We start from the raw sequence: 70,741 nt of genomic DNA, 5'->3' as shown, positions 1-70,741 counted from the left end.
TTATCATAAGTGACAGATCATATTACAACCCATCATTAATTTCGTGTCTTCTTTGTCTGTTTTTCATGAAATGTTAGTTTCATTAAATATGTGTAAGCCCTCCGATTCATGTGTGTGCATATACACAGGCCAAGTGCAATCGACTCGGAATGGCTCACATAGTCGGTTGTTGATATGACTGCACTCAAATGACTGTGATAATCAGTTATTATCACAGTCGGTTCTACCTACCAATCGAATGTAATAATTCTATTATTATAATTGGTTTTTTGCTTGAACCGACTGTTATGTTGTTCATTTTCACAGTTGATTATAGGAAAAATCAAATGTGAAAATGAACAACATGCATCATAAAATTTTACAATTTAGACTAGCCTTAGGAATTGCTAATCATGCCCTCTGAAACAAGCAGCAAATACATACACATTCATCACAGGTACCATATTCACACGATAATGTAACAACAAGTCACATATAAAGCATACAACCACAAGTTAATTGATTGACATAAAATCATACATCCATCACATTTATCCATAAGTTAGTTTATACAACATGCATTATATTTATCCACAAAATAGAAGAAAGTTAGAAGTCTACCATAAATTCATGTACTAATTCTGGTCATATAACTCTCCTTGAGAGTTAATGAGCTCCCTCAATACGAAGTGGCATATCTCGCCTCGGCTTTTTTGAGCTCAGACTCACGAAACATAGACCGATCATGTTCGGTCTTGCTCTATGAAAAGAAAAAACATGTATAAATTATTTGAACATTAAAAAGTGAAACTAGTATCATATTTGGTAAAATAAAAAACCTCTATGAAGTTTTTGATGTTCATCTTCAGTGCATGCATATAGTGGCAAACATAGTACCCATAAAGTATCGTTTCATATGGTTGCTTGTTGCACTGCAAAAATCAAGTTCACGACTGTCGGTGTATCAGGAACCAGGGGTTCCTGAGTCCTGAGATCGGGCTAGCCATCCGCCACGCGTCACCATCCCGCGAGGTCTGCCCTGCGAGATAAGAAGAGGCTAAGTCCCGGGAGAAGGTGCTCGGGACCGCCGCCTCTGGTTCCCGAGCACCCCAGTTCCCCGATGATCCGCGGAGTCCAAGTACCGGGAAGGAAGTGCTCGGGAGAGAGTGCTCGGGGCTGCACGTGGCAGCCCCCGAGGACTCGGTTCCCCGAAGATTTTCCCCCAGTGCTCGGGAGAGAGTGCTCGGGGCTGCACGTGGCAGCCCCCGAGGACTCGGTTCCCCGAAGGTTTCCCCCAGTGCTCGGGAGAGAGTGCTCGGGGCTGCACGTGGCAGCCCCCGAGGACTCGGTTCCCCGAAGATTTCCCCCCAGTGCTCGGGAGAGAGTACTCGAGGCTGCACGTGGCAGCCCCCGAGGACTCGGTTCCCCGAAGGTTTCCCCCAGTGCTCGGGAGAGAGTGCTCGGGGCTGCACGTGGCAGCCCCCGAGAACTCGGTTCCCCGAAGGTTTCCCCCAGTGCTCGGGAGAGAGTGCTCGGGGCTGCACGTGGCAGCCCCCGAGGACTCGGTTCCCCGAAGGTCTCACCGAAGTGCTCGGGAGAGAGTGCTCGGGGCTGCACGTGGCAGCCCCCGAGGACTCGGTTCCCCGAAGGTTCGCGCAAGATCGTTCGACGACCCAAAGGGTCCCCTCGTCGGGGTGTCAGCCAGTCAAAGACACGAATACCGCATTTAATAGGCACGCGCGGCCTGACATCCTGACATCCTGACATTCTCAACTGCCCACGCCCTAGTGTCAGACCCTGCCATGCTCTGGCAGGGGGGGCGTGGGTCCATTAAATGCACGGGTCCCGTCCCGTTTCACCCGGGTGCCTCGGGATAACGTTGCCAGAATCGAAGCGCTCCGCCTGCCACCCTGCCCCGGCAGAAGGACAAGACAGGGTGGGCGCACCGGGCACCTCTGCGGCTGCCCGGTGGGCCCTCTTAATGGCGCCGAAGGACCTCCACAGTGACGGGTGGTCGGATGCACACCGCAATTTTCCACCGCCCCTGTCACTTCGCCAAGACGGAATGATGACGTCTTTCTCCGTGACACCTTGGCACGTGCGCCCCCTCTTTCCCATTCAGGATAAGTCGAGGTCGGCGCGCCTATAAAAGGAAAGGATGGAGAATACACAGCCAACGCTGACAGCCAACGCTCACAACTCACAGCTCACGACACACAACACACGACTCACGACTCATCCTTGAAGAATTCCGCCTCAGATCCGGAAGCCCTCAAAAAAGACCCCGAAGCTCATATCAAAAGACGAAGAACATCACAAACAAGCTCGAGCCAAGCTAGAACACGAGAGTCTCAAGCTCTCTGTAGACAGCTCACCCCTGTAACCAGATACATCCTTGAAGAATTCCCTTCAAGGAAAGGTATAGCACTCCCACAAGAGTAGGGTGTTACGCCTCCGTACGGCCCGAACCTGTCTAAACTTCGGTGCACCCATCTTTCTTGCACTAGGACGATCATCTCCCACCACCAGCCACTGCATTTATTTTCGCTCCCATCTATTTCCCAGACAAGCTCGTTCAGGATCATCCCCCGACCGAATCTTTAAAAAGGGGTCTCTCGGGATCCCTGCGACAGGAGTTCATCCTCCGACAACGACCATCGATCAGTAGTTTGTTCAGTAATGTGAATAGTTTGTGTTCAGTAGTGTCAATAATTGTTCAGTAATTTCAAGTCATATTAAAATTTGTTCAGTAGTGTCAGTATTTGTTATAGTTCTCGGTAACTAATCACACCTTTAATAGTTAGTAGTTGTGTGGGGGCGCGTGGGACGTGACGGACATGGGATCCAAGCATGATGCGAGACTAACACGTCATGTGACGTACATTAATCCGGTGGGCCGGACTAGGTGGAATATATGTGTAAAATAGCACTAAGGCTAGAGAGTACCTAGGCATACTCTTAAGAAGAAGGTGCGCATCGGGTTGGAACCTGGGTGGCGTCGCTCTAGACAGAGCGCTCAAGAAGATTTGCTTGTTGCACTGCAGTCAGTAAAAAAAAAACTTCTCGAAAAATGAGTAGATGGAGTAGCAGATATTACTTACTTGATGGCGCGCATGCGCCTACTGCCACTGTATAAGAGCCCTCGCACTCTCTTCTCCTCCAAGAGAGTCAGAGGCCACCACCTAGACGGCCTGAAATAGTGGCCAAGCTAGCTAGAGCCGTGAGGCAATTCAATTCGTCACAGCTCAGAAGCAAGCCGAGGTTACGAGCAGGCCACGGCGCGTCGTGTGCGTTGAGCTAGCTACTATACCTCGCCAGCCGGACATGGGTATGCAAGGGCCGCCGGTGGCAGCGAAGGCGAAGGCGGCGCCGGTGATGCGGCCGTTCGCGTCGGTATTCATGCACGCGGACGCGGCGGACGTGGTGCTGATGGTGCTGGGCCTGGTGGGCGCCATGGGCGACGGCATGTCGACGCCGGTGATGCTGCTCATCACAAGCCGCATATTCAACGACCTCGGCAGCGGCCCCGACCTCCTCCAGCAGTTCAGTTCCAAGATCAACGAGGTATCGATATCGATCAATCCATCTCTCACCTTCGATTGATTTAATCCTACCCAATGTCGTCAACGCCATCGCTGACGAGCTCGCAACTGCGACCAGAACGCGCGGAACCTTTTCTTCTTGGCGCTCGCCAGCTGGGTCATGGCGTTCCTAGGTGAGCGCGCTCTGCACACTCATGCAAGCCAATGCCGCGGTTGCATGCGCACCGTGTTGATGAGTCTGTCTTTGACATGCAGAGGGATACTGCTGGGCGCGGACGGCAGAGCGGCAGGCGTCGCGGATGCGGGCGCGGTACCTGCGGGCAGTGCTCCGGCAGGACGTGGAGTACTTCGACCTCAAGGTGGGCTCGACATCGGAGGTGGTGACCAGCGTCTCCAACGACAGCCTCGTCGTGCAGGACGTGCTGAGCGAGAAGGTGCCCAACTTCGTGATGAACTGCTCCATGTTCCTCGGCAGCTACGCCGTCGGCTTCGCGCTGCTGTGGCGGCTCACACTGGTGGCGCTGCCGTCCGTGCTGCTACTCATCATCCCAGGCTTCATGTACGGCCGCATCCTCATCGGCCTCGCACGCCGGATCAGGGAGCAGTACACGCGCCCCGGCGCCATCGCCGAGCAGGCCATCTCCTCCGTGCGCACCGTGTACTCGTTCGCGGCGGAGCGCAACACCATGGCGCAGTTCTCTGCCGCGCTCGAGGAGTTGGCGCGGCTCGGACTCAAGCAGGGGCTCGCCAAGGGCATCGCCGTCGGCAGCAACGGCATCACCTTCACCATCTGGGCATTCAACGTCTGGTACGGCAGCCGCCTCGTCATGTACCACGGCTACTATGGCGGCACCGTCTTTGCCGTCTCCGCCGCCATTGTCGTCGGTGGCCTGTACGTAACAACACTACCTGCAACTCTGTGCATGCTTCACCGTAATTAAGCTGCCGTTAGATGACAACGCCATTGACGAACCATGCATGCAGAGCTCTGGGATCGGGGCTGTCCAACGTGAAGTACTTCTCAGAGGCAAGCTCGGCCGCGGAGAGGATCCTGGAGGTGATCCGGCGGGTGCCCAAGATCGATTCGGAGAGCGACGCCGGCGAGGAGCTAGCCAACGTCTCCGGCGAGGTGGAGTTCAAGAACGTGGAATTCTGCTACCCGTCGCGGCCAGAGAGCCCCATCTTCGTGAGATTCAACCTGCGCGTGCCGGCGGGGCGCACGGTGGCCCTGGTGGGCGGGAGCGGGTCTGGGAAGTCAACGGTGATCGCGCTGCTGGAGCGGTTCTACGACCCATCGGCCGGGGAGGTGACGGTGGACGGCGTGGACATCCGTCGGCTGCGGCTCAAGTGGCTGCGCGCGCAGATGGGGCTCGTCAGCCAGGAGCCGGCGCTGTTCGCAACGTCGATCAGGGAGAACATACTGTTTGGCAAGGAGGACGCCACGGCGGAGGAGGTCGTCGCCGCAGCCAAGGCGGCCAACGCCCACAACTTCATCTCCCAGCTGCCGCAGGGCTACGACACGCAGGTAATTTTTCTCCTTATCTTACCAAACTATTACCACCACTTAGCAATTAGCATATGCACTTGCAATGCATGCAATCGTTGGATTCAGTACGCTTTTCTTAACTTTGCAAGTCACTACCAAGTTCTTTAAAGAAAAAGGGAAATGGTGAATTTCTTGGCAATTCTTACGAGGTGAATCGAATTTATGCCTTCCTTTTTCATAATTTTCTGGTTTTCATGGAGTACTGATTGTGCTTAGGTCCACTACACAGTACAGAGTCTTACAAAATTTAGTGAAAGAGTAATCATCATGTTTGTTCCCCTTTTTGTTTTTCTGAATTGATCTGTGAAGGTTGGCTCAAGCAAACCATGGGGAACAACTCAAAAGTTGGTAGAAAAAACAAATCGATTATTACTCATGCTACGTTTGAAAATTAGAAAAAGGAAAACGAGGGCCAAACTGCTTCATCAAGAACTAAACTTCGGCATGGTTAGAAGCACAATTCAACTCCTCCATTAGTCTTCTGGTGAATTGTGCCTCTTCTCCTGCTGATTCAAAGGCACCTTTAATTATTGAAAGGAAGAACAGAAAAAAAAAATTGGAAGCAACACTGACAGTCCAATACTCCATCTGTTTATTCTAGTGCTGGCTAGCTATAAGCCGTTAGCTTCCTAGGCGCCGCGTCAATGGCTTGATGGGTCCTGCCTGCTGTGCGCTCGAAGGAAGTTTCCTTGCTCCCATCTGAGATTCATAGTGTTCCCAAGAAATCTCTGCCGACTGAAAACTAAATTCTACAAATTGTAGAACCATCACAGCAAAAACAATCAGTTGAACAGATTTAACATCTTGATAGAGCTGGAAATGGTTAGGATGGTAGTACATGGTTGTATCAATAAATATCCAAGAACACACATCAAATTTAAGTTATTCTACAGGTATCTGGCCTGTCTGGATGAATAGGAGGGATTTGGAATAGGAGTACTCACATATAAGAGTTGGAACACTCCAAGTATCCCCAGCTTGGTAGCTTGTAGTAGGAGTATAATTTTAGTACTAGGACTCCTGAAATAAAAGGGTTCATTACGCAAAAAAAAAGTGGATAAACAGCACTCAGAAGAGTGGAGAAACCAAACCACCCAATGAGGAAATGGAAGCTATGATAAGCTGGACAAGTGACATCAAACGAAACGCAAGGCACAACCTAGGTGCATCAACGCATCTTCAGATCATCTACGTCGGAAGAATATCAGAACAAAGAAAAAGGGTAAAAACACCTTCAGTTATCATAGAAACACTTGGCACTTGCACGATTCCTTACAGTGTTGAAAAACTTGTGTAGCTATCCTCGTTGTCGCTCCAGCATGATTCCTTACACTGTTGGTTGCTTTGGCAATCTCCCCCTAGTCATCCTCCAGCAGACCTCAGCTGCCTGCCACTACCAGTACAACATAATAATCCACATATGGAAGAAATTAATATCATTAGGATGTTGAGGCTTTGTTATACACCTTTAGAATACAGTAAGTGTAGACTTCGAATTTCACTTATTACTCTGTACTTACAGCAGCCATGCCAGTACTTCTAAGGCTCCTATATACACCACTTCCATTGTGATACTTTTCGAATATGAAGGGATCAAAGCACACGTTTTGCCAAATTGCTTATAGTGGGTTATGAAACTCCGATACGTCCAGATGTGTTCGTATCAGTATTGGATACGGTATCCGATACGAATATGGCTTAGATAGGTATCCACCAAGTGTCCGAATTTTTTGGAAATTACGGATACCCTTGATACTTCTGGGATACATCTAGATACAGCCGGGCCCAGTAACATCACCTAACCTGTGAGCTGTGACCACCACGCACGCCTCCCTCTTGCCAGCCGCCGCCCGCACGCCTTCCCAGCTGCCGCTCGCACGTCTCCGGCCTCCCTCTCACCGACCGCCGCCAGTCGCCTCCAGGGCTCCACCACCTGCCGGCAGCGAGCTGGCGATGCCCTCCACCACCTGTCGGCGGTGAGTTCCTCACCTTTTCCTCCTTTCTTCCCCTTCCCTCTCTTCTGATTTCTGACTAGCTGGCGATTTATGTGGTGCTGTGCTGATGCAACTTCAAGTAGTGGTGAGTGGTGACTGAGTGACCGACTGATGGAATAAAGTAATGATTTGTCACTCTAACAGCCTTCTTATTTGAATAAATCCAGCCACATAGGGATAGGCATTCTGAGGATTCCAGAATCTATTCCATTGCTCTGCTGACAAATATCGTAATGTATTTGATAATTTTATCACCTGCTACAATACCATATGAGCAATTGAGCATGATCCAAAGCCAATATTAGAGTGTTGTCTTGTTTCCTAAGATAAAATGCTTGTGTCTAATGATAAAAAAAATAGTAAAACGTATCCGCGTATTGGGTTTCTGGAAAAATGGCATATCTTTGTATCCGTATTGGTCTGATACCGGTACCTATACCCGTATCGGTGCTGCATAGATGGTGGGACCTAGAAATCAAAGAAGAGTGATGATCCCAAATGGGAAAGGGAGAATCATTGGCCCACCACCCAGGGTGTGTGCCTCCATGGTCAGTGGACATGGAGGGCCAGCAGCTAGAGGCTTTTTGCAAATCTAGTAACCAGGAAAAGCCTTGCCAGCCCACAGTTTTGGTTGTTCCAATTCCAACTTTCCCAGCAAATAGGATTTCACCCTGGTCCTGTCATGCACTAATAATATTGACAGCAACATGTTAGGCAGTGATTGACAGAAGAAAGTGCCCGTGCAAGTATGTATGGGCGGTGCGCAAGTGCTTCCAAAAGGAAGCTTTAATCTGTAAAAAATCAAAATGATTCAAGAAAGCAGCTTTAATGCAATCTGTTGCCACCATTGCAATCTGTTTAAGTTTGAAAGATATTAATTGCAAAAAGGGAAAAGGATGTACCCTTTTTCCCCTCTAATGATATGGACTCAGTGGCAAGCATGTAAACCTGAAAAGTTCATTCATGTCAAGATCCCTACCACCAGCAAATTCTACTGTATGGAAACCTGTTGTGGGGCACTCAAAATTAGGGCTAGGTAGACTTTGATGTGGGCAAAACTCTAACAAGATGACCAGATAGGCACTCAAAATATCCTCCCTGCTGAATATACACCACTTCATATATATAATGAAGAGCCACTTTGTAACTGAACTTTCGTTTCCACTGTTCATGCACTCATGAAAAGATCACAGGAAAGTGACCTAGATAATGAGAAACAGTTCGATTTTATCACTGTACCTACAATCAGGCTGTAACAATCAGCACTGACAATTATCAACTGAACATGCTTTCCCAGCATATGTATAACTAATACGCAAGAGCATGTGTAAATCTTGAATCAGAGAAGGGCCAACTAGACTTCTATTGTAACTTTTTTAGGGAACTATAACAACATTTCATATTTTTATGTTAATGGCTGCTTTCAGTCTTCAGATTGACATTGGTTTGATTCAACAACAACAAAGCCTTTTAGTCCAAAGTAAGTTGACATTAGTATGACTGAGTAGAATAAATACATGGCATGAAAAGATAGGATGGTCAACTTAAATAATACAATTGTTAACAATGTATTTGGAAGACAGACTAGCAAAATTTTAAATCTGAAAAAAAAAAACAAATTTATATGCTTGGAATTGTAATGTTAATGTAGCTTGCCAGTTTGCTTGACCATTATCTGCACTCATCTACAATTATTGTCGGCCTTGAACAACTTCAAGTCACAGGAATGAGAGCGACCTTAGTGGGGATCAACTAACGGCTTGAAATGATAGGATGACTTAGCTATTGCCTTGTATTCTTACAAGAATAATATTAGTATAGTAACCTTGCTACTTTATTTCTTTTTTATCCACTGGGAGAAAAGAAGAAAAGACGTGGTTGCTATGGGGGCAAGCCATTGCATGTCACTACTGCAGAACGACAACTGGGGTAGAAATACTATACAAAATATAAGCACTGCAGAAATGTAATCAGAAATAACCGGCAACATTTGATCTGATATGACTATTCCCCGTCAAAGGTGAATACTGTTTGCCACTGAGAGCCTCAATCAGTTACAAAAGCAAACTTGTTGGGGGAACAGAACATGAGACTACGTGAAAGGATGTGATTTAAAGTCCGAGAGGACAAATCACATCTATAGGAGGATAGCAGTGCGGTATCAAACTCAATAATCTTATCAACTATCCGTAAATATTGCACAAAGATTTGTGATATTTTCACAAAGAAGATGAGAAAATCTAGCAGGTAGAAATCACTTCAACATTAAAGATGGGCAATCCTATCATCTGTCAGTGACAACTATCTCTGTGGCAATTGGGACGTAAGGGTAGAAATCACTTCAAACAATCAAATGAGCCGAGATGTTTGCCTTATTCCTTTACTTATCAACTAAGATTGATAAAGCAAAGCCTGTGCCCGCCACTGAAATCTTTTGTACTCAGTTTTCCAGGCAACCTGTGTAGGGACGGTAAATTTGTGTACATGAAAGAATAGGATAGCCCTTTAAAACAGTAGAATATTGAGCTACATGTTCAAGAGAAAGCTTCAACTTTGAAATGGCAGTACTACATGTCCACCTCACTGGAAGGATGCCATCAAGCAGTATGTCATAAGTCATATGACAGACAGAACATACATGTTAATTTGGTCATCAGTATAAGTATCACAAAAACATTTCAAATATATTCTTCTATCCAGGGGATGTTCTTACCAGTTTTGAACAGTCGTCAGCAATGCAATGAACAAACAGTAACTGTTAGAAAAGTTTTGCAATGGAAAATGGGAAGTTGTACGAACAAAAAGTTTGCAGAAGTAATTTATGCTCAATTATCTATCTTCTTGCCAAAGCAAACTTAGATTATGTTTTTGTCACTAGAAAAGACAGATAGTTACAAGTTCATTTCAATCTGTTGACATTGTCCAAATCAGCAACCTTGGAACTAGAATTTTTACTTCATCTATAAAATATAAGTTGGTTTTGTTACTCTGATACTAACCATGTCTGAAATAAAAACAGGTGGGTGAGTGTGGTGTCCAAATGTCTGGAGGACAGAAGCAGAGGATTGCAATTGCCAGAGCAATCATAAAGTCACCCAAGGTCCTCCTCCTTGATGAAGCCACCAGCGCATTGGACACAGAATCAGAGCGTGTTGTGCAGGAAGCACTTGACCTGGCCTCCGTGGGCCGGACTACTATTGTCATTGCACATCGTCTCTCCACGATCCGAAATGCTGACACGATTGCTGTCATGCAGTTCGGTGAGGTCAAGGAGCTGGGCTCCCATGATGAGCTCATTGCCAATGAGGATGGCCTATACTCGTCTCTTGTCCGCCTTCAGCAGACCAGAGATTCAAGGGAGGCTAACGAGGTTGGTGGAACTGGAAGTACATCAGCTGTGGGACAATCCAACAGCCACAGCATGAGCAGGAGGTTCTCTGTGGTTAGCCGGTCAAGCTCGGCCCGGTCAATGGGTGATGCTGGAGATGATGATAACACCAAGAAGCCAAAGCTTCCTGTGCCATCATTCAGAAGGTTACTGATGCTTAATGCACCAGAATGGAAGCAAGCGCTGATGGGAAGCTTTAGTGCAATTGTGTTTGGAGGCATACAACCCGCGTATGCATATGCCATGGGGAGCATGATCTCAATCTACTTCTTAACAGATCATGATGAAATCAAGGACAAAACAAGGACCTATGCACTCATCTTTGTCGCTCTAGCAGTGCTTTCATTCTTGATCAATATTGGGCAGCATTACAACTTTGGCGCCATGGGAGAATACCTCACCAAGAGAATCAGGGAACAGATGCTTGCAAAAATCCTCACTTTTGAGATCGGGTGGTTCGATCGCGACGAGAACTCTAGTGGTGCCATATGTTCACAGCTTGCCAAGGACGCTAATGTCGTAAGTACAAGAACAAAGATTAAAGCTTATGAATATATTAAACAATCATACCTGACCATACATATATTTGTGTTGTAGGTGAGGTCACTCGTGGGTGACCGAATGGCTCTGGTGATCCAGACAGTTTCTGCAGTGCTCATCGCTTGCACCATGGGTCTGGTGATTGCTTGGCGTTTGGCCCTTGTCATGATAGCAGTGCAGCCTCTTATCATTGTCTGCTTTTATGCTCGCCGTGTCTTACTGAAGAGCATGTCCAATAAATCAATACAAGCACAGTCTGAAAGTAGCAAGCTAGCTGCTGAGGCCGTCTCCAACCTCCGCACCATCACTGCTTTCTCATCCCAGGACCGCATCCTACGCCTCTTTGACCAAGCACAAGATGGGCCACGTAAGGAAAGTATCCGACAATCATGGTTTGCAGGCCTTGGCCTCGGCACCTCCATGAGCCTTATGACATGCACATGGGCCCTCGACTTTTGGTATGGTGGCAGGCTCATGGCTGAGCATCACATTACTGCCAAGGCACTCTTCCAAACCTTCATGATTCTAGTAAGCACAGGGCGTGTGATTGCAGATGCAGGTAGTATGACAACAGACCTTGCTAAGGGTGCTGATGCAGTCGCTTCAGTGTTTGCTGTTCTTGACAGGGAAACAGAAATTGACCCTGACAACCCTGAGGGATACAAGCCAGAGAAGCTAAAAGGTGAGGTGGAAATTAGAGGAGTTAACTTCGCATACCCATCAAGGCCAGATGTGATCATCTTCAAAGGATTATCTTTGAGCATCCAGCCAGGCAAGTCAACAGCCCTTGTTGGGCAAAGTGGTTCTGGCAAGTCGACAATCATTGGGCTTATAGAGAGGTTCTACGACCCACTTAAGGGGGTAGTGAAGATCGATGGTAGAGAAATCAAAACATACAATCTTAGAGCCTTGCGGCGGCACATTGGACTGGTCAGCCAGGAACCAACACTATTTGCGGGTACGGTAAGAGAAAATATTGTGTATGGCACAGAAACAGCAAGTGAAGCAGAAATCGAGAGTGCAGCAAGGTCTGCCAATGCACATGACTTCGTTAGCAACCTCAAGGATGGATATGACACATGGTGTGGTGAGCGGGGTGTTCAGCTTTCAGGAGGCCAGAAACAGCGCATTGCAATTGCCCGTGCCATCCTGAAGAACCCTGCTATCTTGCTGCTGGATGAAGCTACAAGTGCACTGGACAGCCAGTCTGAGAAGGTGGTGCAAGAGGCATTGGACCGAGTGATGGTTGGCAGGACAAGTGTCTTGGTGGCGCACAGGCTCAGCACAATCCAGAATTGTGACCTGATCACTGTGCTTGAGAAAGGAAATGTTGTGGAGAAGGGCACACATGCATCCCTCATGGCCAAAGGTCACTCTGGAACATACTATGGATTGGTTAGTTTGCAACAAGGAGGCAACCAGCACTGAGATTTTGCATGACAACACAGCACTGCTTTCAAAATTTGCAGCCCCATTCAAATGATTTACCATTTTGGATCAAACCTGCAAGCAGGTTCAGCAGACCATTGGAATGTCTGCGGCAATGGGTATTTTTCCTCCCATTGTTCTGTCAGTACAAGAGCAGTGTATGGAGCTTATAGTTCCTTGATATAGCTGCTCGATATGTATCGTAGTGGTGCAAAAGTCAGAAAATCTGAGAGAAAATGTACACTAGTTCCTATTCCATCATATTCTTCTGTGTCTTATGTATTTGAAATTATTATACCTATTGGCAAAGCAGATTAGTAAATTCCTAACTCCATGACCTCAATATGACAGGTAGCAGAATGGACACAAACAAGAAAAGACACAGAAAAACAATGAATTAAGCACAAGTTATGTTTCCTAGTGTTAGCTTATAGTTTCCGGGAGTTCATCTTATTAATGTGCAACCATCCAAACATTTAGGATGAATTGAAATCAAGCAGGATGTGCATCAGATACGCGTTATCGTGTGCAATTAAGCAGTTGAAGTTGTTGACGGCATCACTGTATCATAAAGGTGTTCAAGTGAGCCGTGTCTACTGGGCCGGTCCAAGCATGCCATGGCCCGGTGCGATAGGCTGTGACTGGACCGAGCGTGCGGCACGTCGAGCTGGCACGGCCCGGCATGGGTACAGCCCACCCCGCCTCGCCACCACCACCCACCTCGCCCCCGGCCGCCTGACCGCCCCGCCCCCGCCACGGCGGACCGCGCTGCCACCGTCCCGCCCAGCCGCTCCCTACCACACCTGGCCACCCCAACCACCCCGCCTGCCCTAGCCACGGCGTCGCCCGGCCCTGTCGCCTCACCTCCGCCCAGCCCCGAACACCCCCTGTCGCCACCCGGCACCACCGCTCCCGCCACCGCCCCGCCCCGAACACCCCCGCGGCCTCTCCCCACCCGACCGGCTCGCCGTGTCACAATTATGCCCGGGTCAACCCGACACAGCACGGTCGGCCATGGGCCGTACTGTGGTCCGTGCCTCCGGTACGGCCCATTTGCTTAGTCAGGCCTGTCGGGTCGTGCCTAGCTAGGCCCGTGCTGAACCGGTCCGATAGGCCTATTTAGATAGGTCTGGTGTATCACGTGGTCGAAGCGAGAGGATCCGGCTTCTGGCGCCGGATGGGCCGTCGGGCACACGGTGGCAGCGGACGCATGCGAGAGAGAGATGAGTTGCGACGGAAGCTTGCACTGAGACTTGGGGACAGCTTGCTGCGCTGCTTCGTTGCGAGAAGGGGAGCGCCCCACGGCAGTTAGCGGCGGCGGCGTGCTTGAGAAAACCTGAGAGAAAATGTACACTAGTTCCTATTCCATCATATTCTTCCGTGTCTTATTTATTTGAAACCACAATACCTATTGGCCAGGCAAACTAGTAACTTCCTAACACCACGAACTCAATATCACAGTAGCAGAATGGACAGTGACAGCAAAACAGTAAGAGTTGAGCATAACTGCAGAAGTTATTCTTCAAAGCGTTAGCTTATATGCATCATAAAATTGAACGATCCACACATTCATATAAACTGTAATTAAGTAGGACATGCATCAAATGTGTGTGCAAGCATGCGAAAGCTAAGCTCCATTGATAGCAAAGCAGACATCTCATACAGCATTCCCAACTTTCCCATCCACAACTCTATACCAGCACTACAGAAGCTTTCGACCAGAAATTCACAGTTGAACAGGTAAGGTGAAATTTTGTATGGATGGCCAATGGTATCCGTGTCTGGTATCAATAATTTTTTTTCTCAAACCCGCAGAAGTGCTACGCGTCTTTGTATTAAGAAGAATAATGATCCAATTTATAGGTAAATTGGATTCGAAAACATCACAATTGCGCGGTTTGGAAAAACCAGCAGATAACTTCGAGGTGACAATACGAACTCAACCCGAAAACAGACCGTCACTCTAAAAGGCACAACCAGATAACAGACAACTCCAATCCAACTCAACACACACGCTAACTAGCCAGACAATTGTGTCCCACACAACTCAATCGGTGGAGCCCAGCTCCCACGCCGCATCCACTTGGCCGACGGAGTTCTACTCCAACGCCGCACCTCTCTGATACACAAGCCGATAGCGCGTCGCTTCGGAGGAGCGCGCATTGGACCAAGTCGTTATCGTGAAGCGTCAATTCGAAAGGAAGAGTCGTCACGGATCAAGGACGTAGGGGTAGAACCTACAAAAGAAACATGCAGACCATGAAGAGCACGGAGGCCATCCGAGGCGATGCCTTCAAGAAGGGAACGACGATGATGCCGCCGTCGCTCGACCGGAGAGCCGGTCAGGGTTTTGACCCGGAGAGGCCACAACGGGGGGAGGAGGCGCCCCAATGATACCTTAAGGAAGGAGATGATGCCCAAGGGCACCAACATCATTGGCACCAGCACGCAATCGGGTAGTGCTTTCACCCATGACACCTCCGCCCCAAAGATCGCGCATGTAACACCCTGAGTTTTAGCATATAGAAGTATAGCAAAATTCACTCCAAATTAAAAAAAATCTAATTATTAAATCAGTATAAAATCGAGGAAATATATATTTGAATATGTATATATTTGTATGTGTGTATTCAAATATATTATTTTGGCTAAGTATTCCAGATATCACTAAATTAATTTCTAAATTAATCATTGCAATAAGTTGATCATATGTATTTTGGTTTAATTGTTCTTATGGTTCTTTGAGTGGAGATTTGGAATTGAAGGTCTCTCAATTTCAAATCTATTTCTTAGATTCAATTCAGCTGAAATCCAAATTGAATTTAACTCTTTTGAATTCAAACTTGTCTCAAATCCCGAGGCTTCACCTCTGATTCTTTTTCTTAATTCAAATACTCCTATTTGAATTAATACCAAACCCAATTCAGATCCAAATTCAAATACTCATATTTGAATTTAATCCCAAATATTTCAAATCTAGATTTATTCAAATCTTCATCGATTTCGTATTCAAATACGAATTCAAATCATCAAAGATATATATTCGAATGCGTCCAGTTTAATCGCTTCGCAAACTCGGTTCAATTTCTAAATTCAAGTTTGAATCTCATGATTCGAATTCTCATTCCAATTCAAATCCAATTTAATTGCCACCAAACCGATTCAAATACAAGTTATTTATTTGAATCATCATACATCTCATTTCTAATTCAAATACATTTGTTGAATTTTTCCAACTCAATTCAAATTCAAATTATTCAATTTGAATTACTACAAATTAATTTCAATTCAATTACATTCTTTTGAATTTGTCATTCAAATCTCAATCTCTCTCACTCTCACCCACACCGCCGCAAGCTGTTGGCCGCGTTCACACCAGCCGCAGCAGCAAAAGATCTCACCACCATTTCCTCTCCCGTTCACACCGCCATACCTCTTCGTTGATCTTTCATCGAGCAGCCAAAGGCAACATCTCCTTCTCCTCCTCTCTTCCTTCACATGCAAGCACCCTCACACAGCAGCAGCACCAATCGTTCTGCTCCTCTCCCTTCCCTTGTACAAGCACACCATACTACAGCCTTGCCGCCTGTAAGACCCCAATCCCGGGATCTCTTGTACCTCCTATATTAGTTCCTGTATTAAGTAACTAATACGCATAGTACAACCGTTGTAGTATCACAGTCAAACTTCGTACATAATTACTAAGGTTCATAGCACAAAAGGCTACATCCCATACTATATATTACAAACCGGGTCGAAAGGCCAACAAAATACAGCAGAAAGCAAAGACCCAAAGCCATAAGCAGCTAGGGTGCGAATGCGACTTCTAAGACTACTCTTCATCCTCGCCTTCACCTCCAGCGAAGTCGACATCAGCTTCCTCATCTAAATGACAACAAGAGTGAGTATATAAGGTACTCAACAAACCCTATACTACTTCAAGTTGTTGATAGATGCATAAAATAGATAATTAAAGGATAAGCCTTTACGATTTAGTTTTAAGCGTAAAGCAGTTTATACAAGTATCCAATTGTATCATCTAGGATTGACTTCAAAATAGTTTAAACAGTTTAAAACCAGATAACAAGCTATATCTGAGGGTTTTCGGTCCTAGGAGGGGCTACACCTCACTCCACAGTTCCTTTCAGCACATCTGTTGTACCTCTAGTACCACACAGATCCTAGCGGATTTTAGCCAGCAATCTCATCATACGAACATCTAGTCCACATACTCACTCATCAAGGCATACTCACCCAGAGTCTAGTCAACACGATTGCTGCTTTTGCATGTCCATGATCGTGGACACTACTATTCGAATAGGTTTACACTCTGCAGAGGTTGTATACTGTACCCAAAGGATATGCTCAGCCTCCAACAGTTACAAATGGAGGAGAAAATTATACTGAAACACTCTAATCACCTTTCCTGCTAGACTTTTCTACGAGATTTACCCCTAAGCGTCAGGGTCCATGTACTGAAGGTCAGTCCCCTTTTTAAGTCTAGGCCGATACTAGCAACCTTCAAACAGAAGGACAGATGGATACTTGACTACTCGCTACTATCAGCCTCCAAGTATGATGCCTAACTCAGTTCAGTGAAGAAGACGTCAAGTCCTGCCCATTCAGGATAAATAGTTGCACTGGGTGGCTAGGTCAGACGGCGCAATGACTCGGTCCTTAAGCAGTCAGGATAGGTATCTTCTGGCAATGAACATCACAGAGGTGACTCAAGCCCCTAGGAGCATCCTCATCCAGAGTATTACTCCACATGCCCCTGTCAAATAGTTTTCATCCATTTTTATACATCACCCATCATATCCCACACGACATCAAGGATTTCACAAGCATCACAGAATTCACAACCATCAAGGATTCATGGTATATGAGTTATCATTGATAACAGTAAATCTTATCTCTGAGAAGAGGTGTTTTAAAAGCGACGTCTTCGAGGAGACGTATTCAATCATAAGCATGTTAGATATCAAAACGTCGTCTATCATTAATATAGATAACAATAGGTAATGCTAGGGTGATATGTATTTTAGATGATAACATTTATAGCATTGGTAAGTGTTTAATATGATTAACTACTACAAGCAGTTTGTAAAAGTGTTTTACATAGTATATGCGATATAAGTCCAATTTTAGTTGATCATGTAGATTAGTTGAAATCATAGTTTCAATATGATCAAAGAGATATGACTTGCATTCTCTGAGGTTTTCTTTAAGATCTTAGTTGTAGTCAGGATCTTACTCACTCCTGACGCTTCCCGCGTAGCACTCGCAAAATTCTGGTAGTTCTGCAATTGTGACTACAATCATTAATGGGTTATACTAGGGACGAATCGAACAACACCAAATGGAAAGCCAAAGGAGCCCTAATGGATATCACACTATGATAGATAGATAGTTCTTGAATTTAGATAAATTTCAGCGAAAGAATCACCGAAATCAGAGTCAGAATGGAAAAGTTATGACTCCCTAAAGATTTAATCTAAAATTAAATTGAGAAATTACGAAATAATACTATTTACGAGTGGGGCCCACAGGTGGGACCCACTAAACAGTAGCCTGAGCCCATATGAATAGTGACTTGATGGGACCCACATGAACAGTATCAGTTGGGCCGAAATGGGCTCGAATTGGGTCGAGTCCGGGCCTGGATGGGTCGGGTCGGGTTTGGTATGTGCAGTGTTGGGCTGCACAATGCTGGCTCACTTGGGTTCGGGTTGGATGGCTTAGTGGGCTGCAGAGCTGGGTGGGCCGCGACCTTTGATGGCTGGGCTGGCCTGGCAGGCCAGCCACTACTAAGCCTAGGCCACGGCCTGCTTGGCCAGGCCGAGCAGCGCACGGACATTGGCCTGGCCACGAGCGCGTGGGTGCGCGACGCGACTGAGCGGCGAAGGGGATTGATCGGAGATGAGGAATCACGGTGGAGCCACGCCAGTGAGCTCGCCAGAACAGGGTTTTCGCCGGAGGTTCTCGACGATGAATGGACGTCGGGCTTCTACATGACAAGGCGGACTCGGCTGGGGGCTTATCGGTGACGTGCTGTGGCCGGAGCAGTGCTAGACAATGATCGGAGCAAGTCTAAGCGGCAACGCATAATCAGGTAGCATCTCTCCTCAACTAAGAGTGATCTCTCTTCAAGAAAAAGGGCCTAAGGCTCCCTGGACTACCTGACACGAAGGCCGGACCATAAGCAGAGGCACAAGCACACCGGTGACGAGCTAAAGCACGATGGTGGAGCAAAAGCTCGGCCGCACAAGGCTACAAGCGAGAAGAAAGCACGGGGGAGACGATATGCTAGCTAGGAGGTTGCACGAGGGGTGGGAGGCTCACCGAGCTCAAAAATGGCGAGAAACTAGATGGCGACCGGTGATGCGATGGAGCGGTGGCGGCGGAGGCGGCTCGGCTACCAGTGTGGGCAGGCTCCCGTTGGGCTTCTGGTGAACTAACAGCGGCACAGGGACGACGGCACCCTCCTCGAGCTCCTGGGCAGCACGTGGACAGCTGATCGAAGACAGTGAGTTGCGGTGGTGCATAATGGCAGCGATGGCGGTGAAATGGGAAAAAAAAAGGGGAAGGAGAGGGACCAGGGCTACACTATTTATAAAGGGGAAGGGAGCTACAGGGAGGCAGTGCGAAAGCTTGCGCCACGCGGTTGATGGTAGCAACGATGCGGTGAGGTGGTAGGGCGGCGCCTACCATTTTTCCCTTGGCATGGGTGTGTTGTGCCGGCCGCGCGTGTGCGTGGGCGAGAAAGTCGTGGTGCCAGACGGTATGGGCGACACGCGTGAGAGAGCGGAGAGGGGGGGGGGGAGCGCGCGAGGGGACGACAAGCACAGAGGGATGGGCAAGAGAGGCTAGTGGCCCTCACCGGCCGTCGCGCTGGAAGAGGAAGGAGAAGGCGATGGTGTGGCTTTTGGATTGGTGACACGTGAACTACCACACTCGCGCGGGCTGGGAGCGCGCGCGAGGGAGCGGGCCGGCGATGCAGAAGTTGGGCTGGGCGCGGCTGTGCCGGCATGTGCGAGCGAGGGAGGGGAAAGGAGGCTGACCAGCTAGGCGTGGGCCGTGCGAGGGAGAAAAGAGGGGGAGGAAGGCCAGGCCGATCGGGCTGAGAAAAAGAGAAGGGAAGGAGAGATTGAGTCTGGGGGAAAAGGTTGAAATGGAACTGTGAAGAGAAATCGTTGAAACGCTAAAAGGAACGAAAATAATTTTTAATGAATTTTGATCCCTGACGAGAATCCCTTAGAAATGATCTTACAACGACGTTGTCGGAGGGTTAACTCCTGTCGCAGGGATCCTGAGGGACCCCTTTTTAGAGATTCGGCCGGGGGGATGATCCTGAATATGTTCGCCGGAGAAATAAATGAGTATAAATGCGATGGCTGGCGGGGTGGAGTGATCTAGTTCGGAACGAAGTAAATGCACTGGGGTTTAGACAGGTTCGGGCCGCACGGAGGCGTAACACCTTACTCCTGTATGGATACTATAAATGCCCTGAGAATGTCCCTCAAGGATGTTGCTGGTTACAAGAATGTTTGTCTATCCTAGAGCATGGGGCTCCTTGTTCTTCGGTCTGTATGTATCTGTTGGCTTTGGGTGCTCTTGGGCTTCTCTTCTCTTCTCTACCCACTTCCTCTGGGATTTTCCCACTTCCGAGAGATTGTCTAACTTGTCGAGCGTCTTTCTCACTTGTCTTTGTCCGTGCTGTCGGCTGCTTTAAATACCCGCCGGCAGTAACATGCCCCGAATGGGAGGGCACGAGTTCCAAGGCACCATAAATGGAAAGGGCATCATCATAGCCTCTGTGCGAAGTGAACGGGGGTGAAAAATACGCCCCGCGCTCGGTCATCCGTCACCATAAATGCGCTGACAACGGACGCCGTGGAGAGGGCCCACCGGGCAGCCGTAGAGCGGCCCGGCGTGCCCGCCCTGTCTTGTTCTCCTGCCACAGTAGCGCGGCAGACAGAACGCCTCGTTCCTCACGACGTTATGGGATGGGACCCGTGCATTTAATGTCCCCACGCCCTTCTGCCAGAATGGCAGAAACTGACACCGAGCGTGGCGGGAGCAGTTGGAGGTGACAGGCCACGCGCGCTCTTAAATGCGGTCTCGGGCCTTTGACTGGCTGACACCTCATCAGTGGACCACTGTGGGGGCCACTGTCAGGGGGCTTCCCGGGTTGTCGGGGAACCGAGTGCTCGGGGGTCACTGTTCACCTCCCCGAGCACTCTCTCCCGAAAATACCCTTCCTCGATCCTCGGGGAACTGAGTGCTCGGGGGCTACTATTCACCTCCCCGAGCACTCTCTCCCGGGCGCGCTTATACGGATCCTCGGGGGACCGAGTGCTCGGGGGCCGCTGCACGCAGCCCCGAGCACTCTCTCCCGAAACTTCCTTCAGTGGGTCCTCGGGATACTTGGATGCCCAGAGAGCCACCGCTCGCGACCCCGGGCATACTTCTCCCGGTACTTAGTTTTCTTGGTCGTCGGGGGACTCGGGTGCTCGGGGGTTACTGTATACCTCTCCGGGCACTTTCTTCCCGGCACTTAGACTTCGCAGATCATCGGGGAACCTGGGTACCCGGGACCACTGACTGTGGCCTCGAGCGCCCTCTCCTGGGATTTAATCTCTTTTGCCTTGCGGAGGAGACTCCGCGGGATGGCGCCACGTGGCAGATTGCTGGCCTGGCCTCGGGATTCGGAGACCCCCGGTTCCTAATTCACCGACAAACGTCATTAGAAGGTTCGGCTCGTGATTCCGCTAGGTCTCTCACCACATACTTAAAAGATTAGGTGCAATCGCACCCCTAGCATCACTCCGTCCCACCATTATTACCGTATGCGAGCGCTGTGTATCATTGCTCATGCTCGTGAGTGGTATGAGCTATGATCTATGTCGATCGTGTGCCGTGAAATAAATAGTTGAGTCACGAGTAAATTGTTTTTAAGGGCTAATAAATTTGAAATTTTTGTAATGACATCGATTTTTATTTAAATGTCACAAAAAGTTAATAAATTATAATGTTGTCATGAGGCAGATCGACGCATGATATCATATGGCTAATTTAGATATTCATGGTATTTGTTGTATTTTTCTTAATGTCAATCTGGTATTGGAGGACGAAACACGGGCAAATCTGGTATTCATGGTATTGGAGAACGAAACACCGGCAAGTATATAAAATTTGCCTCTCTTTTTTAGATAGGCACAAGTAATATCTTTTATTGATAATGGTATCGATTTTTGTCTAAACATGTGCGGCGTTAAATCATAGTACAAGGGAGCATTCATCACCTTCGGGTGGCGACAGGATCAGAAGAGCTAGATGCAATGGAAGTGGACAGAGAACGTTTATGTAATTGGGTTAAAGCTTCTGGAATTATGACGAGATGTTTATAGTGGTTTTATGGATCTTCAATTTTTTATCTCTAGTTTTTATAAACATTATGTAAATAGGTGAATATGATAGTATAAGTGTTTATATATATCTATGAGTGGTACAAATATTTTAAAAAAATTGGCTTACAAGGCTCAATCCATAGCATACGGGTTTCTAACTGGTTCGGCTTGCGAAATGCTGAATCATTGCGTATAGAATAAATCCTTACAGCAGGCAACTAAAAAAATGGACACGGAGCGTAACCTAGCAAGTTACACCATCTCCGAGGGATTTCCGTCAGAGATCAAAATCTTTTTATGAAGTGATTTTTTTTTCTTCAACGTTACAACAGTTTCTCTTTACGATTTCTGTTACTAAAAAATTCCTAAGATCGTTTCTTTTACGACAGGATTCTCTTCTTTCTCTTCACGAATTCCTTCGAAGAAAAATTGTTGAGGATGAAAGAAAATAAAGAGAATAAAAATATAAACAGAATTTGAGAAAAAAATAAAATTAAGAAAATATGATTAAAGATGATCTTATGATCTTTTTCATACTGCAATGTAGCCTTATCCGAGCACCTTGATCAACAATGGTTGCCAAGGTTTATTTATATTTGTTTCTTTTGTGTTCTCTTTGCTAAGCAGTTAATGCTCCTGCAGCATTTCGTAAAGGAGAAAGGTAAAAATATTTTAAGTATGGGTGATTACTCCAACGCAAGAGCAGCGTGGGTTTCCTGCCGTGAAAACCGCTGCCTGTTTTGCAGCTAGAATGAGTCGTTCCATGTGACGGCGAGTAAAAAGGATTACGTACGTGTACCACCGCTCAAGAAGAAAACCATACAATTCCCCCCTATCTGGTCCACAGATTAAAAAGAAAAAGAAAGAAGGTCTGGTCTAAGGACCTGTTTAGTTTAACGCCGATGACCGTCCAACTAATTTTTTGTTATTGATTAGAAGCACACGCCTGTTTGGATGGATACCATAATTGCTTAGTCATCATTTTGAAAAAGTGACAATTATTACTGAAAATAACATATAGGCTATCCTAAGATAAGATAACAAATAAGCTATTATCACTAACTCTAAATTGGACGAATCCTTCACCAAAAAATTTGCACGCACTTATTTGACGGTGCTGGCGCGTTTGACAACCAAACAAACATCCCATCTATAAAATCTATAAAGAAAAACTGAAAAAGAAAGAAGATCTAACTCCAACTGTACAAATTTTTGTAACTAGAAATATTTAAATCTAATTTTTTTAAAAAGCTAAATGTCTGACAAATAGGCGCCTGCGCAAAAGCCACGAAACGCGGCGAGCTGTCAGCGGGGCGGAGGGTCCTCTTCGTCCCGGAGCCTTCGTCTCCCCTCCCGTCTCGCAGGCAGCGGCAGGATCCGTGCGTGCGTGCACGATTGCGCGCGGCTTACGATGCGCGCGGGACAGCGGCAGTGCACATGGCGCCCCAGTCGCGTCGCCACCGCCGTAGCGCAGGTCGAAGCACGCACGCCACCGCTCCACGGCGAGCGAGGCGGGCGCAGCCGGCAGACTCATGAGTCATGAATGAATAATAAATTTCTCTACGGCTTTGGTTGGTGGTGGTTGGTTAACCCACCGGACGGGACGACGCCTCCCTCTCGGCTAGAGATGGCGATGGCCCCCCCTTGCCCGGAACACGGCTCCCTCTCGGCCTCCGCCGCCCGTTTCAGAGATCATCAGAGAAAAAGACAGCGAGACGGACCACGACCAGACGCTCACGGAACCCCGTGGCAGACTGGAAGCCCGGCCTGCAGGTCCAGACGCCGGTGAGCGGAGGAACAGTGGAGACCGAGTACCGAGGCCATGAGGCAAGAAAAGAAAACAAGGAAGCAAAAGACAGCGGGAAAAAAGAGACAAGAAACCTAAAAAAATAAAGAAGCAACGAGCAAAAGAAAATAAAAACACTATTTCCTGTTCTGTACAATAGTCTGGTAAGAGCAAAAATTGTTTTCGAGTGTAAGTGAGTGTATTGCCCTAAAAATAGGGATAAGTGGATACCAATGGGTAGTTCTAGGTCATTGTTCAATTTTTTTTAATTTTATTAGATGAGAGTGAATATCTAAATCATTTTTAAATTTAGGATTAACCCAATAACAATAAAATATAAAACTTACATCCTATGTATAAGTGTATAACTGTGGATCAGTACAAAACCTTGCTGCTGATAAGTGTCATGATCATTGAAGTTCTTCTCCCGTTTCTAGCATGACCTTCAAAGCAAAGTAGTAACTTGTTTTTTTCACTAGGTCCATCTGCTTGGTGTCGATATAGGCCGAACACGTTAACTGATTATCGTTATTATTTTCTAAGTGAACTTAGTCTAAATGAATGGATGCTACGTAATATTTACCGTGCATTGCCAAGGTCCTTCGAATCTTCGATTTGAAGCTAGTGAATGGTAAATAGGTCCCATGTTCCTAAGGAAATGATGATAGGATCCACGTACCTAACATTATATATGTCCTTCCTATGTTGATGGCTTTCACCGTTTCGTTTCATGATATCTATTGTACCCCTGCAGTGTTATTTACATTTGTTGGTGCGTAGGAGCTTCTAAAAACTGTGGCGAAATTACTTTGTTTTATATGAAAGTTGTACGCTTTAACTTTGCCTTCAACTCTCCTTTTCGTAGCAAAGAAATCATGCACCTGCAGAAGAATAATTCCAAGGTGATATGAAAAATTAATCCACATATTTATACTCTCCCTTTTCTTCACTTAGTCGTCTATCTTTGTTCGATGTGCTAATGAAGCTAAAATAATATTTTCTGATTTCTCAAAGTCTCATGCTTAGTATTTCTCTTAACAGCTTTAATTTGACCATATATTTTTACTATAACTGTTTTATAAAAAGTAAACTCAATACAATAATAAAAAACAGTTCTTGAAAATATACTCATATCTTTATATGTTCTAAAATTCATAAAAGATAGAATGTGAAAAATATAATTTTCTCAGGGAATGAACATGTTACCTCATAAAGCACCGACACATGCTTTCTTTGGAAGACACACTCCCATTCCCGTATGCGCAGAGGTGGGCACCAAGACCTCAGGATTGGCTTGGTGATGCTCCCTACGAAAAGCAGTTTCGCTCTTTAAGCTAAGCAGTAACAAGTAAAACTCCCAGCGATGGTTGCTAGCCAATTTCACGGATTGGGCATAAGGTAAGCCATGAAGGGTTTTATGTTTGGTTGCCAATGCAGCCAGGCATGACTCTACATGCTCGTTGAAAAACAATGGCTCAGTCCGAGTTGTTCATCATAACGAGCGAAGCATTATCAGCTCGTGAGCTTGGAGGTTCTCCAGCAACTCTAAGCAGTGACGAAGCTAAAATGAAATCAACAGTGGTGCACAACATCACAATATGTTTAATTCTGAAGTAGCATTGTCAATTTTAACTGCTTCAAGTGGTCAAAATGAGTTACTCCCTCCAGTAAAAAATACATAACATTTTGATTTTTTACAGTCTTTTGACTTTCAACTCACTATTCTCTATTCAAATATAGCCATAATATTTAATAAAAATATAATATTATAAAACTATTTTAAAGATAAATCTACTAGTATGATTTTTATATTTTTAAAATAAATATTTTAGAAACTATTGACATCAAAATTTTAAAAATTTGATTAAATCTAAGTCAAAACGTATTCATAACGGAAAGAGTACTTACTACTATTTTTTTAGTCTGGGTTTGCGCACCACTTTGGTTGAATGTGACCTTGCCTCTAACTCTAAGTGAAATAGTACCTCATGATTTTACGTATCTATCTAGATGTTCATAGCATTAAAATGCAGTGATCGTTCCACTCTAGAGTAAGCTAAATAGTGCATTCCGGTATTTTCTTTCACCAAAATAACATGGCCACAAACGGATCAGTAATCCACCAAAATCAAATGCCCACACATAAATCTACCCCGTGAAAGAAAAAAAAAAGCTGTGTGAAGTTGTGAACAGATGAAAACAGGCGTCAACCGGCCAGATAAAAAAGCTTCAAAAGAAAAAAAAAAGGAAAGCTAAAAAGCAATTATATTAAAAAAAACCATGCAGCCGGAGAGGAAGGAAAGAGGAGGGGAAAGGGAAAAGGGAAAATAAAAGTAGAGAGAGAGAGGGTAGAGAAGAAGAAAAGGGCAAGGCAGGCAGGGTGGAGGTGGTGGTGGGAGGCGAGCGGTTGGGGTGGGGTGGGCGGTGGCAGCGCAAACAAGCAAGCCTTCCAATTAACCTCTCATCCGCTTCCCCTCCTCCTCCCGATTCCCAAATCCCGCAGCTCCAATTCCAAGCCCCGATTCTTCTCCGATTCCGTTGGTACCCTCGCGTACGGGCTTGGCGGCATGCGGCGCGGCGGCGCGGGGGCGGAGGGTGACGTGGAGGCGCGGTTCCGCGGGGTGCGGAAGCGGCCGTGGGGCCGGTTCGCGGCGGAGATCCGCGACCCGGCGAAGAAGGCGCGCGTCTGGCTCGGCACCTTCGACTCCGCCGAGGACGCCGCGCGCGCCTACGACGCCGCAGCGCGGGCGCTGCGGGGGCCCAAGGCCAAGACCAACTTCTCGCTCCCCGTTGCTCATCACCACCACCACGTGCCTGCCGCATACACGCCCTACACCTCCGCCGCTGCCGCCGCCACCAGGGTCCCGACGCCGGCGGCTGCGGTCGCCGCCGCTAGGCCGGCGAGCAGCAGCCTCAGCTCCACCGTGGAGTCCTTCGGCGGCGCGCGCCCGCGGCCCGTACTCCCGCCGCGCCCGCCGCCGCCCCCGATCCCCGACGGGGACTGCCGCAGCGACTGCGGGTCCTCGGCCTCCGTTGTGGATGACGACTGCACGGACGCGGCTGCCTCGCCGTCCTGCCGACTCCTGCGCCCGTTCGACCTCAACCTGCCCCCTGGCTGCGGCGTTGGGTGTTACGGCGACGAGGAGGACGAGCTGAGGCTCACGGCGCTGCGGCTGTGAAGTCCAACTCAAGCCTGTGCTTAGAGAAAGAGGAAAAGGAGAAAAATATTTGCTTCATCCCTTCTCTCGTAGCCGACACGAACCCCCTCCAAAACTACGTTGTTCTTGTTGTTGTTTACTTGATCTGATGATGATTACTATGCCCTGATCTACGTATCTGCATGCTTGCCTGCTTGTTTCCGGCGATTGAGGATTGTCGCCAAATCTCTTGGCAGCTGGTTGTGCTGTAATATAGCAACATTTTACTTCCTTCCTCTTGTGAGGAAAGAGACAGCTAAAGTAACTTATTTTTATCTTTAGCTACATTTGCCCTCCTTGTTTTTACCTTTACTCTTCAATTATCATCTGTTTGGAATTGAGCAAGTTCAAAAATCTTTACTCACGAGGAATGGCCAAGAGGATTGTAGTACCATTAATTTTCATAGTTCCATCGTTCCTTAAGTACCATTAATAAATTTACTATGCTAGTATTAAAATGCTTGTGCTACTTACATGTGATTTAGATTTCTCCATAAATCTGGTTCTTATAGCTAGTTTCACACTGTTGTAGTTGTCTACTTGTCTATAATGGAATAAGAGAAGTTTTGGTGTTCAGGGTGATGCCAAGTATTTTGTGATTAAAAGTGCGAGTTAAATTTAGCGGCTGATTTTTTTTATTTCACTACAGATAACCACAGCTATGAATAGTGGAGCTATTGGAAACTGGAAACAAAACCGTTTGCATGGATAATTTGGAATATGATTACACACTAGGCATTAGCTGAAAACATATAGTCATGCTGAAAGTAGAAGATTCTACTTCATGGCGTAACCTCAGCTTTACTGCTCTGTAGCACATATGTCACATTGATATCAGCTATCAAGATGCTAAGTTGCTAGCAGGATCAATTACCACAACCATCAAAGCTAGCATCAAGTGGGGTGGCATATTATAAAAGGTGAAAGGTATTTGAATATACTGTTATGTTTATCTGGCAACTTTCTATTAACGATATGTAACAAATGTTGTTGTGTTTCAGGTTTTGTCACTAACCCTTACATTTCTTTCTGCCATTTGTGCATGGGAGGAGGGCGCAGCAATGGTAATCATGTTTCGTCTTTCTTACCATTCAAGGAACTATCAATCTACTGAACTTTGTTGGCAATAAGGAAGTGGAAGAAAATGTTGTTAGCATAATAGAGTTACTATTGTGTTGGTTACTTTGTTGTGCAATAGCATATTTGTATGTACTGACAAATTTCATTGCGAAAATTCAAATTCTATTGCCAAATAGTAGATGTCTAGCACTCTTTATGCACTTATTTTCTGGGTAAAATTTAATTTTCATTTTTTTGAAAATTATGATTCTATCTTGCAATGCTTATGTCTTGCTTACACTAACATTTTGTAAACTTCAGTAGGTAGTAATATAATTTTCATCTGATTTCAATACTTATTCTGGGATGCTACAACACTGCATTGTTTCATTTCTATCATTAACCCTGTAATTGTTTTTGTGTAGGTGGAATTTAGGTATATAGCTGTTTCCTAGAGGGCATGCTCTGGCTTTTAGTATGGTAGTATGTCTGAATATGTAGGCAAAAGTGTATTATTCCTAAATCAGTAAATCATCGTACTATTCTTAGAAGCAGTGGACCTTAGCATGACGCATTCAGGCAAGCAAGAATAAGTGTCATTCTAGAATGTGTGCAACCAAACGATTTCCCACTTTGACCAACAATATCCTTATGAATATATAGATTTGCCTTATGAAACTGAGATGGGTAGATTTGTCTCAAAAGCGCTATCCTAATACTGCAGTTTTAATTGATTTTACAAATGTATATTACAATAGAAACTGGTGGCCATAGTTATGTTTTGGAGATGGTATCAATGCCCCAAACAGCGCTTATTTGTGACTGGAGGGAATAGTCATCAGACATTTCTTGGTAAAAGAGTTGAACCTATCTCAGCTGCTCTTCTAGTACTGCATTTGACCAATGGTAAGAATAAGTGGTTTAGAAATCATGTTAGAGTGAGATGCGTCTTATAAAGCAACATTGTATATGCATCTAGGAAGTTTTATGCCTTATCTTATAAAACTGAATAACTGACACATGCACTTCCTTGTTCCTTCATGTTTCTCTATAACAAGCAACAAATACTGTATTCACCGATTAAGTTTACAGTAAACCTGGGGATCTGCCTTTGGTGAAAGGTGGTTTCTTGATGGAACTGCTTTGTGAATTACTGGAGAAGTGCTGCCAATGAAGAAGTGAAATCCATTAAATCTTAGAATGACTTGAAAACTTGACAGCAGGAAGTGGAAGCGTGGAACCAATTAAGATACATCTGGCCAATTAGTGGTTTCTTCTCTTCAAGCTGTTAATAATTACACTAAGGCTGTATATTCGTAGCACACATGACTTGAACCTGGTGATGACTATGCTGACTCTGGGTTGAGCGAAGTGTATTCAATACAAATGGAATATGAGGAAGGTATTTGCTGGAGGTTTTGCTACATTGATTTGCAATTTTTTGCATACGTATTACTGTATCAGTGCTCGTTTGTCCAATCCTCTTTGATAATTTGACAATGGCTGCCTGGTTAGATTCAAGGGCAAGGGAGCATCACGGTGTTTCTGGATATGCTATGCTATTGGGTATTGATAGTGACGATGGTAAAAACTATTCTATACACTCAGGTTCAGGTTATTTTGGGAGAATTAGCTGCCTAACTTGCAGCATCACTTCGTCGAATCACTTCTTTCTTTTATGTTCCTTTCTTGCCATTTATGAATCATTTAACTCTTCGAAATAGTCAAGTAGATGCACTAAAAACTAATTAACTTTATTCTTCTGAGAAACTTTCCTTCAATAATTAGTGCGACATATTTTCCTGGCAGTTATGCTTGCATACTACTCCCTGGCCTAATCACACCTTGGCTGTGCCCTCACGCGATCAGACAGGATAGCAGATAGCTAGATGTCTTGTGCTAATCTGGTGGAGAGAAAGGACCAGTCTATGAAAGGAGTGTAGGTGTGAGGGTAAAAGGGTAACTGGTTTGTCAGAAGCACGCTTTTGTTGAGGCTTAGTTCAGTGAATTAAGGCCATCTCCAACAGCTACCTTAAATCTTCATCCTCAAAATACTATTACAGCATCCCCTATCACTATTACAGCATCCTTTATCCCTAACACTGTAGCAGTACTGTATCACTGGATAGAGGATCTGTTAGAGATGGATTTCTAGTGCTACAGTATACCGCAAAATACTGTAGCACTAGAATCCTCAAATTTGGAGACTCCGTTGGAGATGATCTAAGCCGTTTGTTTGTTAATGCCAAGAGTAAAGTTGCAAACAAAATGCACAAGATACCATTGATGGGCTGAAGAATGTTAATTTGATGAAAGAGTACAGCCGTTTATACATTTGATTTGTTTCTATTTCATCAGTTTGATCAGATTTGCAAAATATGCAGTTAGCTTTTCCCGAATGAACATGCAGATGGGCTTTTTTCAGTGATTATTGTGAATGTATACTTGAAAATATGGATGGTCGGCTTGTCTGGTCTTTAGCTGTGTTTTCATGTAGCATGCAAGATTTCTCCCTCTTTTTGGAAATTGTTACTCATATTGAATTTGTTTATTTCTTTGACCTGTTATTGCATCATATCTGGCTTTTCCACACCAGATTGTCAGCAATGCTCATTTGTTTCATTCATGCTCTTCGTATATCACTTCATCACCTGAGAGCATTCAATGCTATTAGTGGTGGCACTTGTTCCCTCCACCAGACCTGTCCACTGACTGTCCACTTGTTTATCTGGTAATACTGCAGCCATATGCAGGCCTTGGGGGCTATGTTTTAGCACTGTTAATACCTACTTTCTTGTGCTTGCCTTACTGTAATGTGAATTTTCGGAGCGCTAATGGTCATTCTGATGACCATTTTATGCTGCGCCTTTCACGTTTGTTAGACACGGAGTGATCTATTTCTTTTTATCCTTTGTTTTTCTTGTCCAGTGCATTTGGGAGAATCTGTTTGCTACTTTGCTTATTCTCCTAGGGGGAAAATAAACTGATGGCCATATCATAGTTGATGAATGATGCTGCACCATGTTATTTCATAATACGCTATATACTGTTGCTAGCAGCTTAAAGCTATGCTGCTACTAGTTGCCGGAAATTTTGCACGCACCACCGCACCTTTTCCATGATTATGTGGGCACTTGCAGATAATCAACTTCATCGATATCTATTCTATGTACTGTCACTTCATGTAGCATCTGCTCCGCTAATTCTGCGATGGATCATTGGTGATTTGGTGACCAGATTACTGACTAAACTATTGCTCTGCATCTTTATTTCAGCTGCCCCAGATCTTGCGCTCTGATGTCTACTAAGCAACATGCAAGGGCAAGCGTCTCCCCCCATGTGCGCCGGTGGCTGTGGCCAATTCTGTGCGCTGTTCAGCTGACAACGATGGTGCTGATAGACATTTGTGGGTTGTACACAATTGGACATTTTGGTGTAAGCTTATCTGTGGGGCCATTGCGGTTTCCTTGAGATGTTTTTGCACGATCGGCATCCTCTGCATTTGAGGAGTAAATGCAGAGAGGCTACGGTAGATTGCATTAAGACAAATGTACACCGTCCGATCAAAAAAGGGAGAGCCCAGGTCGGATACTACAGTAACTATGAACAGCAGAAAGTACTGCAGGGGATCCCAATACGTTTTTGCAACATCATCAAGAAATCGTTTGCTTGTGGCTGTGATGAGATTAATGCATCAGCTGTTGATGAAATGTGAGACAGCTAGTAGGCGCCTGACTCTACGCTGCACTGGAGCAATTTGTTGCGCCCGAGAGGTTGAGAGTTATTGCTTACCATACACTCCAGTAGTACATGTGCTATCTCGTGATGATGATGTAATGGCCCTTTTTTGTGCTACTACCCAAGGCATTATACCCCACGAAGTACATAGAAATCAATATTGCTAGCTTACCTCGTGAAAGCTCGCCTGAGCTGTTGGAGGGTGCGCCCCTGTGCCACCGCATGCTATAATTTTCCAGCTCAAAGTTTGGAATTCGAAGGTGAAACATGAAATATTTTCCAGCTCAAAGTTCTCAAATCTGAGCAGAGATGTAGGAATTTTCAGTTGAAAGGTGAGCAGGCCGAGAGCTGGAGGGAATAACTGCACACTCTGTTGGTAGATAGCCGTTAGCCGCTAATTAGACAGTTTGCAAGATTGCACAGACTTGATGTTCAGCTTTTACCTACGACTGACGGAATCGAAACACACCCACAAAGCAAACCAAGTTCGGTTGGAATTGATTCAAGTTCACGCCGCAGGTATGAAACTCTGGAAGGTAACCGTACAATGCACTACAACAGATTACAGGTCTCTAATCTCTAATCTCTGAGTAACCACTTGGCAAAGATATTATGATACGCGTAACGCGGATTAAACTAACCATCCGTTGATGCCCAAGGCCCAAGGGAGCATGCAGCAGGTCAAAGGTGGCCAACGCCAGCTGCCACCAACAAAGAAAACGACGAGGCGATATTGCGAGCAAGAGCAACTACCACTGCCCTCCTGTCCTCGTTAGGTTGGTAGGAGCTGTTCCTGCCCCTCTTCCCGGCAAAGGCAACTTCTCGTAGAGGTGTAGAGAAACAGATTATCTACACAGCTGGGTCTGGGTGCTCGCTGCCCTTTAGTTTGGGGGCTGTTCCGTTGCCGTGAGGTTCTGGGCCCAATCATATAGCCATCTCCCCGGGGTGCTTCGACCTCTGCCCTGCCGGCCATCATTTCCTTCTCCTCCCTGCTGCTTTCTCTCTCTCTCTCTCTCTTTCCTCTTGACAGAAAGAGGAAAGGGAGAGGGGAAGGAGCAAGGAACAGGAAGCAGGGCCCGGCCTCGTCGTCGTCAGCCTCTGATCAAATCAGCCCTTCCCCAGGCACAACATGGCTGTAAGTTTATGCGCTGCACATCCACATCCGCATCTGACAAATTCTTTCTTGCTTTGATGCTTTGCTTGTTCTTGCAACTAAAATGATGCGACGCACAAGGGTTGCTTTCGATAGTGACAAGCCTGGCTCCATGATCATGCATGCATGTGATGATGTTTGTATTACCTGGCTACTTGCAACTTGCAATGGCTCCCATGTCTGCTGCTACATATTCATTATCACATTTACTTCTTTTTTACTTTTGTCGTGTGAAATCGTGCACGATCACGTTAGGATAATGGCTCCTCCTTCCAGTCAGTCTTGCTCCATGCCCATGTGCATGAGTGCCACCTTTCCCCAACCGTGACGGTGCCATCATATATATATAATTGAATACACTCTTTCAACAGTGATGCCATAGTTTTATTTTATATATGATCTAAAAAATAAGAGAAGATTATTTACTAATTTATATTAGCAAAACGTATCTCATATATGTAGCCGGTAAGAGATTGAGAAGGCTAGAGAAATAAGGTGTAAAACAAAAATAAGTAAATTATTTAAATTTGAAGAATTTTTATTAGATGGAAGAGGAGCGGAGAAAGAGATGGTACTGGAACCTTTGACAACATGCATGCATAGCGTCGTTAGCTTAGTGGTGGTCACTGGTCAGGCAGACAGGAGTCAGGATCACGGATCTGAACATGGGGCACCGGCGCTCCAGACTCCGGAGGCGACGCGCCGGCGACACATGGTCTCGTTCTCACCGGCCATGTGCGGTTGCCCTTCGGAGTCCAACCCGTTGGTGGCAGGCGTGGGGAGTTGCTCACAAGAAAACCCGATCGAGCTTGCTTTGCTTGCCGTGGACGAGTGTGAAAAACGACCTGGAGTGACGCGCCATTTGCCGTGATTGGACGAGTGCATCAACCGGGCAAGTGGAGATTTGGGCTCTTCTTGTTAGGTTACCCTCCAAGTTTCGGCAAAGTGATTTGCAATCAGCAATCGAGCTAATTGTCTGGCCTAGGAGCACTTCACAGCTGATTAGCTGTTGCCGAGTTGACAGGTCTTCGTGACACGACATTGCACGCACGCATGCATGTATTATTAGTCGGCGCTAGCTGGGAGCCGGATTGATGATCTGTTCTGGTCATGGAGGTGTTCGACTGTCACGTGTTTTGTCTTGGCAACCGAAGTCAGTTCATAGATTTGTAGGTCAACATAAAATAGTTTAATTTTTATTTTTTAGATTAAAATATAATGATAAAATAGAGCTCGAACTCACGTTAGATATTAGATGTGTAGATTAAGATAAAATAATTTTAATTTTAATTTTTAAAATTAAAATAGAAACAAAATAGTTTATCTAAATATTCTTACTGTGCTCACAACTTTAACCCTATAAATTACTAAAGCTAGAAATACACGGATCTGAGAATTTTGAGAGCGGAACGTCCGCCAGACATGCCATAAGACGGCACAGTTAATTTACACCAAATGCATAATTACCGAACCTTCTTTTAACCGCAGGTAGTACTGTATTAGCAATAGTCGCTCATCGAGATTCGTGCGCGTTGTTCGCAGGGACACGCCGTGGTGCCCAAGTTCGGCTCTTGGGACGCCGAGAACATCGGCTACACCGTCTTCTTCGAGAAGGTGCGCGACAACAAGGGCGCACCGGCACCACCGGCGGCGGCCGCTCCCAAGGAGCACTACGAGAAACTGAGCAGAAATGTGCCCTCGCGCCCGCCGAGCTCGCACGGCCAGCCGGCGGCTGTTCCTAAGGCGCCAGGCGGATACGACTTCGACCCCTACGAGCACTACGAGAACCTAAGCAGGAACGTGCCCTCACGGCCGCCGAGCTCGCACGGCAGCGGCCACGGCCACGCCCCAGCGCCGCAGCACCGCGGCGGCAGCAACGGGTACCACCGGAGGACCGGGAGCAACGGCAGCAACGCCGCGTCCGAGGTCAGCAGCCGGGGCAGCAAGTTCTCACCGCCCAAGCCGTACCAGCCCAGGTACAGCAGCAACAACTACTACTACCACCACCAGGCGCAGCAAGGCGCCGGCGCCGGCGCCGCGTACGCCCACGCCCAGTACCACCACCACGGCGCGCCGGCTGCTCAGAGGGCGGCGTCCGCCTCGCCGTCGCCGCCGTGCCACCACGTGCCGCCCCCGCGGAGCCCCAAGGCGTCGGCCGTGCCCCGGTTCGGCGTGTGGGACGAGCAGAACGCGGCGATGGCGGCTCAGGGCTTCACGGTGCAGTTCGAGAAGGTGAAGCGTCACCGCGAGGAGGCCAGGACCGCCGCCGCGCCGCCCGTGCCGCCGCAGCTGTCTTCGGATCGTCACGCGGCAGCGCCGGAGCGGCGCTACCGGCAGAGGAAGTCCAAGAAATCCTTCCTGTCCAAGTTGTACAGGTGCATGTTCCCAGTGGTCAGAGAGTGAGTGAGTGAGGCCACAGCTGGGTTAATTACTAGTAATCAGTTAATCACACCTTAATAACCACTCGATCGTATACGTATTCTTCGACAGAACTGTATTCTACTTGAAGATTTGTTTGTTCTTGGTTCATTATGTATAAACTCCAGGCATGAATCACACGACAAAATCAAGTTGGGATACACGTATTAACGTGCCTGTTCTTGACTCTCTTTTTTTAGCAACTGTTCTTGACTTCTTGTCTGCATGAAACCTTCGCGAGCTTTCCGCGTTCACTGGTGAAAAGAAAAAAATAAAACTGGTGAAGTTTACAAGTCAAAGCTTGAATGTCCTGTGAGACCCATTGACCCAAATCTGGCCCATCATGAGCCCAACCAGGGCCACCGCTTCCTCCTGTTTCTGAGTTGCGTTATGGGCCTTTCATTGACGAAAATGATGCTTCAGTCTATCAACAAACATAGCCCGTACATTACCAACTGCCTATATTGGGCTTTGAGCCTCTGTAAATTTAAACTTTTTTAGGGTATGCCAGTAAAGTAGGTCGGAACCATGTCCCTTTCTTAGATATTTGATCTTCGATTCAACGTCTCTGTCCACCTCCACCACTCTACCCCATTCAACCCCTCCTATGTATAACCAACAAAGACCAAAACCCTAAACATCACAACACACCTATCCACCACCTCTCGCCTTCCCACCCTATGCGTCACCTTGCCTATGAGGCCCACTAACAACCTCCTCCCATCGGAAACAACACCACTTCCTTTGCAATTTTGGCAAGCACCCTTCTTCCTCAATTATCACAGCTGACCACCACCCTCCTACCTTATCGTTGACATCCATTGCCACCTTACCTTATTGTCATCGTCCACTGCCCTCCAACTCATAATTGGTGACACCATCACGCCTTTTTTGAACTGAGGCCCGCCACGGGACCTCTGTTCCGTAGTATACCTTTAACCTAGGGGTCACCAGAGAACCCGAGAACAAAAGACTGTGGATCCTAATCTCGTAACTACTGTCACTGCCATTCGCCATTGTCGAAAGGAACATAAAGCTATCCACCGGAAGCTCCATACAAAACAGGTGACTGATGGATTGCGAATTTCCAATCGATTGAAGAGTAGCATGCCCATAATTTTTTTCATTGAATCTGTGGTACTGACAATGTACTTAACGAATACAATCTTTTCTGATTACTAATCTTTCTCTCGTTCGGAGCTCCTTTGAATTACAAGGGATCCATGGATCACAAACATTTTACAGGACACCTTGTTGGTAGCACACTCCGAGCGTATGGTTGGCCATGAGCTGATTCACCTTGTTCATGGTGTGGAACACGTCCCAGAAGAGGTACTTGTCCCTGAATTCTATGAGGCCGATCAGAGCTTGGCACACATCTTCGGAGGATCCATCTCGTATGAGCCAAAAAAACAGTACAAGGCAGTTGAAAGGGAGGTCAATCTAGCATCGACCGGCCTCCTTGATACCCCAAGTGGTTAGAAGTCAAGATCACCTTTGACTAAGCTGACCATCCAGCGGCAGTTCCACACCCAGGTCAGTATCCGGTTGTGGTCCAACCGACTGTCCTCAATATAAAAGTTTCTCAGACTTTGGTCGAGGGGGGGGGGGGGGAGGGAGGGGTAATTCGCTTCTCATCTTCGCCAAAACCTTAGACAAGATGGTGATCAAAAGGTTGGAGCTCAATAAAGGAGTTGAACCCTTCCACGGTATAACTCCAAACTCATCGACCATGCCCCTTAGCTAAATCGAGCTGTCGGTCACGTTTGGCAAGCCTGAAAACTTCCACAAAGAAAAGTTAACTTTCGATATTGCGGACTTCGAGATGGCTTACAATGTGATCCTAGGTCGCCCAATGCTCAGTGAGTTTATAGCTACAATACACTACGCATACTGGACGCTTAAGATTACAGGCCCTAAAAGTGTCATAACCATCGATGGAGACCAATATGCAGCAGTCAAATATGACAAGCAGAGCCTAGATATGGTCGAATATTTATACCAAGCAGCAACCACTTTAAAAGGCGTGGAGTCCAAGAGCCAGAAGCATCAAGCTGCCGCCAAAATCAAAGACTCCAAACTGATAACCCTCACTGAAGCCTCCTAGTCCGACAACACCGCCAACGGAGAGAACACTGACTGACGGTGCTAAGGACAAGAAGGCAGGTAGTGGTGTCAAGGCTATTCCTCTCAACCCGTTTGAAGTAGCCAAGACGATCAAGATCACCTTATCCCAAATAAGAACTTGAGTGGTTGCACGAAGAGATAAATAGGTAACGTGCAGGTGCACCGTGCACTTACGTCCACGCCATGGCATGACCAAGAATAGGAAACCAGCAACACCAACTCACGAGCCACGAACATACGTCATGTACGTCGTCCATCAACAGTTGCAATTAACGGTTGAACAACCACAGAGATTATTCGATTGATTTGGTGTTCATGTTCTCGATAACGATCTAGCCGTGTCCTTAGCGAGATCATGCAACCTTGTCCCACATTTCATAGGAACACGTAGAGCGTGGTGTTCATCTTGCGCTCGGCGATGACGCGGTGGAGGTGCTCTGTGGGGTGGATGGCGTCCCAGAACGCGTACTTGCCGGCGTCCGCGCACGTCAGCGGGCTCGCCTGGTTGCACATGTACCCCATCTCGAACCGCCCCGTCGTGCCGCAGCACCCGGCCCTGACGTCCTCGAACCCGTACGCTGCCGGGTCCGCGAGCACGTCCGCCACGGGGCCGTACACGTCGCCGTAGACGACCCTGGCGCCGCCGTCGAGCTCGCCGTCGAGCCTTTCCACCAGGGCACGGAGCCCCGCGTTGAAGCCCTGGGCCACGGCGTTGTACTCCTCGGTGCACGCGCCGTCCACCGCGCGGCGCTCCATCGGGAGGCACCCCATCGGCGGGAGCCCGTTCAGGTCCACCTTGCGCGCGCCCAGCGCGTGCAGCGCGCGCACGAAGGACTCCGCGACGCCGAGCAGGTAGGCGGCGTAGTCGGACGCCGCCGCGTACTGTGCGGCGTGGCCGCGCGGCACGGCGTAGTAGTTCTCGAGGAAGTCGTTGGAGCCCATGCTGACGATGAAGAGCGCCTCCGACAGCGTCTCCTCGGCCTTGTCGTCGCCCTGGAAGCTCCGGAGCTTGGCCGCGTACTCCTTGAAGTAGTCCAGCTCTTTCGATAGTGGCAGGACGGACTGCAAAACAGAAAAAGCTCCTGATGGCCGTGGCATTGTCGTAATCGGCATCAGACGTGGCATGGATGGATGTAGGATGGCTTACAAAAAGATCAGACGTGGCGTTGTCGTAACCTGCGCCTGCGGACGCGAAGCAGGCGCCAGTAACGAGGCTGCTCATCTTGGCGTTCGGGTCGAGGTACGGCGGCACGAGCAGTGGCAGCCCGAAAGCCTCTGAGATGAAGTCAATGGCGAGGCGGCCGTTGGAGAACCGGCCCGTGGGCTGGTCACCGCCGCCGCCGCTGCCTAGCTGGAGGTCGCGGCCATAGGGCGCGAAGTCGCTCTTAATGACCGTGGAGATGTAGTTGTTGTTGCCCGTGTCGACCGTCGAATCGCCGAACACGATCAGCGCCGGGACCTTGGCCGCCGCCGGCTCGCCGGAGAGGATGTACAGCTGCAGGAGGAGGATCGGTAGAGAATGCCGCAAAGACATGTTCTGTGTAGACAGATCGATGTTGGAAAATGTTCTGTTTTTCTTCCAGATTTGAAAGTGTGGCTCAGTTTCTATCCATGGGTCTTGTTGGGTGCCAATTTCTTGATGTGTTGCCTATCACCTTATTGCAGAGTCTGGCGACCTACTGGAGACTCGGAGGAGAGGTTTCGGCAGTCGTGGGTTTTCAGGCCAACAACTATGGATACGAGACACTTTCAGGTAGCTGAATGGAACTTCCATTTGTCGCTGGTCGATTGTTTTTTTTAATCTTTGCTACTCCGTCAATTAAGTTTACAATATTTGTACCGAACCATCATAAATATAGATGAATGAGACATTAATTCGAAGGAAAAAAAAGTAAGGACAAATGCACGCACACATACAATTGATAATTGGGACATGTTACATGTCTTTCACATTGTTAATGTAGTAAATAAGGTGTGCCCGTGTGTGATAGTCAATTATTTGGTAAAGAATGTTGCTACCTGATGTATGTATATTTTTTTTTAGATATTATAAGGTAGACACACACCACCACATAGGGTTCAAAATTTCACTATTTTTTTTACCCACGGGTGAAATCATTGAAATTCGTGAAATTCACTGTCACACGTGGCCCAGCCACCGCCGCTCGGGTGGGAACGGATGAGTAGTTTTTAGCCGCTCAGGTGGGGAGGCAAGAGGATAAGGTGAGGGAGAAAATAAATTATTTAAAAACTGGTTGCACTTTTTTGGGAGCTAGGGTTAGATTTGGAATGTGATTGGACTGCTCTATCAATTGGGACCGTGTTTATTTAAGCTGGGCCGATTTTTTTTTTTACCGAAATAAGCAAATTTCATTTTAAATTCGTGCTTTGGCGAGATTTCACCGATTTTTTCCCTACCACCACACACACACTTGCGTGTCCCGTACACACACTTGCGTGTCCCGTACACACGGTAGAAATCTTTCTAAGGCACAATAGTTTCATGGTGAGTGTACTTCCCACTTTGATAAAATTTTATTAAAAATCCCCGTTAGCATATTTGTCACATATATGCTTGATAGCCTTGTGATATATAGTTAGTAACAATTAAAAAATCTCAAAAGGAAAACAATCATTACCTTCAAACATAAGTGAATAAAAAAATCATTAAGCAATGCTCATAAAATCATCACATCCATCAAGTACAAACCAAAACATATAATTTAAACATATGATAATGCACATTAAGGGAAGATAAAATAATATCATATGCTTGTTTAGGGAATTACGCAATCTTTAGAATCTTTGAACTCTTTTTTCTCTACTTCATCCTCAATGACTTCTTCTTTACCATCACTGTAAATTAAAGCTTCACAACAACTTGCATCATAGTAAATCCTCTACCGATGAAGTAGAGATTGGTCTTTTGTCATCATTTTGTTTATGTGTGGAACCCTAAGGGACCTTACATCTCAAGTGACCTTATGAGACCTTATTTTGGCACATTAGCAGAATTAGACTGTGATCTAGTGCATGCATGTTACAAAGTGTATGTACCATATTTTCTTAATTGGTATCGAATTAAGATATTCAGGGCTTTTGTAATGTTGAGAAAAGCCTATGATTCTAACAAGCCTATTCAGAAACATCCATATCTTATAGGTGGAAGTTTTGGCACTTCGGGTCCAATCCATACTGTATAATTGATCAAATATTTGCACTGACGTATTCACCCAAAATAGCACTTGATGTGGAGAAAGAACTTTCTTCTCAATTGCTGGCATCTTTATCAGTAGTACATATATCAAGACTGTGAAAGGTGCATAGCGCATCATCTTGCCTTCTCGCTGGCAAATTCAATACTAAATGGGTACCATTTGATTTATTACTTTGTGTGACCTTTGACAACTTTTAAGCATTCTCTCTAAATATGTTGGGCTTAATTTTGTTTTCCTTTATCCTATCTTGGAAAAGATCATAAGCTATGTAAAATCAGCAATAGAAATATCTGGTATAAATAATAAAAAAGAGAACAGAGGGTGTAACTTCAAAGCACCTAATAAATGTAAGTAAAATGATATGTATGTTGTAGTTCTCTTGTTTAATGAGTCGATAACAGCTAAAACATAGTGAGAGGAAATATTATCTTCTTCAGCTCTCAGAGCTATAATACTGGTAATCTAAGAAAAGCATAGACAATAACTTTATTACAATAGACATGATATAAACTCACATAGTAGCAATATGATTGAATAAAACACAGGTCAAGACCAAAAACATGACCACTATCAAAACCCAGGTTAAGCTACTAAAGAAATACATTACATTTCAAAAAAAATCTAATGGAACACATCTATCGAAATCCTTATAAATACTTTCGTTTCCAGATATTACAAGGTAGACATTCACCATCACACACATATACATATTATCCTGTACACATGACATGAATCTAGGCACCCATGGTTATCCACTTCGATAAAATTATATTAAAAAGCCTAGTTAGCATATTTATCACATATATGATTGATAGCTTAGTGATATATAACTAGTAACAATTCAAAATATTTATCAAAAGGAAAAATATATATTTTATCCTAAAATAAATATATGAGAATTATAATTTATTCACTAAGCTATGCTAATAAAATCATAACATCCGTCAATCAGAAACTAGTGTAAAATTTATACATAAGGTAATGCACATTAAGGCAAAATAAAACAAGGCATCACATACCACCACGCACATACACATGTGTGCATCCTGTACACACTATAGGAATCTAACTAAAGCACCTATGGTCATGCGGAGAGCGTACTTCCCACTTTGATATAACTTTAAGGAGTTTAATTAGTCGATTTGTCACATGTATACTTTATTGCTTGGTGATATTTATTTAGTAGCTATCAAAAACATTTCTTAAAAAGAAAAAGATCTTTTACCTTCAAAGAAATGCAAGTAATCTAGAATTTATTCATTAAGTTATGCTCATAAGTATATCACATCCACCGATCATAAACTAGTGCATAATTAAAATATATGGTAATGCACATTTAAGGCAAAAGTAAACGATATCTCAGGTTCCTTACCGAATTATGCAACCTCCAGAAGTTTGAACTCTTTGTTCTCTTCTTTATCCTCAATGGCTTATGTTCACTATATATTATGGCAAACTAAAGCTTCGCCACAACTTAAATCATAGTAAATCCTCCACTAACCAAGTAGATATTGGTCTTCTATCATCATTTGGTTCTTACATGAAACCCTAAGAGGCCTTAAATCTTAAGAGACCTGAACATTATCCAAAAAATGGATCGTGATCTCATGCATGCATATTACAAAGTGTGTATGCCATTTTTTTTTACTAGTATCTAATTAAGATATGTAGAGCTTTGGGGGTATTGAGAAAAGCTTGTTGTTAGAAGCTAACCTATCCAATAAGATCCATGTCATATAAGTGAAAGCTTTGGCACTTCTGGTAGTTTAGTCGGTTGGATTTTTGTCACTCAAGGACCCTATCGGTGTGCACTACAATGCAAGAAGTAAATACATATACGTGGTAGGACTATGTTGAATGTAAGAGTAAACATGAATATTTACTAGGAGTATGTAAAAGGCCAGCAAGTAACCTGATACCCATTTATTGTGTATTATGTTCATTTTAGGTAGTAAAATGTGTTTACGGGAGTATAAGTCAAACACACACACTGGTTAACAAGTTGTGCACTCAAACCACTCATGCGCACAAACAAGTGTATGTGTCCCCTACACACCCTAGGTATTTATAGGAGTCACACAAGGCATCAGGGAGCATATGTGTACACAATTTCCCACTAAACACGCATGAGTGTTCTCTCTTGAAATTGGTGGACTCCTAGTCTCTAAGATCGTTATTCAACATATGCATCATTCTCTCATCACAATTCTACACCTTGGCCTACAACTTCTTACCTCAGTGTATTTAAGCCTCTAGCTTCTTCTGTAGCTCTGCATCCTCCTTATTTGGTTATTGCAAATGTGCTTGGTGTCTAGGTGGCACTTTGGATCTTGTTAATACCAATGGTAGGTTTGTTAAGACTTAAGAGCATCACTTACAAAGAGGCCATTAATGCCGGAGTTGATAGAGGGTTGATTAAAGCAGTAAAGCTTACTAGTGAATGATACCATGTTACTAGTGTTTTGAGTACTCATTCTCAATCTTCCCTTCATTGAATACTCAATGTATTTGAGTCTCCTCGGTATATGTGTCAAACAACCAGCCAGCTTCAAAGAAAATCAAAGTTGCTAAGCGGACAGTTTCTCCAGCCAGCATCTTCTTCAAACAATCGCTTCTCACGACACACAATTTCTTAGAAATAAGCTATTCAAAAGGGGTCATAGTTTCTCCACTGTTGGGAAAAAATGAACTTAGGTATTTACCCACCCATGGCTGTATGGGTGCTTATTCACGTCAATTTTAAAAGTAGCGATGCAAATTAATTAGCCTAAAGGTATACACTGACCCTCTTTAGTTTAATCAATTACACTAATTTTCTAAAATTTTGTTCAATTTTAGAAAAATAGTGTTATTAGTTGAACTAAAAAGAGTCGGTAAGTAGCCTTAAATTCACCAATTTGCACCTTATTTAAAAGTGTGTGCACCACAGAGTCCTAAAAAGAAGTGTGCGCACCTCAATGAAGCTTAGAAAAGGTGAATGGAATCGCATAAAACAGAAGCTAAACTAAAAAAACAAAATAAGAATTTTTTAGAAGGTACAACGAGGATGCACACATACACTTCACGCTCACACCACATGCACACATACTTGCACGTCCATACACATGCTAGGATGGAATTGGATGTGGTAGGTTTTTCTTGAGTTTTTTTATTTTTATATTTTTTTATATCTAATATTTAAATAAATAGACTCCTGATGTTAAAATTTGCAGAAATAAGCGTCTACCGTCCCCTGAAAGGGCTGCAGCCCTTTTAGAGGGCGGTTAGGATACCATGGTGGCACCACCACCCCTTACCACCCTCTCAGAGGGCGGGTAAGGCCCTCCTCCGTGCCTGCCCCCCTTACCGCCCTCTCAGAGGGCGGGTAGGCCCGTCCCCCTCGTCCGAGATCAAATTAAAAAATAGTGCACATTCATTCGGTGAAAAATGTTAGTTGTCGATATTATGGCAATTTTGGATCGAAATGGTCAAAACAACATCACAGAGTAGTTACTTTTTAGAAATTTTGGATCGATGTAAATTTGTCGATATTTGTGTATTTATTTGATGTAAATTTGTCGATATTAGTAACATAATGTTGGGAGGATACAAAATCTATTTTTTGAACAATTGTAGTTGTGAAGCACTATTAGCATAATACCGGGCACGGAGGTTACATACGGTGATAAACATTACATAGGACTCTAACCATAAAAACACGACAACAACAAATGGTGGCATGTATGGTACGCCTAAAGACCAACCTAATAGCGTGCCGCTGCTAATCCTAACATGCCTTAGGGAGTGAAAATATGCGGGGTTACAGTAGATGCTCTCTACTGAGTGCACATAGGATATTTGCCCTTTCTCAGGGCATCGGAGCCACTCACCTTAGCGTGACGGGCCCTCTCCCGATTCCTTGTCCTCTTTGCTTCGCGTGCTTGAGCCGCGGTATGGTCATGCGCTGCCTTTCCCATGCACTCCTCCTCCTGCCGCTTCAGCCGTAGTTCCTCCTGTTGTTGCTCGTACTCCCGATGTACGTACGCTTCCCTCCTCCACCGCATGCTCATATCGACCCATCGCTTTTGATCTTCATTTTGCTCCATATCAAGCCATTAAATGAAGTCTTAGATAGGTGGAGGATACTGGACAAATAAAACAAGATGTGAAATTAGTAAAACAGTGCGTGAAATTGTATGGGACAAGATGTGGAAAGTGCCACATGACTGATCTATGTCGCTATACCGGTTGATACTCATACGGTCCATGTTGAGGCTTGTCGTATTGGTAGTTAGCACACATGAAGAAGCGTATGCCATAGGTGTAGGAGATGTCCTAGGACTCGCGAAGCCTACAGAGGTCATCACAAAAGCATATCGGCGGTTCGACCCCCTGGGGAATGAAAATCCCCCAATATTTCTTGGGTGGGCTTGGTAGAGCTGAGAAAGACATTGCAGTTGAGAGAGGTGAGGAAGGAATGGCCTATCCATGGATGAGGGTGCGGTTATTTATGATGCTTAGAGGTTGGTACATGGACTGAGTGCATGGGCTTGGCTGGGGGCTGGAGCATAGGATTCCCTGTGAAAGATGGAAAAGTTGTAGTATTGATGCTAGGCAGAGATTCCATGTTTCAAGATAGAGGTGTTGTCATTTAATTTATGATTATAGCTCTGTCGTGTGGTCACTTCATGTCTACAGCCTGCGTCAGGATAGATGTGTTGTTATTTCATGGTTAAAGCTGAGTCGTGTGGTCACTTCATGCATAAGTAGCTTTGTAAGAAATGATTTTCTAGCTCTGTCGTGACCGGTTCATACAAAGCCGAGGACGAGGAATGAGACAATCTGTTGAAGAAATGCAACTAGCGTGCGGTCACATGGGATTAAGAAATACAATAATAACATGGCAAGTAGACCATAAAACGTAGATACGTCCGAATATGTAAGACTAGTTTGCGAATCGAAGATACATCATGAAACAAACATGTAACTTACAATAGCAAAGGTAAAATCCTACTGTTGTCTCCCCTGCTGTTGTCGGCCGTTCCGACCATCATGGCCCCGAACCCGCTACCGCTGGTTCGCCCTCACATGACCCCTAGAGTAGGTCAGGGCGTCCGGTGGACCAACCTGCCTAGTAGGCCTAGTAGCGATCACAGGTGTCGAGGCCTCCTCCTGGGTCTGCTGCGTTCTAAGTGGAGCACTGGACAACTGGGACCGCGTGACAACATCATAGTCCGGTGTGGCCTCGAAGAAGTCCTTCACGAGGTCGAACGGGGGGTCTAGCCCAGGCTCATCCTCCTGACCTGGGTATGACGACCACAATGGTTCCGCCGCCGTCCATGTATATTCACTCGAGGGGCCTACGAACGGATGAATTTATTAGATACGGTAAATGTGCAAATGAATGTATGAGTATAAAATTCAATGTTGTACCTGTATGGTATGCAGGTGCAGTAGTAGATGGCTAGGCGTGAGTGCCGAAGTGGAGGTCAGAATGGTGGACATGCGAACGGTCGAGGTGCAGATGAAGATGTCCTAGCTTCATCACTGTAGTAACCTGCAGAATATATTAGATATACTATTGAATATATTGAATGCGGCAATGTATTGGTGCCCATTACCTGAGAAGACTGTGAGCGATGAAGGTGTTGGCACTAGGCATGGTCTAGGTGGCAGCGTCGAGAATTGTGTAGTGCACCTAATATTTTTTTTGAAATTAATGCATTAGTAACAAAAGAATATCGGTAACCCCCGTGCGTATGAAAAATATGTACCTATTGTGTCCGAGCCCGGAGGGTGTGGTCCAGGTGGCGGTGTGGATGTCGGTCCCGATGGAGGTCGTTGGATATCAGATCTCCTGAACGACTCTGCGTGGACCCCACTCAACCTAGAAGGACCGGCGACGTCTGTGGTGGATCGGCAAGAGGTAAGCCTCAGGGCCCGTGTGGTCTTATCGAAAACCTGCTTGACAAATCCTGCTTGACAAATACTGCTACATCCGCTGCACTAAGCTGCATCCCTTGCCTCAGGCGGTCTATGGTTCCAGCTGCGTGCTTATGAATATCGTAAATGATATCGGCATGTTGAAACAAACATGAAATAAGAATTTCAGTTTACAGTAGTTCTTCTGGGATTATATGATAAATAAATGAGACATTAATTACACATACCGCTAATGCAGCGTCCTTGTCCCAATGGCCCAGGTAGGCCTCCGTAGTCGACGTGACTTGCTGCCGGACAGTATCTAGGGTGTAGATGACCTGTGTACGTGTACGCAAGATGTACCACCATAGGTACTTCTTGAAGCTCGGCTCGATGAAAGGATGAGGCTCCTCGACGACATCCTCAAGGGCATAGGCCCACGCTGACAGTGGCGGTTCCAGGATTTTGGGCAAGGGTGATCCAACTTAACATTTTTTTTAATACCGCAAATGTAATGTGCCAACATACAAGTATAGAATTTTACCAAAAGCATGGTAGAACTAGATTAATAAGGTCTTACAAACATCGTAAAATCAACAATTAAGTCTGAAATTTGACTTAAAGAAGGTTACACGCATACAATAGTTCAATGAAGATTACAATACTCATTCTTGTTGGTCTTACGCTTTGAATGGTCATGAAAGTTTTGATTATAACATCTCTATTCACTTTGAAGAAAATATCTCACTCAATGAACGTCAATGGACAATCATCCAAAAGATTATCACACATCTTATTTCTTAACTTACTCTTGACTAAACTCATTATAGAAAATACCCTTTCAACACTTTTTTAATCGAATTAATGATGTTCTACACCCCGACTCCAGTTTTTTTTCCAAACTATTGGGCAAAAGAACCAGACAACTCCCAAGAGTTCCTCCGATATTTGAGTAATAATCCAAAGCTGCAGCTCCAAATGCAGTCTCCGAACAAGAATCCAACAAAAAACAAAGGGATCAAGGAAAAAATTAGGAGAGCTCACTTTGGGGAGAAAGATAAAGAACGAAAGTGGACGAAGCAAAAGTCGCAGGATTTAGGAACAAAACTAAGAGCACAGACGCAGGAAACAACCTTTTGCTACCACCTCAACACAAGAAATCGCTACCGATGAAGCAAGAACCGAGGCTACAAGCAAAGACTGCGGAAACCTCGATCAAATGCGGCCTTTTAGAGTCCAAAAAGGCTCCCGTTCCATGCACCAAACCCACAGCTCAGCTCGCCAGATCAATGCCTAAAGCAGTTAACGCTAGCTGCTTCCGGCCATAAAGAAACGCTCCAGAATAACAGCTACAGAAGTAAATGAGCCTAGCACGCTCCAACCCAAGAACACAGAGACGACCAGAGACGAGCCGCCTCGAGCAATGCAAGGATCATGGCAGCTCAGCGAGGATGGCGTGGCCAAGGATTTGAAGGACTGAAGAGGGAGAGAGGCTGCAGTACAGATAGCGTAAGGACGAATGAACACGTTGCTCTGCACGCTCGCTATGTTCGAGATGACGAGCTGCTGGGCAGTATTGGCCAAATCCTTAGGGTGGTCCACGGCCCACCCATGCCACCCTTTGGATCTGCAACTGCACGCTGAGACGTATGGCGCCAAGCGATCTGCCCAGATGTTGCCACCCGGCTGGCCCTTTCGTGTATACCTGCAAGTCAACCACGTTAGATAGACTGTAAATGAGATGAATGCTAAGGATTATATATTTGATTTTAGTTACCTATGAATGTAGCCTAGAACTGTGCGAACATTGACAAGGGGGAAAGCTTGGAAGCGTCTGAACTGCCTCATCACGCGGTAGAGTGAGTACTCCTCGACATAGGTGGCTTTTTCATAAGCTAGTACTCCTCGTCGTGACAACGGAGACAGACTGACATGCGCACGGGCTTGTATGAACAAGTGGTTGTAGGGGATCTAGACCACATCATCTGGACACAAACGGTCGAACTGCGACCTAAAAAGCTTGTACACGCTGTGGGCCTGCTAGTGTGCCTAGTGCAGTTGTGGAGAAAAATAGTAAGAAACCGGAATTAAAACATGTGGCAAGTGAAGCATAGCTATATTTCATACGTACTCGACATCGACACCACAACGAGCCCATGGTGGGCCCGTCCTCCTCGGGTTCACTGTACCAATCCTCAGGGTACGGGGACTGGTCCACAACGGGTCAACCAATCGTGAACCGCTCGTATGACCACAACTGTAGCAGTAGTGGGCACCCAGTAAATGTGGGTAGTGGCTCCTTCTTTGTGTATGTGTCGCACAAGGCATGATACATCTTCGTAAGGATAGCGGAGGCCTAGCTCAACTGGGGGACATCATCGGGCTCTGCATCTGTGATCCACCTCGCGCACGGAATAAGGGTCCTCGACACTAGGTGACCTTGGCCGCTGGTGAACATAACCCAACCGAACAACCAAAGCAGGTAAACCTCCAAGTGCCTCGAGATCGAGTACAAGCTGGCGTCCAGGTGGATGTATGCAGGCTAGAAGTAATGCAAATGATGATGAGTAAAATTTCTTTGAAATCGTAAAGTAAATGGGGAGGTAAATTGCAAGGTACCCGAAACTGGAGGATCCACTTCTTTGTGGGCCCTTGCGGATCCGACAGGAGCTTGGGCACGTAGGCGGGCGTGTCGTCCATCTGCTGAATAGGGGCGAACTGCTGGTGCATTACGCTCATCCATCCTACATCCATGTCGATGACTCCAATGGCAGCTCCAGCGCAAGGTAAGCCTAATAGGTAGGCTATGTCCTGCAACTTCGGAGCCATCTCGCTGCAGGGGTGGTGGAAAGCGTGGGTCTCAGGCCTCCACCGGTTGACCAGTGCAGTGATCAACGAGCGGTCGAAATAGAATCGCCTCACCACTGCCTCAGGGTTCTCTGTCGCTCGGGCCTCCACCAAATGATATAGTGGTAGGAGTCCAGATGCTGCCAACCTAAACCATTTGGAATATAAAGTGAATATAGGGCAAGCAATATGTAAATAAACTGGCACATACGTAGCTAATTAGTGACCCTAACGATCGTCGATCGTAAGTAGCTCCCCAGGGCCACATGGTCAGAAAACCCCTAACTCCATCTGGTGAACGGTGGACAAGAAGTTGCAGTGCTTCTTGTCCATTGCAGGGTCAAGAAGCTCGGAGTCGGTGAGTGCATCATATTTGCATTGAAACCAAATATAAATAGTATGTTACATGAAAATATACACACAGTTATATGAACAGAATATAACATACACGTACACAAAGTTACATGAACATATTACAACATATAGTTACACAATCAAACACAAATGTAAGGTGCAAATGCAACATACATAAGTAAGGTGAATACCTTCCAAATATAACATCGAGATACGCTAAATACATTCACACTTGACCGTTGTTATGACCCCATCTACACACCAGATATATTTTTCGGAGAGTACTTGTATGTGTGACCTGTTTCATCCCAATTGCTGCATCGCTTCACCCTTAGACCCGCCTCGGATTCATCCATATCATTTTGAATCCACCGAGTTTGTTGACGTCCCGGTGTGTACTTCATCCTCTCAAAGTCTGGCACATAGATTCGTGAGGAACTTGGATTACTTGTAAATATATCAACAATGCGTAGCCATAAAGCTCATGGTTACATATGTTCAGTATCTGATCCTTCATAAAGTAGTTAGAAAATGTATTATCTGGGTAGCATATTGTGCTCCCCACATGCAGCTATGATGTGTGTACACAGCCTGTGTAGCAATTGTGGCTTCTGACACGTACAGATGCATGTTCCAATCCTAAGCACGTACTATTGCACATGATGCTCACGTCTGCCACCCCTACGACCCTTATCACGGCACAAGGCACTGAACCTGTGCTCCGTAGTTCCCTCCTGATTGGCGCGGTGCATATGTGACTTCTTTGTGGCCTTCTCCATGTACTCACATAGCATCGATCTATACATCATACCGTTATCTTCCATTGCCTTCGAAGCAGTTGCGTAGCGATCAATGAAATATCTGCAAGTCCCATGCATAATACCTTCAACAATTCCAACAAGTGGGAGAGATCTCATACCCCGCATGACCCAATTATAGATCTCAGCAAGATTAGTTGTCATTATTCCAGACCTTACCCCTCCAATGTCGTACATCAATGCCTCTTTCTCTTTTGGCTCATTTTGTATCCACTGCGAAAAGTTTCTAACACTTGACCCTGACCTCCTTACTATCTATAGTGTATCTGTTGGAAGTGGTCCAAGAGTAATCGGTCATCTCCTGTGTCTCCTAGCTCAACTGTCTGCTTCGTGGTTAGTTCGTCTAATCTTACCCATAGAGCATTGAACTTTCTCTGCTGGTTTTAGCTGCACAATTTCTTGAAAAGATTTATCAACTCCTTATTTTTGAATTGTATGTAAAAGTTTGCACCCATATGCCTTATGCACCACCTACTTTTCAAGTTGGGCCACTTTTCTCTTACACACTGTCGAACGCTGCTGTATTGCATATCCAGCAAAGCCTGCAATAGCCCTGCATGTCTATCATGAATCAAACAAATATCAGGCTAGTTGACGTGATAGGTTGTCATATGAATCTTTGTATGTGCCAAATCTCATCTTAATAGCCCTCTATTTCGTCCTCTATACCTTAACATAGTTTATTGTGTACTGAAACCTTTCCTCATTAGCACGGATTATTGATTGTGGCTCATACTTTATGTTGTTCACAATCTCTCCATTGGCAACAAAAGCCGATGATAGATTCCGGTGGGAGAACTCTATTTCCTCAATGTGACAATTATGCTCCCTAACTATTGAGCACTCCCAGTAGTCAACCCACTTTCCCCTGAATGCGTGCACCCGCCACGAACAATCAGACACCAAACACTTGACGTCGTACTACTTTTTGCTTGACTTCATAACCTTGAATTGCCTCCGAAGAGACAGCGACAAGAATTTCACTGCATCAATAACAACCTCTTTACTAGGGTACATAGCACCCTGGGACACCTTATTCTCATGATATTCTCACGGTGTCCGATGAGCCTCACTGACCACTAGCTTTGAAAAATCATGATTTCTCCACTTTATAGGAACATGAGCATTTACCTCCTTATCGGATGAATCGTCATCGGCAATGGCTTCCTCCAGCTCTTAATCCTCCATCTTCATCTCTTAAATTATGCTAGGGATGTGCTCCCTGTCATCGGCTACACCCCTCGGTTGCATCTCATACACATCCCCAACATCTTGCTCATCCCCCATATTTGCCAGGTCTGCTTCATCCACCACTACCTGACTTGTTTCTACTACTGCTTTCGCAAAAAATTATCTTAGTTGGATCCTTCTGATACGCCTTAGCTAGCAGCACAAAAGAGAGACCATGTTCACATGATATATCTACATACTGCCTACAAGTAGATGTCGCATTAATCCGGATGAGCTCCCTAAAGTACCCCTGAGTAGCACGGCTTAGCACAGCTCTTAGCTTAAGCTCATGTTGCTAGGGATCCAGTTAAAAATGACGTATCAGCCACTTGCACACACCCACTATGGTCCTCTCATTGGCTATACTAAGTCCCTTGACGACATGCTGAAATCTAGAGAGATCTACACCGTTAGAACCATAACTAATTTGACCTTCACCATCATATATCTGAAAATATAGTTTATCGGACATCCCTGGAAACATCCGAAAATATATCCAATATTAATACCGAAAAACTACACTTCTAATTATCGAAACTATAACAAAATTACCAACACCGATGATCACCTAATAATACGTTTATTTAATTGCTCATAAGCAAATTAAACTAATTAACCATCTGTTTATTTAATAAAATTTCTAATTATCTATAATTATTACTTACATCATTATTTTGTAAAATCTAGATAATCGAAATTACCATACTCTAAATACTACTATGCATCTGATGGTTATTATACCGTATCAAAATTGATATTTACAATATACTACAAAAGATAGCATATCCTACCTTTCTAAACCCTAGGTCGCATATAATATAACTATTTTTATGCCACTAAACCCTAGATCTAGTAGTACTTTAATTACTAATAAAAACATAAGTCTAAAAAAATTATCGAAAACCGCGATCTAAAATCCGCGGATCAAAAACAGTATGTCTCCCTCTCCTCTCCTCTCATCTCTTTCTTTTTTTCCAGATTTAAATGACTATTTTGGCTGATTTTTAGCCTTTTATACTGATGTAGGAGGACGGGGGAGGATGTTAACCACCCCATAAGAGGACGGTAAAGTGGCTAACCGCTCTCTCAGAGAGCGGTAAGGGGTTGAGCATAGGGGAGAGCCCTACCCGCTCTCTCAAAGAGCGGTAAAGGATGGTGGTGCTACCGTAGCATACTTTTAGGGGACGATAGATGACTATTTTACAAATCTTGACATCGGTCTATTTATTTAAATGTTAGATATAAAAAATAAAAAAACTCGGTTTTTCCTATGGGCTTTACATGTGGAGGCGGCTGAAAAAAGGCCCAGAAAGGCCCAGTCTACCTTTCGTACCACGTCAGGCCACAATCACAAAGCGGAAGCCCAGCCCAGCCCATCCCAGCCCAGACAAGGCCTCCGGATCAATCCTCGGCACCGATCCCCTTCCCCTCCGCCGCCGCCGCCGCCGCCGCCTCTCTCCTCCTCCTCGTCGCCGGTGGCGATGGTTCCGCAGAGCCAGAGCAGCTCCCTGCAGCGCCTCCACCACGTCGAGAAGGTACCCTCCCGTACTGCTCTCCTCCCCCCGATTTGGGTGGTTATTGTTTCGGACGGCGATGTGTTTATTTGTGTGCGTGCAGCGGATAGTGCGGGTGTTGGAGCTGGCGGGGGCGGTGATGGAGGAGCTGGGAAACTCGCAGGGCCCCCGCACTGACGCCGTCGGCGCGCACTGCCGTGAGTTCATGGCCTCTATTAAGGTAACCTTCCTGCCTTCCTGCCCTCAGATCTTAGACACCCTGTTTCTGTTGGTGCCCGTTACTGTGCCCTCATTGCTCGATAATGGCATGCTAGAGAAACTGTACTTAGTGGGAAATCAATGGTTGAAATCGATGGTTTATTAGGTTGGGCGCTCCATATTAGCACCTGAATTGGTTTGAATAAAAGTGCTGTATGCAAAATTTTGCTCGTACCAATGTTCCTTACGTTCCACCAAGAGATAATGTAAATTATGCCTCTGCCCTGCAGTTGGCTTTCATTCTAGCGAAGCATACACTCCCAAAATCGTTCATGATAACTCACTGGTTCATTATTGTTGTGTTGGAGTAGGATATTCAAACAACATTGCGTGAGGAAATCAAAAGTGCTTGTGAACATCGTCCATTTGAAAAATGTGACTACAGTGCGAGGATTGCTAATGACATATGTTGTAAGAAGCTGGAGTATGTAATTGAGAAGTTGGATGCTATGCAATTGAACATCGAAGAAAGCACTGACGATATTTAGAAAGCTGCCAAGCTGTCTATCTATTGGTGAGTGCAGTGCTCCCCATGGCTTCCTTTCTTGACTTTTTATTAGGACCTGTTTGGAATGCGAGGTTTGTTTAAGGAATTTTAGGGCTTTAGTTAAGGATTTGGTTCCTAACCCCCCTATCCAAACAGGCCATTACTATAGTAGCTACAGGATATCTTTCGTTTAGTTGAATTCAATAAAAATTAACGTAACGGGGTATAAACTGCATAGGGAATAAGAGACACTAGTATTGTGGTACTAGCCCTGCGTATGCCATATTTCCATATATATAAAAACTTGGGTCGTTTCAGGCCCCTCAAAAGTGATTTCACTCAGTATTCTACTCCTGTAGCACATTTGGCAGATTAGTTGTGAATTTTCTTTACTTGCTAGGCAACCGGCATGATCCGCGACACTACATGACTTTCATTGCACTATATGTTATGTGTTTTCATGGATGACCATTTCTTTTTGGCTACTAAAATTACCTGATGAAGCTTTTGCAATTCGTATATGGATGCTTTAAATTTTAAGCTTTCATACTGTTGTTCCTCAACATGTGATTCATGGATTTGGGATGATAAAGTTACACCAGATAATTGTATGGAATACACTGCTAAATCTTGTAAAGTATGTGGCTAGCTCTTGTAATAGGTTAGGCATCTTCTTGTATACTTTTATCTGTCAAAAAGGGGAAACTGTTTATGTTTCTTTATCATGCTAATGATATTTTTTGGTACTCATCCTTGAAGAACTGTCTACCTTTTGAACTGGAATGTGGTTTCTTCTCCGTTCAGAAACAGTAGCCGTATTTCTTTTTGGACAAGTCAAACTTTGTGTACTTTGACTAACATTTAATCAATTTATAAAAATGTCTTGTGTATAAAAATTATACAACTAGGTTCACAATTCAAAATGATTTCACACTCTATAGGTTTTTAGCTATAAATAATATATTTTGTGAGAAAACCTTAGTTAAAATTCAACTTCGAAGACCGATCCCAAGAGAAATACACCTACTATTTCTGAACGGAGGGAGTAAATTACACATACTTTGTGGATTACTTTCAGGGTCATGAGCGGTGTATATCTCTGATTGGGCGGTATACAGAAGGAACGTTAGTGAAGCTTCCGATTAACTCACAATAGCAGGGAGCTTTGCTCAACTCTGGGATTGTAACTTGTGGTTTATTTGTAGTATATTTATCCGGGACAGTGTTCTTCCTTAGTTCAGCTGCAGCTGTGCAGAACAGCTACCTGCTGATGCACAGTAGCAAGGAGCTGGGCTTAACTAGCATATGAGTAGCATCCTTGGGACTAAAACAGAGGGATTTTTTGAGGTAGTGTATTTTACTAACGAGAATTTCTTCTTCTGTAGCACTTCAATGTATTGCATACACTTGCTTCATCCTTAGAACATGCCTTTTGCTATATTGGTAGCTCATTCTTGAACAGTGATCCTCATGTACACTAGCAATGAACGGTGTTTTGATTTATTGTTGCTGATGGTTCGACATCCACTGCATTCCAAGCTCGTCAGGTTTTAACTGCTGCAAATACTGTATGATTGTTTACTCTATTTGTAAAAAGTTCGAAGTCCTCAAGGCTCATGTCAAAGGATTGAGTATGCCGCCACATCAGCCCCATCAAATCCCAAGTACACCCTATCTATCTCTTCAAGGGAGTTGACTACAAGTACAGTAATTATTGAAGACTTATATTCCATTTTATGATTTTCAGTGATTCTCCCAAGTGAATTTTTTTATTTGCAGACTTGTCCTTTAATGAAGTCACCAAGCAGGTGAACAACATGCTTGATTGGAGGGAGCCAGGGTGGAGAGAAGGCACCCCTTGAATCCTGTTGCATGTGAGGTCGAGGAGTATGATGGAGAGGCAATTAACTGTAATTGACACTAGCGTGATGAGCTCCTGAACGTGTTAGAGAACTGGTAACTACCTATTTGTTGTCCATTTTCTAGCATATCAATTACTATATCTTTATATGTCTTTGTGCTGCCATTTGTTTGTTAATTCACAACACAAGCAACCTTTTTGAATTAATAATCAAATTGGAGAGATCAAACTGGATTGGTTTACATTATAGAGGGGGTAAAGGCTTTGTTGCTGTTGTATATGAAAAAACCATTCCATTTGCTCCTAACTAGAAATATGTGATGTTTTAGAGATCTAGATCCACAGAACTTGATGTCTTATTGCTTTCACTTCTCATGAGATCCATCCCCTCTCACCTATCATCTATCCTAGTAGGTTAATCATCCCACCCCACTTCCACAACCAAGAATCCTTGGACTCCATGTTGTTAGGAACCACACAAATGGTCATGCTTATTGTCTTTTATTCAAAGCTATTGATTACAGGGGTTTCTAGATGCCTGACAGGCATGGGTGATAGCTTGATAGGCACATTCTTTGCCCGGTGGTATTGGAAGTGATGGGCATTGGCCACAAGCAAAATATGACTGGCAGAAGGTGAACTTAGCCTCATCTTTTCCCATCTTGCTCAATTGACATTGTTAGTTTTTTTTGTTTAAACTGGTATTGTAGATATATGCTGTATCAGATTATATTTAGGTGCATACATTTTGCATAAATGGTGTATAAATGACTACTATGAAGTAACTGGCAGCTGCATCCATAACACTGATTTTCTTCATTAGATAACTAGCTGGTATGCCTGCAAGATTCAATAATGTAGTCTTAGAATTTAAGTTTGTTAAGAGTGTATTGTTGTATGACATACGGATATGTAGAAGTACCTTGTTGCTTTCAACAATTGGGATATATGGTGAAAAATATATACCATAAACTCATGCAAATTATTTGAAGCATATATCTTCTATGTTACAGTTGATCGCTGGAAAAGCTTGATCTTGGCCATGCTCCTGCCTTCTGATTGCTACAGGAAACATGGTTCAAGATAGGTGAGAGACAAAGTACAACCAAGGGTGGTCTGCTAGCGGCCTTTTTTTCTTAATCTTTTCAGCTATGGCCTAAGCAATAGAGAAATCAGATTAGGCACCTAATTTGAGCAAAGAACCCATGTGCCCATGCATATTCAAGGAGAACGGTGGAATCGACTTATACCCTAGCTGAAGCTTTGTTGCTCCATATTCTTGGCTTTGTTGCTCCATATTCTTGGCTTTGTTGCTCCAGCCATAAATATTTCCCATATGCATGTGTAACCCCTTTTAATAGGGCAGCACCATAGAGCAACCTGATTTAGAGGACCAATGGGTCGCACATGGTTGGTGCTCTTGTTGTTGTGCTTCTTTGGATAGTTGCTACATGAGAAGCCTAATGATCCATCTTGGAGTAATAAAGGAGAAACAGAGCAGGATCAATAGCTGCATGTTTCATCTAGATCACATATCCGATTGACAAAACCTTAATGTCCTAAAGGAGACCTTGTTGACCCCCTCTGCCCTGAAGAGGACACACCCTTTGCCACATACGCGATGACGTTTCTTTTAGCGGTGCGTATAACAAAGATCCATTCCTTTATGAAGCCTATTTCAACTATGCCCTATTTGCTAGTTATGATGTCTTATATTTTAATCTTATCAGATCCAATGTTTACGATCAATAATCATATTTAGGTACCACCAGATTTAGGACTAGATGTTTTTCTCTTTTGAGAGATTTTCTAGACTCTAACCAGACAATAATGAGATTGGCATAATGTCTTATGATAAGATTGCCAAATATAAATTCATCATAATGAAGTGTGAATTGAAAATAGAACAGTTTTGGAGACATGATCATTATACGCAATCGATCCTCTCAGTCATGACCGATAATTATTATCAATATGCCCCTACAGTTTTGCACCATTATTTGGAAAAACAAAGACTCCGACCATGCGCAAAGGCCCCAACTCCACTGGCATCACCACTAGGAGCGGGGTTGGCTCCTAGCAAGACATTTAGGTGGTCCGGTCCTTGATAATGCTCTGTATTTCAGCTAACTTGTCATGGAATGATTTCACATCCTCCAATCCCAGTCCCTCAAAGTCGCCATTCAGCATTCGCATCACTTTGTCATCACAATTCTTCTCCCTTGCCTTCAGCTCCTCACTTCGGCGTATTGAAGCCTCTAGCTGTTTCTGTAGTTTTGCTTCCTCTTTAATGAGCTTTTGCAATCTTGTTGTCTTAGTGGTACTTCGGCTATTGTTAGCATCACCTGCAAAGTAGTAGTTAGTGAATGGAGTTATTAGAGGGGTGGTTAAAGCAGTAATGCTAAGTAGCGGATGATAAGATGATACCAGTATTTTACTTACCCATTGTCAATCTATCCTTGACCGTCGACTACTCAATGTATTCTGGCCTGTTATGATCTTCTGTGTATGTGTAAAAACGACTCGCAAAACTGTATGGTTTAGGGGGTGATGCACATGCCTTTATATAGAGATGACTATGTTTAGGTGGTATTAAATATAAAGGGGGTGCACTTAATTCGTGCAAAAATGAATCGTTTAAAGTTTGGATACATCCAACGCGGATGGATGGATAGACATGATATATAATACCGGCATAGAATAAAGGTGCTTTTGTAGCAGGTAGTAAATTTGCATATGTGTATATTTAGTAGGATTTAATGCGTGCAAAAATGAACCGCCGAAAGTTTGGATACATCCAGTGCTGATGAATTGATAAACATGAAAGATAATGCCAGCATAGACAAAAAGGCATTTTGTTAGCATGTAGTAAATTCGATTATTTGGTGTGTACCTTGTTCAACGTAGCTAATAAATGCGTATATTTAGGACTATGTTCCATATAAGAAATAGATGTGCATATTTAGAAGTACGTAAAAGACTGGCGAGTTAATTTGAGACTTGTTGGTGAGTATTGTCTTCATTATAGGTAGTGTGCGTATATGCAATAGTACTATGATCAATATGAGAAATAACTAAATAAGTGACCTTAATAGATCCTACTTGCCTTGGCTAGCTTGCTTACCCTTCAGACCTGTTGAGTCAAATGCGAAAAACTTGCTCATTCAACAATGAGAAAATGACAACTTGATATTTGCTCATTTATTATCACCCTACCCAGATCACGATATGGCGCGACGCCAAGAGGGTCACGGTCTGACCCTTGCTCATTTAACATTACATCTAGGTTCAGATATGGCGTGTCACTAAGAGGGTCATACCCCCAACTAAATTCAAAAAAATTGGTTTCATCTCCACTAGAGTGGTTGAGATTTCATGTTGGTTTATCCCTTCTTTTTCTGACTTGAGACCGGCTATATTAAAACAACATAGTAGGAGTTAGGTCTTACAAGCTTACAAATGCTAATATATAGGCTTGCAAATTATTTGTAAGCAGCATAGTGTTGACCTTTTCTGTTTAGGCTCCGTTTGGTTCTCAAAATTGCAATGGATGAATTGAACTGGACCTCAAATCCAAATCCATGGAGAATTGCATTGTTTTCTAATTCTAATTTTGTTGTTTGGTTGTCACATGAATTGTAACATGGAAAATGAATATGTGACCAAATTCAATTCATGTTTGGATGCTTATACACAGTCACGCATGAAGACAAGCAACGGTGAGAGGATGCCATGGACACGGCAACAACACAGGGACTCACTGGTCGATAACGAGGAAGAAGCAGCAAGGGGTCGAAGAGGTCACTGTTGTCGAATGGGTCGAGGTCCCCGGCTGCATGCGGGGTCAATTTAGCGGGCGGGGTCAAGCTCGTCGACTTAGGGCGGGGTCGTGGTCATCGGCTACGGGCGAGGTTGACCTGGTTGGTGTTAGATGGGATTGAGGTCATTGGCTGCGGGCGGGGTTGACGTCTTGGCGGCAGATGGGGACGGACTGAGGAACCATGGATCGGACGGTTGTGACATCAGAGAAGACGATTTGGCGGGGCCGGTAGCGAGGAAGACGATTGGAGTAGTTACCGGAGACGAGAAAGATGAGGGGAGGCGATGGCCATGGAGCTCGCCCCGGCGGAGGGATCTCGTGGCTCTTCGTGACGACACCAGGCTTGGGGAAGGAGCCAAGGGGGATCTTGAGGTGGCAGCGGCGGTTGAGGGGAGGTCGAGGTCACTGGCAATAGGCGGGGTGGGGTTTGCCGGCGATACGCGAGGTCAAGCTCGTCGGCGATGGGCGAGGTCGAGCTCGCCGGCGACGGGTCGTGTTCCTCCCAGTAGCGAAGCAGCAATCCCTTTTTTTCTTTAGAGAGGGCGACGATCAATGATCGATTCAGAGGCTTTGGGCTCGGTATTGTGTGGCTGCCAGTTTAGGTGTTCCCAAATTCAGGAAGAATTGGGCTGTAATTCTTATTCTGATTCTAAGTGCAACCAAGCAATAGCATTCACCTCAGGCCGAATTCCAATTCCATGATTCTAGGCCCAATTTAGAGAACCAAACGGTACCTTACTGCTTTTGTCGCATCTAAACTACATAATCACTTTCTCCTTTTCAGCTAGTGCAGGCTCAACAAATCTTTATGAAGTGGAGGATACACAAGTTGGATGTTGGGTGAAAGAAAGAAGTAAACATGGCTTGCCGACGCAAAGAAAAAATCAATCTTGTTTGCCATTGCAGGTAATTGGTTGTTTTGACTCTGCATTTTCTTGGTAACCCAAGGATGTTTTTTTATTTAGTGCACTAATGTTGCTATGAACTGAGATAATTCTTTTTGCGTTGTAGGAATGGCAGAAATGGAGCAAGATGGTGACATGGCTTCTCGTTATATTTCATCAGGAGTTGTATATGAGTACTATATGGGTCAGTCGCAGTTAATGGTGCCATTTCGATGGATAAACCAACAGGAAGTATAAACTCAGTAATGCTAATAAATTTATTACTATGTGCCACTGGTTAGCAACAATCCATCACATCTCCATGTGTCTTTAGTTACCTGTGTGAATATTCGCATAACCTTCTTAGAGCACTCTTGATCCATTCATATGGATGCGTGGTGGACTTTCTGATGGACAGATGGTCTAATGCCATGCGCTTACTTCATGTAAGGAATTAGAATAGGAATGTTGTGCATGCAGTATTTGAGCAATTGTGTGGTCCGTAAGGAATGAAGTTCTTTGTTCCAGTTGCTTCAAATCAAATGCCTGAACGAATGGTTTTGACAATGGCGACGCTTCTCATTGCTTTAGTTCAAAAGGAGAAGCTGAACTATCTGAATATTGCATGTTTTCACTGCAACCTGATTTCTGGCATATTACAGAACGCTTTGAACTCCTTGATTTTTCACTGCTACACCGTAGACTGGTTTCCAATTCACAGTTAGGTATACCATGGATTGGTTTCCAGTAAGTTCTCTGCTAAGTTCAAATTCTGTACCTCCTTATACCTTGCCTGGTTTTGTGTACTTGAATGCATGCTGTATCAGGTACGTCCTTTTTTCACTTTCTTCTTGCTACCTGCCAGACTGAAATAGCTGTTATTTCCCCACTTGATTTCGCACTATTTACCAACTTGCGCTACTACCTACCAGCAAAATAGAATCGGTCTGCAGCTTTAGCCAAAGCACGACTGCGTCTTGGGTTTGTACAAGGAAGCCGTCCCATTCACGTGGATGGGCTAGAATTTTGGATAAAAAATCTCTCGGTTTATGTGAGGCCTGACGAATGTGGTTAGCGCATGAAGATATTTAATATCATCTCAAGGTTTTTTCTTTTCTTTTGTACCAATCCTCCGTGTTATTTTTGACTCTTTTCATCACACACTCTAGGCTCGTGGCAAAGGATTGGGCGCTGCCACATCAACCCACTTTAAGTCCTTGTTTCAAATAGGCACAATAATTTATCTGGCAATAAATTTATTTTTTAAAGAATCTACATTTTAAAGAGATAATGTTGGATTTGATCTAGGCACCCTAACGTATCTAAACCGAACAAGACCAAGAATGAGGGAGGAGTCTGTCTCCACGTATGTCCTTTGATCAGAAACATAACCAATAGATTGGTTACGGTCCCATCATAGTGATGTGCCTATAAAGATGAGGTGGAGTCGACATCTCATTGGTTGATCCCGTGAGGTTGCCTACCCATCCGCCGAAACCAAGGGGACTATCCTAAGGGGCACAAAAACGTGGTCAAGGCCGCTGTCGCTACAACATCAACGCCATCTTCATGTCAACCAGATGCACCAAGCCGACGTCCTCTACATTGCCTACACGTGCATCATGTCGCCTAACTGGATTACACCACCATCTACCTTGAGCCAACATCAAGAGCTAATAGCATCACTGAGCTTCGGTCAGTGCACACTTTCGCTCTTATGTGCGTGTTCAATGTGTGAAATTGCATCTAATGGGAATTAGGATCAATTAAGTCTAATACTTGGCACCACAGCTGACCTAATTTCACTTTGAACCCTAACTACCCCTAATTGAGCTCGGTTTATGCCTGTCTCTGATAATTGGATTCAATTAGCAAAAGTTAATCATATTTAGGCCCTAAGTGTTTATGGATTGGCGCTGATTGGTCATGATTTAGGTGCAATTGGTTAAGTTCAAGCCTAATTAGTTTTGGATTAGTATGCTTATGTTATGTTCATATGCTTATGTTTACGTTTTTTTTGTTGTATGCGATTATGTTTAGTCCTAATTTAGTTAAAATTTATGCAAATTAGATGTATTCAAGTTCAATTAATGTTCGGTTTTGGCTCGGATTGGGTAAGTTTAGACTTGGGTTAGAAATCAGAAGGAGGTGATTATGATTTCTTGTTAAACCCTAAGTCAAATCTGAAAGCTTTACCCCATTTTTGCCCCAAATCCGAAGCAACACAATGAAATCTCCTCTTTTCCCCCAATTTTGCAAACCCTAGAATCAAGGTAATGTGGACAACTTGCGATTTCCTTGTCGATTTGGCTCGCCGGAGACCCGTTGGACCTCCTCTTCGGCGGATCTGTCGCTGCCAGTCCTCCCTTTTGTAGCCCATGGCTCTACTTCCTTCACACCCGCGGCACCTCAAGGACACCACTGGGATCATCTCGATGGAGACGCATGCGGTTTTGGCCGCACACGTGCGCCAGTGAGGAAATTCAAGGTGGTGCTGCTCTCGCCTTCAACTGCTGCTCAACGTCGCCTACTGCGCTACCCTCTCGGCCGGCCCATTTTTTTCGGAGGGTGAGGAGTGATATGAGGTTAGGGTTTCAGCTTCGGGGGTTTTATCTAGCGTGAGATTGTCTTCGAGCCGTCGATCTCCATCCAACTATTGCCGGAGTGTGTCTGTTGATTGGGATGTGATGCCCTCATAGGAGAGACGAATCAGTGAGTTTAAGGACCAATACGGATTGGTTGGGTCACACACCGCGCATCTAGGTTGATTGCGGGGATGGACGCCCGCGCCGCACTATTGAGCCAAGTTGGCCCGACAGGGTAAGAGCCGAGCTGAGCCGAAGGGCAGGCCAAGACGCCTTCTGCTAGCCGGGCCACGCGCTCTACACTACAGGGCCGACGTAGACACGGTTGGGCCATCGCGTGTGCACAGAGGCGCACTGGTCCAACGTGCCATCATGCCAAGTGGCTGCATTCGCGTGATAACGGGCCGACGAGAAATGATGAGTGGGTTGGCTTAGTGATCTGGGTCATTTCTTTATGGGCTGGTTTCTGGACCAAAAGAGAATGAGGCTGGCTAGGGTAGGTTTTATAAGGATTATGGGCCCTTTTTCAATTTAATTATATTTTCTAGTGAATTTGGGGTTTTCTATTTATGCACTGGAATTATTAATGATTATGGCCCAAATAAATAATTTAATGTACCAAAATTTTAAGGATATTTCTCTTGAGTGATTTTTTCCAGTGAACTCAATGTATTCCTTTTATGCACTGGTTTAATTTACTAATATGGCCCCAAATTATGACATTTTATGCGCTAAAATTTATGAAAGTTTCTCTGGATAAATTGAAACCAACAGAAAAATTTATTTAGAGAATTTTGATGTCATTTTGGCCGTGGTTGCATACTGACCAACGTTGTTTGCGATCATGTGTTGAATATTATGATTAATTTTGTGTAAGTCTATAATTACATTTTGACCAACGTTGATTGTAATTATGTGTCATTTATGTATTTATTAGAATCTTTTCCATCTTTTGCCCAACGGTGATACGGATTGAATCGAGTTTTGCATGTTTTTAATCAGACCAACGTAGGGTTAATTTTGTGCAAATATTATTTCATAATGATTCTCTAATCTTGCCAAATATTTTCCTCAGCTCTTAACGCTTCCTCCATTGTCGCCACAATTGATGGCATAGATCAACTTACGGGGAACAACTTTTCCGCTTGGAAAGCTAAAGTGATAGTTGTCCTTGGCATTTTGGACCTTGACTATGTACTAAAAGTTGACGCTTTCCCTGCTCCTGTTGTTGGCGTGGAGAATTATTAAGAACTAAAGAAAAATTATGATGCACTTTTAGATAAGTGGGAGCGGTCCAACTGCATCTCACTTATGATAATGAGGAATTCAATCTCAGATGCTATAAGGGGAGTAATCCCTAACTCAGAGAAAGCTAAAACGTACTTGACATCCGTGAAGGAGCAATTTAAAGGTATCTCTAAGGTTTATGCCAGTACACTTATTCAGAAACTCTTCAACACTAAGTATATAGGTCCAGTAGCATAAGAGAGCATATTATGATGATGACTGACATGACTGCCAAACTCAAGTGCATGGACATAGAAATTTCTGAGGGTTTTCTTGTCCACTTTATTATGACCTCTCTTTCTCCTGAGTTTTCTCCCTTCAAGACCAATTACAATACTCAGAAGGAGAAATAGACCATGAGCGACTTGATTGTGATGTGTGTCCAAGAGTAAGAAAGGCTGAGGGCAGAAAATAATGATTTTGTTAATCAAGTAAGCAGCCCCGGGAACAAAAGAAAATTTCAAGAAGATTATAAGTCTAAGAAGAAGGTGCATTTCATCGCTAAGTACGACAAGGCAGCATAGAGGGTGCCCCAAGCACATGCTTTTTCTGCTCCTGACACTAAATAGACTGAGGATGATGGATGCCACTTCTGCCACAAGAAAGGACATTACAAGAGAGACTGTACTGGTTTTCTACAGTAGCTGGCAAGAAAGGGTGATGATATAATAATGTTTATTAATGAATCTTCTTAGGTTACTTTCTCCTTTATTTAATGGTGAATTTACTCAGGTGTTATTATGCATGTTGCCAACTCATTACATGCATTTTATATTGTGAGAACCTTAAGAAAGGGGGAGCAAAGTCTTAGAGTCTCCAACAGAAGAAAGTTGAAGTTGAAGGCATCAGATCACTTCCATTAGTATTAGATAGCGACTTCATTCTTCATCTTAATAATGTTTTCATGTTCTTTCATCAAGAGGAACCTTATTTTAGTTTCCTTATTGGACGATTAAATTTATGAATGTAATTTTGGAGACAATAATTGTACCATTAAGTTTAAATTCAGAAATTATAAGTCATGCTTCCTCTGAATGAATTCTTGATATCTTTAAATGTCTGTGATGTGAATAATAAGACTTATTTGAAACCATGGTATTATCTTTTAGGTCACATTTCCAGGGGAGAATAGAGTGTCTTATTAAGGAAGAGATTCTCCACCCTTTAGACTTCTCTGACTCTAACCATTGCATACTTTGAGGGGAAGCTATTGAGGTTTCTAAAATTCCTAATGAAGTACCTAACGATAAGCCTTTTCAGCCCCAACTCGTATAAAGTCTATGAGCGATAATGATGAATGGAACTTAGTAGAAATTACCGATGGAGCCAAAACAGTAGGCTGCAAATGGATCTACAAAACAAATTCTGACTCCAAGGGAGATATCATAAGGTTCAAAGCAAGGCTCGTAGCAAAAGACTAAGGATGAAAGTATCTCAAGTTTGATAAAGTCATAAACAACTACATTTACGTAAAGTTTAGAAGGGGAACATTCACCATATTAGTTATAAGAAGGATCTTGGTGAAGCTTCTTACATCCTTTATAATGATATTCACCGACTTAGATCCAAAGGTATACATTAACAGAATACTAAAGGAATACAATATGCATAATTGCTCTGCCTTGCCTGCTTCTATTGTTAAGGCCAATAAGTTTGGGACATTTTAATATGCGATGTCCAATGAACCATTATGAAACTGATAAAATAAAATCGATTACTTATGTTTTAGCTCTCAGAAGCTTACACGCCCTGAATTTAGTTTTTGTAACTGGAATGCTTAGCATATATCAGTCGAATCCAAGACTAGACCACTAAAAAGCCATTGAGAAAGTTCTTCGCTATTCGCAAGGCACTAAGTACTACATGCTCATGTTTAAGAATCCGTTTGCGAGGTGTGTGGATACTAAGAAAAACCACGACATGTTATATCCTCACCCTCGCTAGAGGAGCTATCTCATGAAGAAGCTCCAAACAGACACTTATGTCATCGTCATCGATGCAAACTGACTTTGTAGTGTGTAATGAGGCTATCGGGCAGACTGTATGGCTAAAGAACTTTATACTCGGATTAAGAGTGCTAGAAAGCATTTAAAAACCACTTACACAACTTTTCTAAGTCGAGTGGTACTGTCAAACACATCGACATTAAGTATTATATTGTGAAAGGTAGAATCCAAGATCAAGCTATCAGGGTCAAGCATATAAATATTGAATTAATGCTTGCAACGCCACTCATAAAGGACTTATCACCCCACATTTTTTGTGATTATGTTGTTGGTATGGGGTTATTGGGAAGCATATGATTCTGATAAGATGACCATAAAGCAAACCAACTCCCATTAAGCATAATGAATTTCCATTTCGAGATAGAGTGGTATACTATACGTATTTGGGTTTTAGTGGTATTTCATCGGGCGCTATAACGCTTTGCCTTGGTGTATTGTTTTATTGAGAGTGGACTTATGATGTTAGTCTTACGATCAAGGGGAAGAATGTTGGAATTGATCTCGACACCCTTACATATCTAAATTGAACAAGACCGAGAATCAGGGAGGAGTCTGTCCCCACGTACGTGCTTTGATCGGAAGTACAACCAACATATTGGTTGTGGTCCCATCATCGTGTTGTGCCTATAAAGATGAGGGGGAGCCATCGGTTGATCATGTGAGGTTGCCTACCTATCCACTGAAACCCTAAGACGATCCTAAGGGGCACAAAAATGTGGTGAAGGCCGTCGCCGCTGCAACATCAATGCCATCTTCACATTGACCAGCTGCACCAAGCTGACGAACTCTTCCTCACGCCAGCGTCCTCTACATCGCCTACGCGTGCATCACGTCGTCTGACTGGACTACACCACCATCTACCCTGAGCCAACATCAAGAGCTAATGGCATCACCGAGCACCGGTCAGTGCACGCTTTCACTCTCTCTTATGTGTGTGTTTCAATGTGCGAAATTGGATCTAATAGGAATTAGGATCAATTAAGTCTAATAGATAAATGACAATCAAATTGATTATGTGCCTATTAGACTCGGAAAAAATTATTTGAGTTCTCACAGAATTAACCAGCAACACACAAATAACTATCTGCAGTAAAAAAATAAAACTCTAAAAGTAAACACCCATAAAAAATATGATTATGAAAAAAAGGCTTAAAGAGAGCCAAAGGAAAGAAAGAAAAGGGCTAAGCTATCAGCAGTTGTTCCCTCCAAAATCCACAAATAAATAAGAGGATAAGCCAAGCCTCCTCTGCCTTCACTATCCATCGTCACCTCCCTCCCTCCCTTCTTCCCCAGCCTCTCATCCTATCCAAGAAACCCGAAAATTCCAGACAAAGGAGCGCGCGGCAGCAGCAGCCATTAGCGCTTTCTAGCTAGCCGAAGGCCACAGCCATGGCCGCCCCCGCCACGGCCTCCCTGCTGAGCACCCTGCTCCAGCTCCCCCTGGCCCCGTTCTCGGGGAAGAGCTCGCCGCCGTCGGTGGTGCACGTGGCCCGGCGGGCGCCGACGGCGTTGGTGGCCGCGAAGGGGTACAATGTGCAGATCCTGGTGGACGAGAACGAGGGGGAGGAGTCCATCTTCCGGCGATTCCGGCGGGAGGTGATGCGGGCCGGCTTGCTGCAGGAGATCAAGCGCCGGCGGAGGTATGAGAGCAAGAAGGACGAGAAAAAGCGCAAGGCACGCGAGGCCGGCCGCCGCAACCGCCGCAGGTAAAAACATGGCTGCGCGTGTGCTCGCTTTCCCTGATGCTGCAGGCCAATCGAGCTACTCCATGGATATTGGTAGGATAGTGCACGGACGCGGGCACGCTTGTGTTGCTCGTTTCAGGATGCTGTGCGCTCGTGCTTTCGTGTTCTTGGTGATGGGATTGGTTATTCTTGAAATCAATATACCTGCGGACAACTACGTTTTTCCTGTGCGAGAGAGTGACAGATTATGCACGCATAGATCGTTCAATGCTCATGCTTACCGGCAGAAGCGATACTATTCAGTTGTGGTGGAAATTGGGACTCACAATTTGGTTTAAGTGCAGTTGATAGTGCGAATTGTGGAAAGGTTGGATCTTTGCTGATGTTACAAAGTTACAAGTAGCTGGGCCCAGAGTTCGTCTTAGTGATGCATTTCTGTTGACTAAAAAAGGGCAAGTGAAGTTTTCAGGTTTCAGTCAGTATTTTGCGTTATGACAAGTGAATGGGAGAGTGCGGCTTGAACTCTTTCACTGGTGATGGAAATTTGCACAAAATAAAGAGAAAGTCAGATGTTTCCTGCCTTGTTGGTAGTGCTGATGCGTTCATTTCACTACAATGCATTGTGCATTGTTGTTAGTTTTGTTGGTGTTGTAATGACTAGGCTAGACCATCCATGAAAGTTCGGCTGGAATGATCTGCCCATCTTTGCAAATTTTAACCTTTGGAGAGCATTTTCAATTCCTATTATTTGACGGCATCAGCAAAACTGTGCTATCTTATCAGTTCACCCTAACTGAAACTGTATGTGCCAAAAACTTTGCAGGCGTATGATGGACGAGCCAAGGTTCCAGGAAGAAGATGCAGGGGCAGCCGCAAGGGCTCGGGACGAGGACGATGACAACTGGGAGATTGACGGCATCCTGTGAAACAACGGAGTTCATAAGTTCATAACCGTCCCGATACACAGTTGCGACGATTTGAGTTCTTTTTGGCCTGCAAAGCACAAACTATATTGGCAGTGTTCCTTTCCGCTTCAATTGTACGATTGGAATGTATGACAAATATTAGCTAATGCAGCATCCTTTCCTTTCACTGAGCCCTTTTGTCGACTGCGTTTCAAATCCTACTTTTGCGTCTGTTTCACTTCACCCATGTTAAGCGTGTGTTTATGAAAGTTCACAAACTGATGAGCAGCAGTGCTCACAAACTGCGTCGATTTTTCTTCCGCAGAAAGAAAATGAAGGCTAGCATTTGCATGATCAATTGCACCTTTCTTGCAGGGTGTACAGTCTGCATACATAAACAAATTGCCGCTACAGCTATTTTGTTCATGACATGTCTGAGGTTTGAATAAATATAGCTTCAATAAAGCCAAGGGAAATGCTTCGTGCTCCCTTCTTGCCTACTATCTCACATTCTCACAGGAAACAGGATGCCAGGCCAATATTTCCAGTCGATGGAATACACGCACCTCCTGAGCAGTTTTACAAAATCAACGTGGATGGGGCCTTCTTGGCTCCAGATAATTGCAGCGGTGGATGGGGTTGTGTGATACCAAACAATGGTGAGGTGTTGATATCAGGAGCAGGTCATTTGTGATCGGCTAAGGAGTGCTCTTCGTGCAGAAGCTGTGGCATGTTATCATGGGCTACAGCATGTTGTTCAAGTAAGGATGGAAAAGGTTGTGCTCGAAACCGGCGCCTCAAATTTAGCTGTGGCTATTCTAGATAATACTTCCGATCGGAGTGAGCTGGGTGCTATGTTTAGGGAGATTAGGGACCTTATGCATATTAAGAGTATAGAGTTCTTATCTTTTACGTATATGTTATTAGAGTTATTTCCGTATACTCTATATATAAGTTGTTATTCCTAATATGATATTAAAGCTAGGTTTTTCTCTTCTAAGATGCAGCAACTCACCTTAAACCCTAAATTTTTCGTGGGCTATTATTCAATATAAGTTGCTATTCCTAACAATACGATCTTCGTTTACTATTTGCAAGGTCTTGATCTGCCCACGGGTTTGTAACAAGGTAGCGGATTGTCTCGCTGCTTATGGTGGTTGTATGGAGGCCTAGGCCGCTGATTTTGATCCGTTTGGGTATTCGGCAATTTTTATAGAGATCACAATGAATACAACTGAGTACGTGTTTGTGAATCAGAGCCTCATCATTTGTATTGCTTGGATGATTATCAGTAATTATGATTCCCATCTCAATGCTGTCCTCAAAGCCAAATACTTCACATATACCTCCATTTGGAAAGCTCCTAATCGTGGCACCAAATCTGTTTTTTATCCTCAATCCTTCAGATCCTTCACACCCTCTTAATCACTCTAGCTCCGGGTAAACACCTCCCTAACATTGTCTCTGATTTGTGGCTTCCCAACTTAAAATCTTGGGATCAGGTTATGACAAGGACAAGTCATTTTTTTGCCAGCAAGCTTTGAGAATTATTATGCAGGTACATGTATCAAGTCATGACAGAGAGGATATTTTATGTCGGCAACCTATAGCCTCAGGTGTATGCACAATAAAGAAAGCTTATAAGCATCTCCAACAGTAGAATTATCAACCCATCTCCAATGAAGGCAGCAGGACTTTACCACCAAACATTCTCAGCTTGATGGACAAGATCTGGAAGCACAAAGTAATGCAGCCAAGGATCAAGACCTTTGTCTG

The 70,741-nt window shown here is 44.7% G+C and overlaps 6 protein-coding genes across 13 annotated transcripts; 5 read left to right on the top strand and 1 right to left on the bottom strand.

The window, feature by feature from the left end:
* The first annotated feature begins 3,156 nt into the window (after positions 1 to 3,156).
* On the top strand, positions 3,157 to 12,739 carry LOC133918536 (putative multidrug resistance protein). The gene is made up of 6 exons (XM_062362448.1): positions 3,157 to 3,543; positions 3,640 to 3,694; positions 3,777 to 4,413; positions 4,506 to 5,046; positions 10,081 to 10,968; positions 11,047 to 12,739. The coding sequence occupies exons 1-6, from the start codon at positions 3,304 to 3,306 to the stop codon at positions 12,415 to 12,417; spliced, it is 3,732 nt and encodes a 1,243-aa protein (XP_062218432.1). The 5' UTR covers positions 3,157 to 3,303; the 3' UTR covers positions 12,418 to 12,739.
* A 13,226-nt stretch (positions 12,740 to 25,965) lies between these two features.
* LOC133918535 (ethylene-responsive transcription factor 3-like) lies at positions 25,966 to 27,091 on the top strand. The gene has a single exon (XM_062362447.1). It carries the CDS (start codon positions 26,181 to 26,183, stop codon positions 26,790 to 26,792), a length of 612 nt encoding a protein of 203 aa, XP_062218431.1. The 5' UTR covers positions 25,966 to 26,180; the 3' UTR covers positions 26,793 to 27,091.
* LOC133918533 (protein transport protein SEC9-like) lies at positions 26,936 to 35,354 on the top strand. Of its 8 annotated transcripts, none has more exons than XM_062362442.1 (4): positions 26,936 to 27,071; positions 27,460 to 27,730; positions 27,812 to 32,742; positions 34,303 to 35,354. In XM_062362442.1, exons 3-4 carry the CDS (start codon positions 32,737 to 32,739, stop codon positions 35,161 to 35,163), a joined length of 867 nt encoding a protein of 288 aa, XP_062218426.1. In that variant the 5' UTR covers positions 26,936 to 27,071; positions 27,460 to 27,730; positions 27,812 to 32,736; the 3' UTR covers positions 35,164 to 35,354. The 8 variants fall into 8 exon arrangements, with proteins under 8 accessions (XP_062218426.1, XP_062218428.1, XP_062218427.1 ...); XM_062362444.1 differs by lacking the exon at positions 26,936 to 27,071 and having other exon boundaries at positions 27,244 to 27,730; positions 27,812 to 27,874; positions 31,145 to 32,742; XM_062362443.1 differs by lacking the exon at positions 26,936 to 27,071 and having other exon boundaries at positions 27,244 to 27,730; positions 27,812 to 27,874; positions 28,962 to 32,742.
* Positions 35,355 to 37,417: 2,063 nt separating this feature from the next.
* On the bottom strand, positions 37,418 to 38,962 carry LOC133917396 (GDSL esterase/lipase At2g04570-like). The gene is made up of 2 exons (XM_062361296.1): positions 38,453 to 38,962; positions 37,418 to 38,367 (listed from the first exon to the last, which is right to left on the bottom strand). The coding sequence occupies exons 1-2, from the start codon at positions 38,837 to 38,839 to the stop codon at positions 37,681 to 37,683; spliced, it is 1,074 nt and encodes a 357-aa protein (XP_062217280.1). The 5' UTR covers positions 38,840 to 38,962; the 3' UTR covers positions 37,418 to 37,680.
* A 14,105-nt stretch (positions 38,963 to 53,067) lies between these two features.
* LOC133918532 (mediator of RNA polymerase II transcription subunit 11-like) lies at positions 53,068 to 60,830 on the top strand. The gene is made up of 7 exons (XM_062362437.1): positions 53,068 to 53,208; positions 53,291 to 53,407; positions 53,757 to 55,888; positions 56,305 to 56,428; positions 56,807 to 56,880; positions 60,398 to 60,519; positions 60,625 to 60,830. Exons 1-3 carry the CDS (start codon positions 53,155 to 53,157, stop codon positions 53,931 to 53,933), a joined length of 348 nt encoding a protein of 115 aa, XP_062218421.1. The 5' UTR covers positions 53,068 to 53,154; the 3' UTR covers positions 53,934 to 55,888; positions 56,305 to 56,428; positions 56,807 to 56,880; positions 60,398 to 60,519; positions 60,625 to 60,830.
* A 6,795-nt stretch (positions 60,831 to 67,625) lies between these two features.
* Positions 67,626 to 69,152, top strand: LOC133918531 (small ribosomal subunit protein bS21c-like). The gene is made up of 2 exons (XM_062362436.1): positions 67,626 to 68,081; positions 68,884 to 69,152. The coding sequence occupies exons 1-2, from the start codon at positions 67,765 to 67,767 to the stop codon at positions 68,984 to 68,986; spliced, it is 420 nt and encodes a 139-aa protein (XP_062218420.1). The 5' UTR covers positions 67,626 to 67,764; the 3' UTR covers positions 68,987 to 69,152.
* The last annotated feature ends 1,589 nt before the right edge of the window (positions 69,153 to 70,741 follow it).

This window comes from Phragmites australis, chromosome 5, assembly GCF_958298935.1.
Source record: "Phragmites australis chromosome 5, lpPhrAust1.1, whole genome shotgun sequence".
NCBI lineage: Eukaryota > Viridiplantae > Streptophyta > Magnoliopsida > Poales > Poaceae > Phragmites > Phragmites australis.
This window is presented reverse-complemented; position numbering and strand designations above follow the sequence as displayed.

Bases quoted from the DNA above. Each gene is read 5' to 3' on its own strand.
- LOC133918536 (XM_062362448.1), top strand. From the start codon at position 3,304: ATGGGTATGCAAGGGCCGCCGGTGGCAGCGAAGGCGAAGGCGGCGCCG. The intron at 3,695-3,776 runs GTGAGCGCGCTC...TTTGACATGCAG, and splicing joins CTGGGTCATGGCGTTCCTAG to AGGGATACTGCTGGGCGCGG. The intron at 4,414-4,505 runs GTACGTAACAAC...CCATGCATGCAG, and splicing joins GCCATTGTCGTCGGTGGCCT to AGCTCTGGGATCGGGGCTGT.
- LOC133918535 (XM_062362447.1), top strand. From the start codon at position 26,181: ATGCGGCGCGGCGGCGCGGGGGCGGAGGGTGACGTGGAGGCGCGGTTC.
- LOC133917396 (XM_062361296.1), bottom strand. From the start codon at position 38,839: ATGTCTTTGCGGCATTCTCTACCGATCCTCCTCCTGCAGCTGTACATC. The intron at 38,368-38,452 runs GTAAGCCATCCT...TCTGTTTTGCAG, and splicing joins ACGCCACGTCTGATCTTTTT to TCCGTCCTGCCACTATCGAA.
- LOC133918532 (XM_062362437.1), top strand. From the start codon at position 53,155: ATGGTTCCGCAGAGCCAGAGCAGCTCCCTGCAGCGCCTCCACCACGTC. The intron at 53,209-53,290 runs GTACCCTCCCGT...GTGTGCGTGCAG, and splicing joins GCCTCCACCACGTCGAGAAG to CGGATAGTGCGGGTGTTGGA. The intron at 53,408-53,756 runs GTAACCTTCCTG...GTGTTGGAGTAG, and splicing joins AGTTCATGGCCTCTATTAAG to GATATTCAAACAACATTGCG.
- LOC133918531 (XM_062362436.1), top strand. From the start codon at position 67,765: ATGGCCGCCCCCGCCACGGCCTCCCTGCTGAGCACCCTGCTCCAGCTC. The intron at 68,082-68,883 runs GTAAAAACATGG...AAAACTTTGCAG, and splicing joins GGCCGCCGCAACCGCCGCAG to GCGTATGATGGACGAGCCAA.